This window comes from Rosa chinensis, chromosome 6, assembly GCF_002994745.2.
Source record: "Rosa chinensis cultivar Old Blush chromosome 6, RchiOBHm-V2, whole genome shotgun sequence".
NCBI lineage: Eukaryota > Viridiplantae > Streptophyta > Magnoliopsida > Rosales > Rosaceae > Rosa > Rosa chinensis.
Window position 1 is genome coordinate 64,124,654 of NC_037093.1, and position 65,070 is coordinate 64,189,723.

At 39.0% G+C, this 65,070-nt stretch overlaps 6 protein-coding genes and 1 long non-coding RNA gene across 7 annotated transcripts; 1 reads left to right on the forward strand and 6 right to left on the reverse strand.

Moving 5' to 3' along the window:
• Nucleotides 1–7,487: 7,487 nt before the first annotated feature.
• Nucleotides 7,488–8,097, forward strand: LOC112169455. Its single transcript, XM_024306477.2, has one exon. The coding sequence runs from the start codon at nt 7,710–7,712 to the stop codon at nt 7,908–7,910; it is 201 nt and encodes a 66-aa protein (XP_024162245.1). The 5' UTR covers nt 7,488–7,709; the 3' UTR covers nt 7,911–8,097.
• A 321-nt stretch (nt 8,098–8,418) lies between these two features.
• On the reverse strand, nt 8,419–9,621 carry LOC112169454 (putative peptidyl-tRNA hydrolase PTRHD1). The gene is made up of 2 exons (XM_024306476.2): nt 9,314–9,621; nt 8,419–8,850 (listed from the first exon to the last, which is right to left on the reverse strand). Exons 1-2 carry the CDS (start codon nt 9,536–9,538, stop codon nt 8,668–8,670), a joined length of 408 nt encoding a protein of 135 aa, XP_024162244.1. The 5' UTR covers nt 9,539–9,621; the 3' UTR covers nt 8,419–8,667.
• A 1,882-nt stretch (nt 9,622–11,503) lies between these two features.
• Nucleotides 11,504–12,892, reverse strand: LOC112169453 (suppressor protein SRP40). Its single transcript, XM_024306475.2, has 2 exons — nt 12,202–12,892; nt 11,504–12,066 (listed from the first exon to the last, which is right to left on the reverse strand). The coding sequence occupies exons 1-2, from the start codon at nt 12,516–12,518 to the stop codon at nt 11,655–11,657; spliced, it is 729 nt and encodes a 242-aa protein (XP_024162243.1). The 5' UTR covers nt 12,519–12,892; the 3' UTR covers nt 11,504–11,654.
• Nucleotides 12,893–21,742: 8,850 nt separating this feature from the next.
• Nucleotides 21,743–22,674, reverse strand: LOC121049710. The gene is made up of 3 exons (XR_005801129.1): nt 22,448–22,674; nt 22,273–22,365; nt 21,743–22,200 (listed from the first exon to the last, which is right to left on the reverse strand). It is a non-coding gene; the product is annotated as an uncharacterized LOC121049710 (long non-coding RNA).
• An 18,025-nt stretch (nt 22,675–40,699) lies between these two features.
• Nucleotides 40,700–44,021, reverse strand: LOC112170459 (exocyst complex component EXO70A1). The gene is made up of 2 exons (XM_024307753.2): nt 43,661–44,021; nt 40,700–43,311 (listed from the first exon to the last, which is right to left on the reverse strand). The coding sequence occupies exon 2, from the start codon at nt 43,302–43,304 to the stop codon at nt 41,247–41,249; it is 2,058 nt and encodes a 685-aa protein (XP_024163521.1). The 5' UTR covers nt 43,305–43,311; nt 43,661–44,021; the 3' UTR covers nt 40,700–41,246.
• Nucleotides 44,022–47,780: 3,759 nt separating this feature from the next.
• On the reverse strand, nt 47,781–49,043 carry LOC112171759 (putative nuclease HARBI1). The gene has a single exon (XM_024308892.1). The coding sequence runs from the start codon at nt 49,041–49,043 to the stop codon at nt 47,781–47,783; it is 1,263 nt and encodes a 420-aa protein (XP_024164660.1).
• Nucleotides 49,044–53,236: 4,193 nt separating this feature from the next.
• On the reverse strand, nt 53,237–55,016 carry LOC112172825 (probable WRKY transcription factor 17). The gene is made up of 3 exons (XM_024310315.2): nt 54,169–55,016; nt 53,687–53,812; nt 53,237–53,595 (listed from the first exon to the last, which is right to left on the reverse strand). Exons 1-3 carry the CDS (start codon nt 54,897–54,899, stop codon nt 53,433–53,435), a joined length of 1,020 nt encoding a protein of 339 aa, XP_024166083.1. The 5' UTR covers nt 54,900–55,016; the 3' UTR covers nt 53,237–53,432.
• Between the last annotated feature and the right edge of the window lie 10,054 nt (nt 55,017–65,070).

Sequence of the window (65,070 nt, forward strand, 5' to 3'; positions counted from 1 at the left end):
GCTTGACCTCGTCAAAATGCTTAAGCATCTATCGACATGATGCTCAAGTTCCAAACTGAGACATAATCGTGTTCTCCCAAAATCCTTCATCTCAAACTACGGATTTCAAGTGTTCAGCGGTTTCCCTTAACTCTTTAAGGGCTTCTAATGAAGATCATGTCCAACATGAACCGCGATAGAATCCAAAACTTGTCATAGAAACGCGTGGGCATATCCCTTCCCAATCAAGTAGTCACTTTAGTGAGCGTTTCAACCTTATTGTAAATGCGCTCCATGGTCTAGAGCCACTTGACTTGGGTAAATGAAGTTCGCCATGAACCTTCATGTATATTTTGTATTTAGATCCCTATAGAGATACGTAGTGACCACATTTGTAAGCTGCATGTTCAGTTATTCGGAAACTACCAAACTGACAGGGTAGTGGGGTGCAATGACATCCATTACGAGAGAATATGTCTCATCGTAGTCGATTCCAGGACGTTTTGTGAGAAGCCTTGCGCCATAACGCGAGATTGCCATCTCATTTTCTCATCACGCTTTCTAACGAAGACCCATTAGTCAACAGGTTTTATGTTAGGAGGTGTTGGCATCTCTAGCTCAAAAACCTTCCTCTTTGTTAGGGAATCCATCTTAACCTGGATCGCATCTTTCCATTTAGGCCAAAAACTCTCTACATTGGCATTCATTCATCAACAGAGCGTGGTTCGATATCATCTAACTCAAAGACTCATGCGCAACAAAATACGCAACTACATCATCAATTCTGATGGAGTTTCTATCCCACGTCTCATGTACACTAGTGTAAGTTTCATAGAGCTCTATATTCTCAGGAATAGGTTCTAACGTTGAGGCGTCTCCCAACGATAACCATAACCCGGAAGATACTCATGAGACGGATTTTGAGTCTTGATGATCAAAGGATTGGAATGTGCCAAAGTATCCTTCGAACCCACGGGCCTCCCACGCATCCTAGCTGGGGCCATGGCCTGTAACGCCAGAGTGCCACTCTCTTTGGCGTTGGCGCCATGCCTACCTCCGTGTAGGGTGGCGCTACGTCCTCTCGTAGGGACGTCCTTCCTTGCAGGCATGTTTGCAGCATATTTGTGTGATCTCGTCACTTTAATAAGGATCAAGATGAGACATAGTGGGGACAGACTACGACAATTCCTGTCGTTCCTGTTGAACATTCGTGTTCTTATCTCCCCCTAACGACGGGAAGACTGTCTCATCAAAGTGACATCTGCAAATCTAGCGGTAAGGAGATCGCCTAGCAAGGGCATTTAAGTGGCGGACGATTGTTGGAAGCTCAAATCCAACGTAGTTGCCCATTCGTCTTGTAAGGACCCATCATAGAGCGCTGTGGCGGCGCAATTGGCACATAATTGGCTCACTCAAATGTGCGTAAGTACAAAATACGTGTACCCAGTCACTAGCTGTAACGCAGAGGTACCATTGAGTGGCAGTAGGTCATAGACGAATTAGCATAGCTGCATGCGATATTGCATCACCCCAAGCGGACGTAAGAAGATTGGTGCGCATTACCAATGTTCGAACTACCATCGTAGTCGTTTCCGCGAGACCATTTGGGTGTGCTCATGGGAATATGATGTCCAATATCAGTCCCAAATGCAATAACCATCGAAAGTCTTCGATGTAAACTCACTAGCATAGTCAAATCCAATTGACTGAGTAGGATGATTTGGGGAGTGAGCCCATTGTCATATGATATGTGCTAGGAGTGTAGCGTAAGCAGTATCAATAGGTGGACAATGGCACAACACGTGACTAGCGTGTTTGCGTTTCAACCAACATCATGAAATATGTAAGCGTCCGCCAGTTGGTTGAATCAATCCACACAATCCCTACGGATTCTTTGTAAGAACAGAATGAGTATTGTCATATCCGTTGCAGAGGACGGTCTCAGTCCTAATTTCCCTAAGGAACGGGCTTTGTAAAGATGTCCGTGTGAAGTCTTTGTCATATCATGACTAGGATGATCGATCCTGTCATGACAAACCAATATGTGTCTAAATCCAAGAGATCTTCTCTCATAACTTTATTGGATTTAATAGCTCGAATAGTGACATGAAGTCCACTAGAGAGACACATAAACTTCTCTAAGATGCGTCTTTGTTCGCAATCATTAGAGGTAATACAAAGGAACTCATTTCCATTCTCTACATGCATTTTCGCATGGAATTCGTTGGCTATTCATAGGTGTGATTTTCCCTATGAGCGTAGAGAGCTTTTGCGACAACTGTAATCAAGGTGCCATTTGGCAAGTGGAACTTGGGCTATTCCATGTCCTTGAATTAATACTGATGGCCCAGCCATCGTAGTCACAAAGTCATATGCTCAGAATCAAAATTGAGTCATAATGAAAAGAACTCGAAATTTTATTCATAAGCCAACGGAATACATCATTGTTTCTATGATCAAAGAAAATCTAATCCAATAAAAGTAATATGGCAATCGCCTACATCTCTTGGAAAATAAAAAGACTTAATCAAAATCGCCAATTTCTGGGTCTTGATCCTTGTAGTCTTCCACCCTTAGATCTAGATTACCATCTTGATCTTCTTGTGCCATGTAATTTGCTTCCCTTGCTTCACGATACGTCTTGTATGTGTTTGCAACATTCTGGGGTGCGGTACATGTTTTGGCCCAATGTTCAGTTGATCCACATCGAAAACAAACATCATTATGGTCAGGCTCCCTTGATCGAGGCGCCATTGGGGCGCGATTTGGACGACCTATCCTCTTGGTGGCGTTACCACCATGGTCGGAGGCTCCGCCTCTCTCTCTCTTCACACGTTGACCTCCACGGTTCCGTGCAAGCCTCTCTTGGCGATTTCCTTCCTCTTTAGGGCGAACATATGGACCAGAATGTCCAGAATTGTCCCTATCCTTAGGGTTTCGCTCCTTGCGTCCTCCATTGGGGGCGCGACTATAGTTAGACTCCGGAATAGGCTTAGTTCCCACGGGTCTAGCATTATAGTTCTTCACAAGGATATTATCGTGCTTTTCAGCTACGTTCATGGCGCCAATGAGCTCATGAAACCTTGTGATACGTCCTGCATTAACATCAATCCGATAATTCTTTGAAATCATCAGTGCAGAGACGGGGAAGGTAGAGAGAGTCTTCTCGATCAACATCGTATCAGTTATGGCTTGGCCACAAAACTCCATCAGAGACTTGATACGAAGAGCTTCCGAGTTATAATCAAGCACAGACTTAAAATCACAAAAGCGGAGGCTATGCCATCGCACTTCTAAATCAGGAAGCAGGGAGTCACGAACGTTGCCAAATCGCTGCTCAAGTTCTACCCATAGCTTTCTTGGGTCTTCCTCGTTGAGGTATTCATTTTGGAGCGCGTCATTCATGTGCCTTGTCATGAGAATTATGGCTTTAGCTTGTTTTGCTTCGAAAGCAGTAGCTTGCTCAATGGAGAGCACGTTCTGACCAGGCTCTTGGATGGCTCCCAGAAGTCCATCAGCCTTAAGATGTTGGCGCACATCTCGGACCCACCTATGGTATCCTGCGCCAGTTGTTTCTAGTGGAACGAAGTTCAACTTGTTCAGGTTACTCATCCTGAAAAACAACACAAGATTAGGGTTAGTTTCGGAGCGAAAAGGCTACCACGAAAAACTATTAAATCTCTGAGCGTAGTCGCTTCCAAGAAATTGGGAATTTTCTGAGCGTAGTCGCTTCTAAGAAAATCCAATTCCAAGAGGGATTTTGGATTAGATCGAAACAACGATATATGTGGTCGATTGTTTTCTTCTCAACAAACTCTAAGTTTGGAGGACTCTACAAACTCCAAGCTTGGAGTGAGCACGAACCCCCACAGTTCGGCTATTGGTCTCCCCTATGAAGAAGAAAGGGGGGTAGAAGAAAGGATGTTGGAAGTCCCCGAGAAAAGAAGAAGAAATTGAAATAAAACTTCAAAAACGGGAACTTTTAGAAAAGTTTACCTTAAAAGATGGTCGGAAAAGTCGTCGCCGGAAAGTTATTGTAGCTGTCGGAAAAGTCACCGGAAAAGTGTTGACCGGGTGCTGACGTGGCAGATATGTTTGCGGCTTGGCAGCTCGGCGGCTCGGGCTTGGCGGCTTGGCGGCTTGGGCTTCAGGTTGCTGGGCCAAGACCATAGGCTTCTGGGGCTTGGGCTGATCGCAGCTGGGCCTAGAGTTGACCGAAAGCAGGTTCGGTTGACTGAAGCACAGATAGAAGACTCAGGCGGCGGTTCAGCGGCTCCGGTGGTTTAGACGGCCAGTTCACGAGGTTCTAGGCCGGTTCCGATCATGATTTTTTGTCTCCGGTGATTTGAGGTGCTGCTGCAGCTGCTGGTGAATTTTGGTGGCAGTTGACAGGGAGGAAAGCTCCGAACCGGGGAGAGAGGGTATGGATATTTCCGGGGGCCGGTTTGGATATTTTCCGGCCGGTTCTGGGCTCCTGGGGGTGAGAGCTTCAAGGTGGAAGGCGGAGGTTCCAGGGGTTTGGAGGCTACGAATATTAGGTATCAGGGTTAGTGCTTCGTGCTGATAACGTGTTTTAGAGAAACTGAATTTGAGAGGAATTTGCTGTGTATTCTCATTGATAATAGGGGCCTCTTTATATAGAGGATTACAATGCATAGAATCTCAATCATACAAGGAAAGTAATTCTACATTGAATAGGATTCTAGATCCTTCTAATTATATCCTATTACCACTAGGTCAAGTAACCTAGAGTTTGGGCTAAACACAAATTAGGTTTTCCTTCAACAAAAACAAAATTGATCTCTACTTGTTCAAGAAATCCAGCGGTTTAACATAAAGGGCAATTCATACCAGTCTGATAATAATTAATATGAATAGTATAATTAGTCTGATTGTCGACATCTGATGTTCTCTTCACAACGAAGCCTTCACTCTTGCATCATATTTCTACCACAGTAATTAAAGCACATATTCTCTCTGCAATGCATGAAATAATATAAATACATACATATATAATGGAGTTGTTCAACCATTGATTCATGCATATCCATATGAAATCTTAATGTAGTTTTTAACAGAGATGTGAAGTCGAAAACTCAACAAAAGTTCATTGAAATTTGTGACTTGAGTGGAACTAGTTCAGACCATTTTGCCTATCTTAATTCTTGGCTGACATATTGTTCATATATGAACTCTATTGCGAACTAACCATTGCCCTTCAGAATAACTATTTAGATTTTTTTTTTTTTGGGTACTTTGGAATTTTGGTGACCAGCAAATCCAAATCGTGTCTCTATTTTGTTGAGAATTCTAATGGACTAAGCGCATTTTTGAAAAACTAGTGAGGTCTAATTAGCATATTAAGTTTTTTTAGAGGGATTTTGTCCATTTAACTCAATTATAGGGATTTTTTTCCCACTTACCCCATAAGTTTTTTTAATTCCCCCTTACCCAAAACACTCTAAGGAGGTCTTTCCTAATACCCCATAAAGTCTTTTTATTTTTTTTGTTTTTTGTTTATTTTTGAGATTATTTTACCCTCACCCCTTTGTTACATATATATATATATATATATATATATATAGAGAGAGAGAGAGAGAGAGAGAGAGAGAGAGAGAGAGAGAGAGAGAGAGAGAGAGAGAGAGAGAGAGAGAGAGAGAGAGAGAGAGAGAGAGAGAGAGAGAGAATGGAAGAAAGAGAAACCATAGGAGACTTCGTCGGAGCCTAGTCACCAGATTCCGGTCATCGGCCACCACCCACCGGACTTTTCTGAAAACCTCAACGAAGATCCCCAAAGAGGTCGCCAGAAAGATTCATTGCCCTCCAAATAGAAGTCTATTGCCCCAATAGAGGAGCAATAAACCTCTATTACCCCCAATAGAGGAGCAATAAACCTCTATTACCCCCCAATAAACCTCTATTAGGGGGCAATAGAGGTATGCGAAACTCTCCAAAAAGGTTGTTGGAGATCTCATATGGGGCCGGAGAGGTTTATTGCCCTTTCGAATAAACCTGTATTGCCCTCCAATAGATGTATCTTGCCCTCCAATAGAACTTTCAATCGCTGGAATGAGAACTAATCTCTGTAAAATTAGACAAATAAAACTTTGATTAAGGAAAAAAAATGAGGACATTACATGAATTCAAAACATTTATTGCCCCCCTAATAGACATCTATTAGGGGGGGGGGGGGGGGGAATAGACGTTTATTGCTCCCTATAAAACTTTCGTTTTTCTTTCCTTCTGCCCTCATTTGACCAACAAAAAAAAAATTCTGCCCAAATTTTACCTAAAAAAAAATTGATTTGGGCACCCAAGTCCTCTTCTTACTTCTTTCCGATTGCAGACTCGGGAGCGGAAGTAGTCTTCCGGGGAGGTTGGGGTTGTGGATGATGTATGTGCCGTTGATTCTATAGCCTGGTGCGCAGTGAACACCTTGCCGTCGGAAAACCAAACTTGAATGCCAACGATGACATAGAGAAAGGAGGGAGATCGAGATGAGAGAGAGAGAGAGAAGGGATGGCCGAATCTGATTGCTGCGATGGGCACTGGTCGCTGACGTCTTCCAGGAGCTCAAGCTCGATCCACCGCCGGTTGGAAGCTCTAATTTCATAAACCGATCCGAAAATCGAAGGGCAGACAGGTTGACGTCGAAGGAGTAGCCGGAGTGGCCTGAAAGGAGAGTTTGATGTCGCCGGCTGCGGGGTTTGCATTGTCGCCGAGGTGGGGTGATGTCGCCGGCGGCGGAAGTCGAAGTCAACGGTGAAATTGAGAGAGAGAGAGAGAGAGAGAGAGAGAGAGAGATTTGGTTAGTAGGAATAAAATTTTGTTGATGGAGTAAGTAGGAAAACAAACTCAATTTTGTATTTTGGGTCAAGGACCATTTTTTAATAGTATATTGGAGGTCTGATAAGTAAAGAGGTCCATTACTATTTTTAGAAGTATGAATAGAAGAACTTATTAGGATAAGTGAAAAAAAAATCTCTAAAATTGAGGTAAATAGATAAAAACTAATAATATAAAAAAATAAAACAGTAAAAATTCATGAATCCGTCGATAAACTTTCCGCAAGTTGAATTTAGATAAAAAAATAAACGAGTATAACTGTATTAGTCACCAAATCGCACCACTCATCATCAGCTACCTTCCATATCGTCCGAGATCTTTCCCTTTTATCAGTTCTCAATTTAGTTACTTTTCAGGAAAGACGGCAGCCCAGAAGAAAACTGCATGGATTATCATCAATGTGAAAAGGGCACAGTGGAAGCAGCGTCAACACGTTTATGACGCAAGCACAAATATTATAGAATTCTTAATATTATAGAATTCTTACCCTCGTACCAAGCCAAGATAGAATTCTTATCTTAGGACACGTGTGAGGTTTGGAATATTCTACATACACACCTTACACAGAAACCTTAGCTTCGTCCTGTCCTTCAGTTTCCAGACCTAGCTACGTTTTTCCAGAATCTAGACCTTTCTTATTAAGAAAGTCCCCTACCTCTTTCTGATCTTCACAATTGAAAACTCCAAGGAGCAGACTATAAATACGAACCTTGCAGAACTTTGTGGCCAAATCTACCAGCAAACAACAACGATTTCAGAAGGCTTGTGTAACTCTGCGATCATATAACTACCAGCAATAAGAATTTCAGTTTCTAGCAAGACAGAAAAGAGGGGCAAAACCCAGAAACCCAGAGAAAGTTTCGAGGCAAAAGGGAGAAGGATCGATGTGTCTGGTGTTCGTTTGTGATGAGGATGAGACGGTTCTCTCGCGGCAACCAGCACCGGGGGCGTGCCCGTACTGTGGAGGTTTGGTTCAAGCCATGGATGTAGAGAAACAGTGGAGGTTCTGTTTCTTCCCTCTCTATTGGAGGACCAAGCGCAAGCTCTACTGCAGCTTCTGTGCTAGACGCTTGGTAGTGCAGTGAACCAGTGATAGGACTCATAAAACATATAGAGATTGCTGTTTATGCTAAACTCTGCAATATAGAAAGATTGCAGTTTGTGCTTGTGTATATGTAGTGACTTTTTTTGTTGGCACGAGTATGTATGAGATGTTTCGTTATTATAGAGAAACTATAAAATTGACAGGACTCTTTCTACATACTTGCAACATTTTTGTGTAGTTTTTTTTCATGTTTTGTTTCATTGTTCTCATTCTTGATCCAAGTGTGGCTCTGAATGAATCCAGAACCTAAAATGCTATCCTCTAGATTTTACTTGCTAACCCACAACGTTACCAAAAGAGTTTGATGGTTTCTATTTGGGCCACTTCTCCTAATCAACAACACCATAGATAAGTACATCCACAATTGCTGAATCTTCAGGGATAAAAGGTGAATATCAAAGCTGAGAAGAACTGAAAGGTGGAGAAGTCTGTTTCCTCAATAGTTTTCAATTGCTAGGTTATAAGGTCAAATTGGGAGGGTGTCACAGTAAAACCAACAATGCACATGATATTCATTTTCTCAAACCAACACAGTTCTTGCCGCCATAGAAGACATGAAGGCGGCACAATATCACACCGTTCACATGGAGACTTGTTAATTGACTATATTCTAACACTTTCGACACAATGGGAAAGCAAAACTGCAGAAGTTTATAATCTATTCCTGTAGGAACACATTATCTGTCACTGTCAATCAACTAAATTGCCATGCGAACAGACGAGGACTGAGTATCACATCACTTACAGAGCTTCAACTTTTTAAAATACGAAGATACGATGGATTTGGGGTAAGGTTTCGTAGCGAGACAAGTTGGGAAATTCTCAGGTTGCTCAATCCACAGCTTGTGCTCTATGCCACCAGCTTTGAGCTTCTCAGACAAGTTCAATATTTGAGGTTCTCCCTTCACCTCAAGAGTAACCTGCACAAGAAGTATATTAACCACTAACATATACAATGTCATCGACAATGCTAATAGTTCCAGCAGTCAATAAATGACAACTTTGCAATCCCAATTAACTGATCAACAATACGAATCCAAACAAATTACAAACTATAAGTAGCTTATAATCTACAATCATGCTCAAGATTTCGGTCTAAATCTTAATAACACGATGAAATGAGGAATAGTTTGAAACTACACAACCTCATAGTAACCAAACACGTAGCTACAGTTTCTTACTTGCATATCTAGCTATGTAAATGTCTCGTGTAATTGGAAAACTATCAAACATGTAATTGGACCAAAAACATCAACTAACATTTGTACGATTCAAACTTTCAAGCATCACATTGACCAAGAAACTAAAACTCCGTACAATCTCGCCGCCGAGATTGACCAAAATTGACCGCAAATGGATACAAAGCAAGGTTGAACTTTTTACCTTATGCATAGAATCGATATTTTCAGGGCTACAATACTGGAGCGTGCGTGGGTCGTCTTTGTGGGACCGGATGGCGGAGACGGAAGCATGGCAGCCCTGTGTTACCACACTGCCCAGCGGCCACGTGTCGATTAGGTCTCGCCGGAGCACCACGTACTGAACGAGGACGTCGGGGGTCTCGGGTTTCGAGGTGTCCGGATTGGCTTCCGAGGCCGGTTGAGACATTGAGTTGAATCCGAGTCGACTCGGGGGTTTTGGCCCGAATCCAACTCGGGTGCTTGAGAGATGAGAAAGGGGGGGGGGGGGGGGGGGGGGAGTGAAACGAAGTGGCCAGACAATACAGGCCATCGATCATATAATTACCCGTAGGAGCATCTATAGTTCTATACTCTTTGTACTCCTTTATGCAAAAATTACTATAAAATTCTTTTTTTGTTTTTTATTTTTTTTATTGAGATCACAAGGCATTCTAAAAAATTATCTAAATTGAAAAATTAATCTGTATAAGACTATAAGGAATTAAGGAGGTTATGTCAAAACACTCTCTTACCTTTGACCACTAAAAATAAATTGAAGTTTAAACTTCAATCAGTGTCGCTATAAACTTAAACTTAACAAAACACAATTAGTTTTTACAACGAGAAATTTTATATACACATCTCACACTTCTTAATACACATTCCATTTCTTTTTTGTTATTTTTTTTTAAAAACATTTCTATAATGCCCTTGTTGAATATGCACATTTATATCTCCTTCTGCCTTCTAACGATTAATAATAATCAAAAGTTCTTATCAACTTTGCTTATGGATTTTTTTGTTTGTGTGTTTGTTTGGAGAATAGAAGAAACCTTGCTTATAAAAATCAAAAGTTCTTATCAGTTAAAGATATCGGCAAGCATGTTGATATTCACTAACCTTGAAAATCGTAAACGACTTCTTTATGAGTTACAAAGAAGAACCACGAATACAACCAAAGCCTAAATTGCCAAAGTTAAAATCATGAACAGTAGTATATAATGAAAGAGAATTTCTCCAAGCCATTACTTGACAAGAATATCATTTGCCACATAGCTTGCCTCCTTCGAAACATCAAAATTCTGAGTTAGTTTCTGAATATCCATGTATAGCAATGTAATCCGTCAAGGAGTTTGGAATCGCCTTGAACGTCAAGTTTGCAATTGAGATGCGATTACTTGTTGATAACCATACCCAAACTTCATCTTGGGCCTAGGTTCAGCCCATTATCCACGAGAATTTGTGGCAGAGGGCTCCCTTTGGAGTAAAAGGCTTAAAGCCTCGCTCCACATATTGATGTGATTAACAATCATAGCCCACATATTGACTCGTTTTGGACCGTACCTCTTTTTTCCTTTCGTTTTTTTGAGGTAGTTTTTGGACCGTACCTCAAGCACGTCGATTTTCCATTCAATTTTTCTTTTTGAGAAAAGGACTCGGTTGTCGGCAAATCTTTTAATAAATTGAATTATTTCAAGAAATCCAAATTTCCTCTCATTGTCACCCAAAAGCAAAACAAACTTTGTATAACCAAAACTCCATTGTAGTTAGGTGTGACGTGAAGGCAATAAACCACCAAACCCAAGCACCACCACATCACGTTGCTTCATTAGAAAGAAATCTATTCGAGTTCTTCAACCCCATTTTCCCTAACGGATCAGATAAGTCACCCCTTTGGGACATTTGCGAACTTGACTTCCGTCATTCGCGGTTTCGGGCGTTCAATTCCACTTCAATCAGTTTCTGTTGGGTTCTTTTCTTGGGTGGCATCGCCATGACAAAATGCTTGAAGCTATCTGTGTTCTTTTCCCTAACTTTAGGGTAGCCCAAGTTAAACCATGTGAACCACTTCCATCTCTAATCTCTATGTCCAGCTCAATCTTACTGAGAGAGAACCCTTCTTTTATTGTTCCTTTTTTTATGGATAGGCATAGGATGTTTTTTGTTTTTGGTCTGAATAGGCATATAGGATGTTAGGAACAGGATAAAGATATAAATGCAATATTTATCCTATACCCAAAAACTCAGAACCTGCATTATTGAACCAGAGGGCAAACTTGTCTTTTAATACTCCTCCAGTTAAGATTTCCGAGTCAGCTCATCATGTATATCCTTATCCTGTAATATTAAAAATAGTAAAATAATAACTCCAAACAAAAAACAAAAGGAATCGTATTACTAAAAATACACATTTTATAATTTTGTTCTTTTTAATAGTGGGCTTCCAATTACACAAACGCTGCCACCAACCAGAGAAAAATAAGAAAAGAAAGAAAGAAAAAAAAGGGTACTGCCCCATGCCAAAGTGGGTGGTGCGGTTTTTCTTATTGTTCATGCTCTTGCAGATCTGAGAGGCAATAGCAACTCCTAGACTTGAAGCTCTTCAATCCCCTGTCAAGCAATTTTGGGGTTCTGACCATATGTGGTTCTTTCTCATCTGATGAAGATTGGCCTGATGATGGGTCTTCTTGTGTTTCTTCTGGTTCTTGTTCTTCTTCATCTTCATTTAAGGAGGCTAGTAATGGCATGGATTTTGGGTTTGGGTGGTTGTAAAAAGATGATGACGACGACGACGACGACTTTCTGGACCACTTTGAGGCGATCAAAACCCTTCTCCTCTTGTTGAATGGGTTCTCCCTCTTCTCCACCTCCTTCACCGTCGTGGCGGTGGTCACAACATCTGATAAACTCGCAAACGATTTCGATTTTCCTGAGAAGTAGTTCGATAATCCCCTCCTGCATGGTCGAAATAATTAGATCCTTAATTTAATTAAACTCTTTCTTCAAGTAATTAACACTCCAAAAATCGCGCGCTCAATTAATTATCGGGATCAAAGATTTTCAGATCTAATCCTCGAAAATCTTACTTACTTGATGGGAAGAGAATCTTCTAGAGAACCCATTGATCCCAGAGAAGTCAATCCTCCTCGGCGGTTAAACTTGCTCTGAACCTCCTCGCTGTCAGTGACGTCACCGGATCCTTCCTTGGATGCATTTTCTTCGTCACTGTCATCCGGAGCCCCGATGGAGGACGAAGAACTGCTCGAAAACGAGTCCGCCTGCTCCGATCGAGCCTTCCCTCCGCCGCAAGCTCCGATCCCCGATTTTCCCCCTCCTACGACGCCGTTTTGGTTGAGAAACAGACAGGAAGCCGTCGCCGCCGAGGTGGATCCCACCAAAACGTCCATTAACAAAGCCAAGTTCGGTTCTGTTCGATCGCCGGCGAGGACTGCGAGTACAAAAGTAGTTAGAGATGCGTGATGGAATTACGGATGGATTTAGCCTTCTCCGCTGCGTCTTCTTCTGCGTTTGAGCTTCCAAATTGGGGTTGTAGTCATCAATCGGAGAGACGACGGTGTCGTTAATGGAGCCGGAGGAGAAGACAAAACGGTGCGTTTAATTTGGTGGAAGAGGAGGAGATGAAGATGAAGAGGTGGAACTTGCCACTGTGTTAACAGTTTTTATGGATAAGAGAGAGAAACTGATAAGTTAAGAGAGAGAGAGAGAAACTGATAAGTTAAGAGAGAGAGAGAGAAACTGAGGAGAGAGAGAGAGAGAGAGGAACAGGATAAGTCTAAGGGCAGAGGTGTATTTATAGAGGCACACGATATTTGAGACAAGACGGAGGAAGGCTAACGCCTGCCGCCGGTGAAATAGGGAAGCTGCCACGCGGTTTGACACCTACGCCATGACGTGGCCACCACAAAAATCTTTTTCTTTTTCTTTTTCTTTTTTTTTTTGATAAGGAAAAATCAATTTGTTAACCCTTATCCTGTTTCCCTTTCTTAGATCAAGATAAAAGAAAAATAGTCCACATTCTTCTACCCGTACTACTACAACTTGTCAAGTGTTATGACTACCTACCAAAAAAATAATATTCAAAATCGAAAGATGGAAATATTTTGATATAGTTTTGGGTATGGTATTGTTTTAATTAGGAGTGGCATCTTCAAGCAATAAACCTTGATCAATACTAACCATTTTGGTGTGGATATCTTGTTTAATGAGTATACTTTAATAACAAAATATTTTGTATAGATATGAGAAATTTTTGTTTTGTTGTAAAATTAAATTTGGCATGACTTAATCTAATCTAATCTAATCTAATCGTTCAAGTAATTAAAGAACTTGCTTGTTTTTATATGAGGAGAGCGGGAATATTTTGTATTGCGATTTTATTTATGTAAGCACTAAGCATACACACATAGTTACAGATTTACAGGGTTATTTCATATTTTGAAATCACTTAACTTGTTTCTATAGAAACCAAAGATGTTATTTGATACTTGAGAACAAATCATGATATATAAGAACAAAATAACACTAATAACCCTAAATCTGACCTAGCCGCTCGCTTTGCTAGGGTTTTCGCAGAAATTTTCTTCGACCAAAATCTCCAAAACTTTTCTCTGGACTCTAATGCAGACTCCTGCTGGCACTATGGCTGTGCGTCCTCCTGCTGATTCCGCCAGGGTGTCATTGGGTGAGGCGGGGCGGGCTGCGCTGCAAGATAACAACTGGTATATGGTTGGGCGACTGCTAGGGGCGAAGTCGCGTTTTCCTGGTTTCAAGGGCACCATTGCTTCGATCTGGCGTCTCAAATCCGGTCTTTCTGTTCATGATGCCGGAGATCGCTTCCTTTTCCAATTCACTTATGAAGCTGATCGTAATAGAGCGCTGTATGGCGGGCCGTGGTTCTACAGAAACACAATGCTGTTGGTAGGGGAGTATGATGGCGTTAGCTCAGTGGAGAAGGTTCCTCTGTGGAAGATGGAGACATGGATTACGGTCCAGGGTTTGTCATTGGCCCTTCGCAACAAGCATGCCTTAAACCTGATTGGATCTGCGGTTGGTCAGGTTTTTCGTTTTGATCAATCGGCTCTTCGTAGGAAGGAGGAGGAGCAGAGGATCCGATTGGTGATGGATACGCGTCGGAGGGTGCGTACTTGGATGCTCTTTGAATTCTCTCCCATGGTGCAGCCTGAGATTACTCTTATTTATGAGAAAGTTAAGGGTTTCTGTAGGGACTGCGGTTTATTCGAGCATGAGGCTTCAGGGTGTGATGGTTTCTTGCTGACAGAGAAGGAAGCGATTCAGAATGGGCCTCCAGCAGCGGCGATGGCCGGTTTGTCATTAGACATGGGTGCTCTCCCTCTGGAACCAAAGCCAGCTCCGATGACGGAACCGATGTCTTCTGCTGAGATTGGGGGAATGGCTATGGAACTGGAGGTGCAACCGGATGGTGAGCTGCATGATTCCCAATTGCTGGGAGTGGTGGAAGCCCATGCGGCACATGGAAGTGACGTGCTGCATGGTTCCAAGATTGATGGAAGTACAATATGTGAATCTTTAGGCTTGATTGAGAACAATGGGGTCAACTGGCTCAAGAATTGGCAGAAGCTCTTCCCAAGTGGTGCTAAGTCAGCCACCCTGCCAACCAACTGTTGGACCACAGTGAAGAAAGGCCTCCTGAAGCCGGGGGTTGATTTGGGTTTGACTAGTTTGGTTGCTGCTGGTACCAAGAGAAAAGCGAAATATGATTTGCTTAATGCGGGTAAGAAGATGTTGTCGCTTCCAGCCCCTGCTCTCAGAGTGGATGAAAACATTGCTTTGGTCTTACAACATACAAATGGGCAGCTTATAATCTCGCCCACGAAAAAGAAGAAGTTGGGTCGTCGTCGGGGTAGTAAAAATAAGCCGAAGGCTGCTAGGAATTTGGATCCGGAGCTGCCTGCGAGGAAATCTCTTAAATGGAAGAGTCATACTGACTCTGGTACTGCGCATGAATCCGCAGGTAGCTTGTCCAAGGACGAGGTTATTGCTGAGGTTGAGGCATTGGATACAAAAGGTGATGGTGTTGAGGGTGAATTTTCATCCTCTTCTCCTAGTACTATTTAATTTCTTTTTCAGGTCGCATGAGCTATTAACTCTGTTGTTCTTTTAATCCTTCGGAGGTCTTAGTTCTTGTTTAGAATAAAAGTGCCTAACTTTAAAAGGTGGGTGTACTTGGGGTATTTGGTTTCTTATTCTATCTTTAGAGTAGGATTTTAAAGTACTCTGTAAACGACGTTTTATGACGACCCTTAGGGGTACGTCGTTTTGTACTGCTTGCTAAATTATAATGAATGGTTGACCTTTTTACTCAAAAAAAAAAAAGATGTTATTTGATTGAATTATTAAAAATTGTGTTTGCAATTAGTTTAATGAGTGCAAATTCGCTTGACATTGGTCATAGAAAATCGGCTCTAAGATGAAGGATTAATTTTTTTCTTCATTAAAAAAAATAATGTCAAACTGATTTGATTCCTATCTTATCTTATCTTTGACATTAAGATATGGATAGAGGAAAAACAAAAACATTTGAAATATATTTTGTAAGAAAATAGGAGGGTAATTATATTTACACATTCCTTTTTCTAAATACACATACCAAAATATCTCACCATTTTTTTGCAAAAATTAAATCCCCCCCGGATGAGAAACAAAATCAGAATATATATATATGGCGGAGGAAAGTTGTGAGCGGGTGGGGTTTGGGAGTATAAGATAGTTAGAGAATCAAAGCTTTGTCCTCTCCTCCACCTTCATTTTTCATCTGGCCAATTTTTCCTGAGAACATTTTTAGCAGACTCTCTATTTTGATTACTTAACTATTTTGGAGAACATGTTTAGCTTTTGATATATTTTACCAGCTGCACCAGACTCCTAAATGGTTATCTATTAGAGCGAGATGAAACTCTCTATAATTTAATACATTCATTTTAAGTTATTTTATATAATTTATAAATATATTTAAACTATTTAATCTTTACTTAAAAAATAATATAAATACAAAGGTATTTCTAAAGTGGCTAGCCAAAATAACTTTTAGCTACTTTAGCTAAAATTTGACTAAAAAATGACTAGCATTGTTAAAGATGCTCTAAACATTCTCAAAGGTTTATCTTCCAAATGGTTGCAACTCTTCTTTAATTTGTTTTTCTTCATTTTCTATGCAACTAACTAAGCAGTGAGCGGATGACGGTTTGCTAAGAAAGAATTGATCTGTAGGTTTTTTTTCAAGGTTCTATCAAGTATGGTTAAACTCTACTCCCTTTCTCTTAAAGTTGTGATCTATACCAGATCTTGTGTTGATCTTTTAGTGATTAATTCACAATGGGAATCCCAATTTGGGGGTGAACATGAAGGTGTATCATCATTGGGGCGAAATAGGAACTTACAGGTACAAAATACAAACAAAAATTTTGGGGTTGTGTATCCAACATATAACAATGTGCAAATAAAATTTCTCAAATAGGAGAACCAGATTAAATATGTGTCTGTTTATTAAGGATTAACAAGTATTATAATCCTATTTATCATTGTCGGTTAAGACAGGACGAGGGAGTAATAAATACATCCTTATCCATGTTGCCTTAAACAGATACTAATATCTCTACTGACTTATTACGAGCTGGATTTTCTTAGTGGACCCGTTAATTAATTACATAGTTATTATTATAAAATCTGTGGATAATCTTGCAGCCACATGATCTTGAAAGTTGAAACATCAATTATCATTTTATGCATTCTTTTAGTTCAAAACTCCTATTATATATATATATATATATATATATATATATATTTTATCCAGACTGGAGCTCCGCTTTAAAATTAATGTGTGAAGTTCGAGTTTTGGGTCACTTTTAGGTCGTATATCCACATCTCGACCGTTCAGTTTTTATGTACTAGTATACAGATCATCTCTGCAAATTTTTAGCCAAATTGATGATTGTTAAGGTATCTAACTCGCTTAAACTAATGGACAGACTGAATCTGTCAACCTTCACCGTACTAGCTTTAAGGCAGTAATCAATGCCTTAACGATCATCATTTTCGCTGAAAATTTGTAGAGATGGATCTATACACTACTACTTAAAAACTGAACGGTCGAGATGTGGATGTGAGACCGAAAAGTGTCCAAAAACTCAAACTTCACACGTTAATTTCAAAGCGGAGCTCCGCTCTGGATAGGATATATATATATATATATATATATATATATATATATATATATATATAAAAGGACTGGTGTAGCTACCCTCAAGCTCTTATTATTTTAATTACGACAAGTGGTTCAATTGATGCCTTGAATCCCATTACGGGAATGTTCAAGATATAGAATTCTCATGTCTTGCGTTTGAACGCAAAAGTTGTTTATTTAATATTATTTACTAAATTATAAATGTGGCCAAGGGAGGGGTTGCAATACTTTGTTAGTTGTCTAGACCCGCAATAGATTAATGTTTGGGTCAAAAACATTTGGGATACCATGAATAATTCGAAAGGAGTACGTTAAAAAAAAAAAAAAACTCCTAATTTTTTTTAATAGATCGTCAATAAACAATTGATAATATAACAACTAAGATTCTAAAAATGTAGAACAACTAGTCTGAGTCTAACTCAAAACTTTATACTTAGAAAATAAACATTTATGCTTCTATACCGAATGGTATCAGGCAACTCCTGAATAATAGTGGCGATCAATTAATTTGGTAAGATTCAGAGGAGTGGTGAATGCTATATAATGTTATAAGTTGTGACATTTGCTAGGTATATCGAGATGATATTTCACATCATTATATTCTTAATGAATTTTCTTTTTTAGACTTTCATTACTTTATTGGTTATATGTTTTGAATTAATAATTTGTTCAAGTAAATCCATATTTGTGTGTCTAGCCCAAACTCTAGGTTACTTGACCTAGTGGTAATAGAGTTTTAATTAGAAAGAATCTCAGAGAATATCTTAGAGATATTCATTCATTGTATAATTACATTTCCTTGTACAATTCAGATTCTATGCATTGTAATCCTATATATAAAGAGACCCCTATTATCAATGAGAACACACAACAATTCTCTCTCAAATATCGTTTCCCTAAAACACGTTATCAGCACGAAGCCCTAACCCAGAAACAAATAGCCAAACCCTGATTCAAGAAGCTAAAAACCTTGAATCCGAATACAAAACCTTGAAGCCTTTTCTACCTCCACCTCACACCTTGAAGCACTCAATCCTAGGAGTCCAGAACAGGCGGTGCCACCCCAAGAACAGGCCGGAAACCTACCGAACTGGCCACCGGAAGCTTGATACAACCCGCAGCAAATATTCCACCGGTTCACCATCTTCCAGACATCCAATTTCAACCAAATTTTGTCAGAAGATACATCTCAATCTGACGATTCAGGAACCGGAAGAAATCTCACAAAAATCTACCAAAAACTAGCTGAACCGGCAGACTGAAATTCCGTCAGAAAAACCGGCAGAAGAAAAAAAAAAAAAAAAAAAAAAGGAGGAAGGAGGAGCCCAAGCCGTGACCTACTAACGCAGCTGATCCCACACCACGTCAGCATATCTGCCACATCAGCATCCAGTCAACACTGCCGGTGACACTTCCGGCCAACTTCAGGCTACTTTTTCCGGCCACTTTTTCTGGTCAAATTTTCCGGCGAGCTATTTCGATGTATTTTTTACTAAACATTCCCGTTTGTTTAGAGATTTTTAATTCAATTTCTCTTCTTTTTCAGGGACTTGCAACCTCCCTTCTTTTACCTCCCTTTCTTCATCATAGGGGAGACCAAATTAAGCCGAACTGTGGGATTCGTGCTCACTCCAAGCTTAGAGCTTGTTGAGATCTCCAAACTTAGAGTTTGTAGAGAATTTATGATCGACCACTTATGTCATTGTTTCGATCTAATCCAATACTTCTTGGAATTTAATTTCTTGGAAGCGATTACGCTCAGAAATTCCTAATTTCTTGGAAGCTATTACGCTCAGGAATTTTATATGTTTTCGTGGTAGCCTTTTACGCTCCGAAACTAACCCTTTTATCTTGTTCTCTTTCAGGATGAGTAACCTGAACAAATTGGACTTTGCTCCATTGGGAACAACTAGCTCTGGATATCACAGGTGGGTTCGTGATGTTCGCCAGCATCTCAAGGCCGATGGAATTCTGGATACGATTCTCGAGCCTAGCCAGGATGTACTAACTATTGAGTAAACTCAAGCTTTGGAAGTAAATAGAGCAGCCTTAGCGGCAAATAAGGCGAAACCCATCATCCTAATGACTCGTCATATGGATGATTCGCTCCAGTACGAGTGTATGAATGAAGAAGACCCCAGAAGGCTACAGGTCTTACTCGAAGAAAGATTTGGCAACTTCCGTGACTCCCTGCTTCCTGACCTAGAAGTAAGATGGCATAGCATCCGCTTATGTGATTTCAAGTCAGTTCTTGACTACAACTCGGAAGCACTTCGCATTAAATCCTTAATGGAATTATGTGGTAAAGAGATCACAAATGCGATGTTGATTGGGAAGACTCTCTCAACCTTCCCCTTCTCTGCATTGATGGTTGCTAAGAACTATCGAATCAATGTTACTGCAAGACAGATCACAAGGTTTCATGAGCTCATTGGAGCTATGAATGTCGCTGAAAAACATGACAACATCCTTGTGAAGAACTATAATTCGAGATCCGTGGGAATAGAGTATATTCCATAATCCAATTATAGTCGCGCCCCAAAGAGAGGGTGCCAAGAGCGAAACCCTAATCTTAGGGATACATTTGGACGTTTTGGTCCATATAATCGCTTTACTTGGGAAGGTAACCGCCAAAATAGGCGAACACGGAACCGAAGAGGTCAACGTAGAAAGAGAGAGGGAGGCAACGCCTCTGGCCATGTTGGTGGCACCACCAACACTAAGAGCCATCTAAATGACACTTTCAAAGTGCCTCAATCAATGGAGTTTGAGCAAAGAGATGTATGTTCTCGATGTGGAGTGTCTGATCATTGGGCACACATTAGTAGAGCTCATGAAGAACTAGTCACCGCTTACAAAGCATATTGTGAAGCAAGAGAAGCTCACTATGTGGAACAAGAAGATCAAGAAGATGATCTAGAGTGAAGGGTTGAAGACTACAAATCTGGCTGGGATCAATAGATCGCCAATTCTGTTTAAGTCTTTAGTTTTCCAAGATATGTAATAGGCAATTACCATATATTTTTGTAGTAAATGCCAATGCTTTAGTTTTTCTTCAAAGTAGGCTCACCCAAAGTGAGTGTGATGTCTAGGAAGGTTCTGAGATTAGTGGTACTTAAGCAAGCTTTGCTCCACCGACATCTCTCTACTCACCTGGTCACATTTATTTTGGAATTACCGAAAGAAGTTAGACGATTACCATTGTTTTGCATTAGCTAGCATTTTGGATTAGATTTTCTTTGGTCAAAGAAACAATGATGGAACTCCGTTGGCATATGAATAAAATTTTGAGTTCTTTTCATTATGACTCCATTTTATTTCTGAGCATATTACTTTGTGACCACGATGGCTGGGTCATCAATATTAATTCAAGGACATGGAATAGCCCAAGTTCCACTTGCCAAATGGCACCTTGATTACTGTCACAGAAACTCTCTACGCTGGTAAGGCAAATTGCACCTATGAATAGCCAACTGATTTCATGCGAAAACGCATGTAGAGAATGGAAATGAGTTCCTTTGCGATATCTCTAACGATTGCGAACAAAGGCGCCTCTTAGAGAAGTTTATGTGTCGCTCTAATGGACTTTATGTCACTATTCGAGCTATTAATCCAATGAAGTTACGAGAGAAGATCTCTTGGATTTAGACACATATTGGCTTTGTCACGACAGGATAGGTCATCCTAGTCATGATATGATAATCCGTCTACTAAAGACTTCACATGGACATCTTTTCTTTCGAGCGAAACGAAGCATGAATCATAAGTTGATTCTTGGAGGATGTGTGACCGACGCTGCTGCCTAGGGCTCCGCCTCCGTCCACCACCAGCCTAGGGCTGGCACAGTCCCTATCCATAAACGACATGGATGGCGTACATCATGGTGATGGCGCCCCAGGTGATGTTGCAATCACCAACTGGCTTTAAATAGCGTTTCAGACGCTCAGGCACAACCACAATCTTCATTGGTTGCTTCTAAGGACTATCGCTCGATTTACAAAGCCCGTTCCTTAGGGAAATTAGAACTGAGACTGTCCTATGCAAAGGATATGACAATACTCATTCTGTTCTTACATAGAATCAGTGGAGATTCTGTGGCCTAGTTCAACCAACTTGCGGACGTTTAAATATCTCATGATGTTGGTTGACACGCAAACACGCTGGTCACGTGTTGTGTCATTATCCACTTGTATTGCTGTTTATGCTACACTCCTAGAACATACCATATGACACTGGGCTCACTCCCCGGATCATCCTGTTCAGTCAATTGGATTTGACATTGTTAGAGAGTTTACATCGAAGACTTTCGATGGTTATTGCATTAGGACTGATGTTGGACATCTTATTCCCATAAACATACCCAAATGGTCTCGCGGAAATGACTACGATCACTACTAGAAAAACCCCCCAATAGAGACAGAGAAGAATCTGTGTGAATTACAACTATTGCACATAGAAATCCGTGTGAATTGATTAATTCACACGGTACAAGCACGGATTTAAAATTTGTATGTATTGCTGGCGTCGCTAATGTTATTTTCACACATCCGAACAAATCCGTGTGAAATATATGCGCGGATCCCACTCCAGTTTCAATACTGCATCTGCAGTCATGTCCCATCAACAATTGAATTTGTAATTAAATATAATTCATCAATTTAATGAATTATTCAAATATTAGGATATTTATTTTGGGGTCCTCCATTTGATTTCATTTTGTTTTGGGTCCTTCATTGAGATTTTGCAAATCTGGAGTCTTTCCTTCATCGTTCTTCATGGTAATTTTGTAGATCTAAGGGTTTTCCTTTCTTCTCCTTCAGTTGATGATGTTTGCATTTTATAAATTCCTACAAGAAAATCATGCAAAGATGGCAAATCAATTTAAGATAGATGCAAATTTGAGGTGTTGAACAATTTACCTGCAGATCTAAAATTAAAAATGTTGTGGTATGAAGTTGATTTGAGGCCATCTCCTTTTGCCTGATCTGTCTTTAATTGAAACGTGAAAGGTTCTGTGATTTGAGGGTATAGCATCAGAAAATCAAAGAGAGAGAATCATAAGAAAGAGCAAATGAGGAAATAGCAGAGTATTACATGATAGGCACCAACGCCATTGCTTGATCACCCCCACCAACAATAAGGCCTAGCTTGATCTTAATTCGTTTGTGTTGCAGTAGTTGAAATCCATCAATTGCTAGTTCTCTCTTCTGAGTTTTGAGAAAGGAGAAATCAGAAGAGAGATAGGTGAGAGAGAGGCTTAAGAGATGAAACTACTTCAATTATAAAGAAAAAAAGAAATCTCGAGAAAGTTTTTGATAAGGATTCACACAGATATGTGTGTGGCACTAAAGGTCTACAAGAAATATCCTGCCAACTATAAATAGGTTCATAAAATTATGTAATTAATTTTTTCTTTTTGTTTATTTGAAATATGATTCATACGGATTGGTTTGTAAACTTTAAATATGACACTATTTTATATAAAACTATTCTTATATTTTAATACATTCATACGGACTATTGTATCTAAATAAGAATATTTATATAACTGTTCCAACACATTTGCAGAATTTACAGTCACCCAAGTCTAATCAAAGACATTCACACGGATATTTGTGTGAAATATCCCAAAATATTAATTATATTCCACTTTTACCCTTCATGTGATACGGAGTAGTTCGTGTCTAATATTTTTGACACGGATAAGTGAGTGAATATTGAGTTATTCACACGGATTTTTCTCTGTGTGTATGTCTGTGTGAATAATATCCATGTACAATGGCCACTTTTTGTAGTAGTGGATGGTAGTTCGGACATTAGTAATGCACACCAATCTCCTTATATCCGCTTGGGGTGATGCAATATCGCATGCAGCTATGCTAATTCGTCTACGACCTACCGCCACTCAATGTATATCTGCGTTACAGCTAGTGACTGGGTACAAGTATTTTGCACTTACGCACATTTGAGTAAGCCCTTTATGTGCCCATTACGCCGCCACAGCCCTCTATAATAGGTCCTTACAGACAAATTGGCAACTCAGTTGGATTTGAGACTCCAACAATCGTTCGCCACTTAATGCCCTTGCATGGCGATCTCCTTACCGCTAAATTTGCGGATGTCACTTTGATGAAACAGTCTTCCCATCGTTAGGGGGAGATAAGAACACGAATGTTCAACAGGAACGACAGGAATTGTCGTAGTCTGTCCCCACTATGTCTCATCTCGATCCCCGTTAAAGTGACAAGATCACACAAATATGCTGCAAACAAGCCTGCAAGGAAGGACGTCCCTACGAGAGGACGTAGCACCACCATACACAAAGATAGACATGGCGCCAATGCCAAAGAGAGTGGCACTCTGGCGTTATAGGTCATGGCCCTAGCTAGGATGCATGGGAGGCCCGTGGGTTCGAATGATACTTTGGCACATTTCAATCCTTTGATCATCGACACTCAAAATCCGTCTCATGAGTATCTTTCGGATTAAGATTACCGTTGGGGACGCCTCAACGTCAGAACCTATTCCTGAGAATATAGAGCTCCATGAAAATTACATTAGTGTATATGAGACGTGGGATAGAAACTCCATCATAATTGATGATGTAGTCAAGCATTTCGTTACGCATTAGTTTGTTGAGTCCGATGATATCGAACCACGCTCCGTTGATGAATGAATGCCAACGTAGAGAAATTTGGCCTAAATGGAAAGATGTGATCCAGGTTAAGTTGGATTCTCTAACGAAGAGGAGGGTTTTTGAGCCAATGATGCCAACACCTCCTAACATAAAACATGTTGACTAATGGGTCTTCGTTAGAAAGCGTAGTGAGAAAAAGATATGGTAATCTTGCCTTATGGCGCAAGGCTTCTCATAAAACGCCTAGGAATCGACTACGATGAGACATATTCTCTCATAATGGATGTCAGTACACTTCACTACCCTGTCAGTTTGGTAGTTTTCGAGTTACTGATCATGCAGCTTACAAATGTGGTCACTCCGTATCTTTATGGGGATCTAGATACAGAATATATATGAAGGTTCATGGTGAACTTCATTTACCCAAGTCAAGTGGCTCTACACCACAGAGCGCGTTTGCAATAAGTTTGAAATGCTCACTAAGATGACCACTTGATTGGGAAGGGATATACCCACGCATTTCCATAACAAGTTTCGGATTCTATCGCGGTTCATGTTTGACATGATCTTCATTATAAGCCCTTAAAGAGTTAAGGGAAACCGCTGAACACTTGAAATCTGAGTTTGAGATGAAGGATTTTGGGAGAACATGATATGTCTCGGTTTGGAACTTGATCATCGTGTTGATAGATGCTTAGGCATTTTGACATGGTCAAACCTTCAAACACCCCTATGATCGTCCGTAGTCTTGATCCTGAGAAGGATTTTCTTCGTTCAAAGGATGATGATGAAGATGTGCTAGAGGCAAGAGTGCCTTACTTAAGTACAATAGGCGCATTATTGTACTTAGCTAAATGCACAAAACCAGACATCTCATTTGCAATGAACTTATTAGCTAGATATACCTTTGTGCCAACGCGACGCCATTGGATTGGTGTAAAAGATATCTTTCGGTACTTGAGATGTACGATTGATATGTGCTTGTTCTATCCCTATAGAGAGATGATAGATTCGGACCCATCACACACCAGGATCACCGCTAACACTGGCCTGCGTCCAACATCCCTATCCCAAAACGACATGTGTTTTGGAAGGTTTTGCTGATATTGGGTATCTCTCTGACCCATACAAAGGTCATTCCCAAACTGGTTAAGTGTTCACCATGGGTAAAGACCGTGATATCTTGGAGGTCTACATAAATAGACCCTAGTTACTATATTTTCGAACAATGCAGAGATTATTGCTCCTCATGAAGTGATTCGTGAATGTATATGGATTGGATCCATAGATACGCATGTTCGAACAATTGTGGTTTGAATTTTACCACAGATGAGCCTATGAGCATATAGGATAATACTACTTGTTTTGAAGCAAGGCTACATCAAAAGCAACCGCACCAAGTATAATCAGCAATAACAAACTCTCCTCAAGATCAAAGTGAACTAGGTTCGATCTGAGGACAGTATGGCAGACTTGCTCACTAAGTCATTGCCTAAATTCCACTTTCGAGAAACATGTTGGTAGCATCGTTTGCGGAAGTTATCCGAACTCCAATGACCGTAGTCGTCAGGGAGAGGTGTCTACATGTATGGTCTCGAAATGTGAAGGGTGTGTTGTGCTCTTTCTCCCCTTCGACCGAGGTTATTTTTGTCCCACTGGGTTCTTGTTACTCGGCAAAGTTTTTAATAAGGCAACTAGAGGAGCATCACGTTTGGGCGACACAAGAGGGAGTGTTCAAGTAAATCCTTATTTGTGTGTCTGGCCCAAACTCTAGGTTTCTTGACCTAGTGGTAATAGGGTTTTAATTAGAGAGAATCTCGGAGAATATCTTAGAGATATTCATTCATTGTATGATTACCTTTCCTTGTACAATTCATATTCTATGCATTGTAATTAGACCTGTAAATGGACCGGATTTGGATCAGATCGACCTAAATCCAAACCCGTTTACTTAAAAAAAAAATTGATCCAAACCCGCTCCGTTAACTTGGTGGATCATTGATAGCTCGATCCAAATCCGTATCCGCCGGATTAACGGATACCCGATCCGCTAATCCGACCCGTTTATAATTTCAAATATTTTAAAATTTTAAATAGTAATATTAAATTTATATCATGATACCTCATAAGATATTAATAAAATATTAAAACAACATGAAAAGTATCACCAAAAATAGAATTACATTATCAAAATTCTTAATGCTTATTGGAATCTTGAGTGATGGACTGTCCCTTAGATTTCTACAAAAAATTTGTATTAAAAATTCTTCATATTTTTAAAAAATAATATTTTATTATTACAAAAAACTGGTCGGATCATTAACGGATCGAATCGACCTAAATCCATATTTGATCCGTTAAATAAACCGGTTAACGGATTCTGATTATTAACGGATCAACATATCAAAATTTTCGATCCAAACTCGTTCAATAGCCAAGGATCTGGAGCGGGTCCGGATCAAAATCCGGTCAATTTACAGGTCTAATCCTCTATATAAAGAGACCTCTATTATCAATGAGAAGACACAGTAATTCTCTCTCAAATATTATTTCCCTAAAACATAATTGACATCATTGATGTACCCATAAGTCACTAACTCACGGTATCATATTAGTGATATTACATACCTTGAACATGAACAACGGGACTATGACCTACGTACATATATGAAGGTGAAAATGACACAACCCTACTATATTCGAACACAATTAGTAAATTCAAAATTGGGGTAAATTTAAATTTGAGGTATTGACCTCCATTGGCATCTTCTCCTTGTCCTCGTAAGCCATTGGGTCATATCACATCATATCATATAAATTAGGGGCTCCAATAATATGATCTTTACTCGATCGAGTCGCCACCCAAAACAACCACACAATGTTTAGGTTTTGGATTAGCTTTAATAATAGCAACAAGGGAATATTTAAAGCAAAGCAATGAAAACCCATAGGGGATATGATTTATGGGGTCCCTATAAGAAGTTGTCTAGAATTCACTTCAATAATGAATGTGACTAATTATCTAAGCTGTGGTTGATAATGCAATTTGCAATATCATCAAAACATGGATCCTTTTCATTCAAATCTTATCAATTTTGGAGGACCAATTAGGCACACAAATCCAATCTTGGGGAATTAATTAAGGGGTAAAATTACAGCTAAAGTTGAAATGTAAGAAAGAAACAAACCTTTGATTAAACAAAGGGCAAAAGAGCTAAATAATGACAACTACTTTAATTAGGGCCATTGAAGAAAAAAAATTTATATTGTAGATTAATTTAGGAACATAAACAATCATTTTTCGTAGAATTAGTTTTGAAAGACGTTAGCATCTCAAAAAGTTATGGTGTAAATATTTTATGAATTTCAGTACGTACCAGTAACAACTCGACCAGTTTCTAACTTACGTAGCATGTTTTAAAACATTAATAACAGATTAAAATGTACAACACATTTGGCTGATTCAGTTAGAGCGAGAGATCTGGATTTATAAAAGCATAGAAGATTTTGCTTATTTTTTATGCCTTGAGGACCTGGATTATGGACCATTAACACAACTTTCACACAAAGAAACAGCGATTTTTTAAGTTGTTAAGTGTTAACTAAGGTGGACTTTGCCTTATTGGCAGACATATATTCTAACCTAGGCTTGCTAAATAAGAAAATTATATATAATTCAAAATTGTTTGATTGGTGGGTACGAGGTCAAGCTGAGAAGACTGACCAATGGTAGTGCTAGCTCATACCCATCTGCAAATCGACCTTATCTTTTAGATAAGAGTTTTTCTATTGGAACCTCCAAATTTACTCACTTGACCTCCTTGCTTTTTACACCTCCTATCAAATTTTCAAATACTAAATTTACTCACTAAACCTCACTCAAGTTCCTGAAATAACCTCACTCATATAATTTGCAAACAAACTATTAATTACATATTCCTTAACCAGATTACATAAATCTCTTATCTAATAAAAAAAAACTCAAACACAAGGCATTGGGCTTTAAAAATTAATTTTTTTTTTCTTGTAGATGTGCAAAAAAAAAAAAGAAGAGTAATTTTGTTAATGTTTAATTATTTTCTCTATTTTCTGTACCTCATGATTAATTATTTAATAGTTTTTTTTAGATTTTTTTTACTACTAGCTTTTTTTTTTTTTTTATAAATATAATGAATAGACTGGGATTTAGGTCATAAAATAATTTCTTTTGTTATCCTTCACCAATATGTGTTCAACATATATGATGATAGGAATTTTTATGTCACATGATCTTGATTATAGTTTTAATTCTTATTAAATATATATAAATGCTTTAATGAGTATGTAGTGAAATTGAAAAATGAAAATAGATAAGGAAAATAATAAAGAATGCAATATAATATTATTGAATTGGAAAGTCTAGAGAAATTAAATATAATATTTTTTGGTGTATAATTATTGTCCTTAATAGTAATTTTATAAGAGCTTATATATGTCATTTAATAATTCATAATAGAGTGAGGTCAACTGAGCAGATTTGGAGGTCCCAATAGAAACACTCGACAACCTAGTTAATTAATTAGATGGATGATAAATAATTTAAGCAAAAGACTTTTAATATTGCCCGTAAGATTGTAAAAATGTCTTAATGGTCAACATTTTATTTTAAAATTTTGAGGAAAAACCAGAACCTCACACATATAATATTCTGTATTCTAAGATCCAAAAACCTTTTTTTATTTTGATTTCTTGGTCAAAATGGTACCCATTAAAAACTGTAAAACAAAAACAAATTTATGACACGCAGACTGATTTATACTTTTTTTTTTTTTTTTTAGAATAGCAGACTGATTTATACAAAAATGATAATTGATGACAGAGTTGAATTGATTGGTATAAGTGTATGATTTAAGAAAATACATAAATGTGAGTTTTAGAGAAAGCAAACAAATGGGTAACTTTAAAATTGAAACATGACCCATATGATGTCTCAGTCCTCGTCCCCAATCCTCCAATATAAGGAAATCAGAAGGATTTGAAAAGAAATGTGTATCAACAATGCAATGCATGTTTCATTATCAGAATATTAATGGCAATTCCTATCGTTATGGTCATGGTCTTCGTAGTCATCATGCATGCCCTTCCTTTCCGGACAACATGGCAAACCTAACTTTCAAGACAAGACAAAATGAGACTATTTCCGATTTGTGTGTGTAAAACATACTTCTCTCATATTCAGTCATTCACATACGCGTCAACGATTGATCATTTTAACATGCACTCTTATACGAAGTTGGCTAAACTACATTGTATTCAATTTTCATCACAAAAACACTATTTCATAGAGAAAATTGCACAAATTCAATCTAATATTCTTGTTGACAATATTGAAATTGTTGAAAGTCACATTTGGGAAAACTAAAAAGTGTGGAATGCTATATGAGTATATTCCTTGTCGTGTTTACTGCAAAGTGGATGAGATAAAAATATGAAGAAATGAGGACTTTAGTTGGAAGAGATTTCGGTACAAGTAAAATGATAAACGGATAATGTTAGATAACATTCACATTACTACTATCTCAAGTTGTTAAATATAATTCAAGGAAGATTTTAACAAAAATGTAGAACCGTAAAAAATTGTAGCCAACTAGAATATTATCACTATCTATTTGTTAGTGATATTTTTATCTCTATAATGTTAGATGAGATATCTTATTAACATCTTCTCAGTTAGAGACACAATTTTTTTTTCTTTCTTTTTTAAAGAGGTGATGCTACATTGCTACCCGCCTTTGTCAAGTGGGGGTCGCCCTTCTTTTAACTCGAAGAGCTTTTCCAATGCCTGTTGTGATGCTACCCACCTTTATCAAGTGGGGGTGCCCTTCTAACATGAAGAGCTTTGAGGCATCTTCACCTAAGTGAAAAAAGTAGAAACCAAGTCAACCACTACATCATTCACACACCAATCACTGGTATGCTATGCTTGGGCAGTTAGGGGCACATAGGAATTGAAATAATAACTCTAAAGTAGTTAGGATGATTTTAACTTGGTCCAAGACTTGATCCCAATGAACAACATACGCGTTAGCACTATCATTAGAGGGAATCGAACCTTAAGCTAATCTAGCTAACTCAATTTTCAACCCGCCATCACCACTTGAGCCAAAATTCTCACAGCAGGTACGTTTCTTGCACTCCCAGTCTTCCACAATTAGTGAACGGAAAAGATTACAAAATAATTCATTTCTAATTACAAGATGTTCTATTTGAGTATATTCTTCAAGCCAAAATAGTCCAAACTCGGAAGTGTTACATCACAGCCGGCCCAGTGAGAAAGGTTGATTAATTCCAATTATCCAAGAAAGGTCCCAGTTTTATTATCCTTATTAGGATCAGAGAGTTTCAGATTTGCAATTTTCGAGTTGAAAAACTTGTAGAACACACCAATTTAAGTCTTACCGAGCCAGCAGCCTAACAAGGACAAAAAGCCATGGCATGAAACAAGTTGGTCTGTGTTCAACCAACCACTCTTGATCCCAAAAGTTAAATTCAATGTTCATCAGAAAAGTAGTGATTCAAACCTCACATGCTCTGCTTGAGTTTCAAAGCATGAAACACAGTGGTGGTTGAGTTGATTTCTCAGGTTTAAATAGCAACTTAGCAGGCATACAAACAAAAAGCCATCCAATCATTTATTCAATTTGTATCTTTATTGATATAACGTCGAACAGATAGGAAAGCCGCTGCTTGTGGTTAAATTCCATTGACTCGGCCTTTTTGGTAGAAAGCAAAGTTTACGTAACAATAGGAAGAACAGATTGAAGAGTGCCTAACCATGCCAGCAAACATTCCTCACGACTTCAGCTTTTTTGGCTTCGAGATGAGGTTTTAGTCTTTCTGACAATTTCTTTCTGATCCAAATTAGACTCTCTTCATATGTATTCAACCGTGGAAAATCGGCTCCCCTCAATCATATACAGGCCAAGCTATTCTTTTTCTTTATGATCAATCCTCAATGAACCAAATCCCGTTGCCAGTCCATTTAATGCCAACTGTGCCACTTTCCGTAACAAACAAACCACACCGTGCTTTGTCAAGCAATAGCTGCACAGGCAAGTTGGAAAAATTCAGGTTAAAAAGCCTAGTCCAAGCTTTAGTCACGCACGTCATATTCGATTCTCTCGATCATCACCCAAAAATCAATAGTCACAAGCAAAAGTCTCATCTGTATAACTCGATACACACAGGCACCCTCCAACAACCCAAGATGACTCCATACAAACTCCAACCAACCTCATGTTGGTAAATATATGATCTAATTGCTATATTAAAATGAAAAACAAGAAATCATTTATGCAGATTGTTAAACCAAAATTTCATCTTAGGGTGCTCACTTAATTTTCAAGACACTAGAAAAGACTCATATGTAAAAGGAGAGGAGGAAAGATGAATTCAATGAATGATTCAGAATGTGGTGTGATAAGTATTTGGATTAAATTCAATTTACCCCCCCCCCTGAGGTTTGGGGGTAACTTCATGTTAGTCCATGTCCTCTCAATTTAATCAGTTTACCTCTCGAGCTTTTCAATTCTCCTCAACCGTGTCCATTCCGTCAAATTTGGATGTTAAATCTGAAAGAAAGAAAAAAAACCACTCTAAGGGCTAAAATTGTCATTTAAAGGAAAAAAAACACCATGACAAAAAAAAAAAAAAACCATGACCAAAAAAAAAATCTTCTTCCTTTTTTTTGTCATGGTTTTTTTTATTATTTCTCTCTCATTGAAGAAGAAGAAGAATTTTTTTTTAATTGTCATTTCAAGGAAAAAAAACACCATGACAAAAAAAAATTCTTTTTTCTTTTTTTAATTCTCTCTCATTGATGAAGAAGAAGAGAATTAAAAAAAAAATTCTTCTTCTTCTTCTTCTTCAATGAGAGAGAATTAAAAAAAAAATCTTCTTCTTCAATGAAAGAGAAATAAAAAAATTAAAAAAACCATGACAAAAAAAAAAAATTTGTCATGGTGTTTTTTTTTCTTGAAATGACAATTTAAAAAAATTTATTCTTCTTCTTCAATGAAAAAGAATTTAGAAAAAAAAAATTCTTCTTCTTCTTCAATGAGAGAGAAATAAAAAATAAAAAAATAAAAACCAATGATAAAAAAAAAAAAATTGTCATGGTGTTTTTTTTCCTTGAAATGACAATTTTAGCCCTTAGACTGGTTTTTTTTTTTTTTTTTTTTTTTTTTTTTTCAGACTTAACATCCAAATTTGACGAAATGGACACCGTTGAGGAGAATTGAAAAGCTCGAGGGGTAAAATGATTAAATTGAGAGAACAGAGACTAACATGAAATTACCCCCAAATCTCAGGGGGGTAAACTGAATTTAATCCTAGGTATTTTATAGATGTAAGATGACTCTTGGAAGAGTAATAACTTTTCACCAAAAGTTGTCATTTGTGAATAGTCATGACTTCTCAATGCATAGTCATATACATTTATTTAATTTCACACATTTTCACTAAATTATTCATCCACAAATTATGCAAAATAAAATATTTAATATTGTTCAAGGAAAACCTAATTTGTGTTTAGCCTAAACTCTAGATTACTTGACCTAGTGGTAATAGGATTTAATTAGAAGGATCTAGAATCCTAATCAAAGTAGAATTACTTTCCTTGTATGATTGAGATTCTATGCATTGTAATCCTCTATATAAAGAGGCCCATATTATCAATGAGAATACATAGCGATTATCTCTCAAATTCAGTTTCTCTAAAACACGTTATCAGCACGAAGCCCTAACCCTGAAATCCTAAATTCGTAGCCTTCAAATCCCAGAAACCACCGCCGCCCACCTTGAAGATCTCAACTCCAGGAATCCAGAACCGGCCGGCAAACTACCGGACCGGCCACCGGAAGTAGCAAAAGTTCTCCTGCCCGGTTCAAGGCCTTCCTCACCACCTCCTGCAGCCATACTCGACCCCCTGCAGCATCTCCACCCCAGAAAGCCGGAACGGGAAATTTCACCACCGGAACCGGCCTAAATTCAACCGAACCGGCCACCGGAATCTTCCTAACCTGAACCGGCAGAAAGAAAGAAAAAAAAAAAAGGGAGGAGATCCCGTGCTGCCCACCTGCTGCAGCCCAAGCCCACTTACTGCAGCCCAAAAGTTGAGCCCACATGCAGCAGGTCCCAGCCAAGCCGCCGAGCCGCCAAGGCTCCAAGCCGCAAACAGCTCTGCCACGTCAGCACCGAATCTGCCACGTCAGCGCCGCACTGCCACATCAGCTCCGACCTGCCACGTCAGCACCACCGGTCAACGGTCAGTCAACGCCGGTCAACACTTTTCCGACGAAGTTTTCCGGCCACTTTTCGGGCAGCTACAGTAACATTTCCGGCAGCTACCATAACTTTCAGGCGACATTTTTCCAACCAACTTTTCGGTCAAAATTTCCGGCAACTTTTCAAGGTAAACTTTTCTAAAAGTTCCCGTTTTTGAAGTTTTTTTTCAATTTCTTCTTCTTTTCTCGGGGACTTCCAACATCTCTTCTTCTACCCCCTTTCTTCTTTACAGGGGAGACCAAAAGCCGAACTGTGGGGGTTCGTGCTCACTCCAAGTTTGGAGCTTGTAGAGTCCTCCAAACTTAAAGTTTGTTGAGAAGAAAACGATCGACCACATACATCGTTGTTTCGATCTAATCCAAAACCCCTTTTGGAATAGGATTTTCTTGGAAGCGACTACGCTCAGAAAATCCCTGATTTCTTGGAAGCTACTACGCTCAGAAATTTAATAGTTTTTCGTGGTAGCCTTTTCGCTTCGAAACTAACCCTAATCTTGTGTTGTTTTTCAGGATGAGTAACCTGAACAAGTTGAACTTCGTTCCACTAGAGACAACTGGCGCAGGATACCAAAGGTGGGTCCGAGATGTGCGCCAACATTTTAAGGCTGATGGACTTCTGGGAGCCATCCAAGAGCCTGGTCAGAACGTGCTCTTCATTTAGCAAGCTACTGCTTTCGAAGCAAAACAAGCTAAAGCCATAATTCTCATGACAAGGCACATGAATGACGCGCTCCAAAATGAATACCTCAATGAGGAAGACCCAAGAAAGCTATGGGTAGAACTTGAGCAACGATTTGGCAACGTTCGTGACTCCTTGCTTCCTGATTTAGAAGTGCGATGGCATAGCCTCCGCTTTTGTGATTTCAAGTCTGTGCTTGATTATAACTCGGAAGCCCTTCGTATCAAGTCTCTGATGGAGTTTTGTGGCCAAGCCATAACTGATACGATGTTGATCGAGAAAACTCTCTCTACCTTCCCCGTCTCTGCACTGATGATTTCAAAGAATTATCGGATTGATGTAAATGTAGGACGTATCACAAGGTTTCATGAGCTCATTGGAGCCATGAACGTAGCTGAAAAGCACGACAACATTCTTGTAAAGAACTATAATGCTAGACCCGTGGGAACTAAGTCTATTCCGGAGTCTAACTATAGTTGCGCCCCTAACGGAGGACGCAAGGAGCGAAACCCTAAAAGTAGGGACAATTCTGGACATTCTGGTCCATATGTTCGCCTAAAGAGGAAGGAAATCGCCAAGAGAGGCGTACACAGAACCGTGGAGGTCAACGTGTGAAGAGAGAGAGAGGCGGAGCCTCCGACCATGGTGGTAACGTCACCAAGAGCATAGGTCGTCCAAATCGCACCCCAAAGGCGCCTCGATTAAGGAGTCTGACCATAATGATGTTTGTTTTCGATGTGGATCAACTGAACATTGGGCCAAATCATGTACCGCACCCCAGAATGTTGCAAACGCATACAAGACGTATCGTGAAGCAAGGGAAGCAAATTACATGGCACAAGAAGATCAAGATGACGATCTAGATCTAAGGGTGGAAGACTATAAGGATCAAGACCCAGAAACTGGCGATTTTGATTAAGTCTTTTTATTTTCCAAGAGATGTAGGCGATTACCATATTACTTTTTATTGGATTAGATTTTCTTTGATCATAGAAACAATGATGTACTCCGTTGGCTTATGAATAAAATTTCGAGTTCTTTTCATTATGACTCAATTTTGATTCTGAGCATATTACTTTGTGACTACGATGACTGGGCCATCAATATTAATTCAAGGACATGGAATAGCCCAAGTTCCCCTCGCCAAAAGGCACCTTGATTATTGTCGCAAAAGCTCTCTACGCTTATAGGGAAAATCACACCTATGAATAGCCAACGGATTCCATGCGACAACGCATGTAGAGAACGGAAATGAGTTCCTTTGCAATACCTCTAATGATTGCGAACAAAGGAGCATCTTAGAGAAGTTTATGTGTCGCTCTAGTGGACTTTATGTCACTATTCGAGCTATTAAATCCAATAAAGTTATGAGAGAAGATCTCTTGGATTTATACACATATTGGCTTTGTCACGACAGGATAGATCATCCTAGTCATGATATGATGATCCGTCTACAAAAGACTTCATATGGACATCATTTCTTTCGAGCGAAACAAAGCATGAATCAAAAGTTGATTTCTAGACTAAGTGTGACCGACACAGCTGCCTAGGGCACTGCCTCCATCCACCACCAGCCTAAGGCTGGCGCAGTCCCTATCCATGACTCCATGGATGGCGTCCATCATGGTGATAACGCCCTAGGTGATATTGTAATCACCAACTTGCTTCACATAGCGTTTCGAACGCTCAGGCCTAACCAAAATACTCAATGGTTGCTTCTAAGGCCTCTCGCTCGTTTTACTAAGCCTTTTCCTTAGGGAAATTAGGACTGAGACCGTCCTATGCAAAGGATATGCCATTACTCACTCTGTTCTTACAAAGAATCCGTAGGGATTTTGTGGATTGATTCAACCAACTTGCGGACGTTTAAATATCTCATGATGTTGGCTGACACGCAAACACACTAGTCACGTGTTGTGCCATTGTCCACTTGTAATGCTGCTTATGCTACACTCCTAGCACATATCATGTGACAACTGGCTCACTCCCCGAATCATCATATTCAGTCAATTGGATTTGACTATGCTAGAGAGTTTACATCGAAGACTTTCGATGGTTATTGCATTGGGACTGATGTTGGACATTATATTCCCATGAACACACCCAAATGGTCTCGAGGAAACGACTACGATATGTGCACCAATCTTCCTATATCCGCTTGGGGTGATGCAATATCGCATGCAGCCATGCTAATTCGTCTACGACCCACCGCCACTCAATATACCTCTGCGTTACAGCTAGTGACTGGGTACAAGTATCGTACTTACGCATATTTGAGTGTGCCATTTATGTGCCAATTGCGCCGCCACAGCGCTCTATGATGGGTCCTTACAGACGAATGGGAAACTACGTTGGATTTGAGACTCCAACAATCGTCCGCCACTTAATGCCCTTGCCAGGCGATCTCTTTACCGCTAGATTTGCAGGTTGTCACTTTGATGAGACAGTCTTCCCGTCGTTCGGGGGAGATAAGAACACAAATGTTCAACAAGAACGACAGGAATTGCCGTGGTCTGTCCCCACTATGTCTCATCTTGATCCCTATTAAAGTGACGAGATCACACAAATATGCTGCAAACATGCCTGCAAGGAAGGACGTCCCTACGAGAGGACGTAGCGCCATCCTACATGGAGGTAGGCATGACGCCAATGCCAAAGAGAGTGGCACTCTGGCGTTACAGGCCATGGCCCCAGCTAGGATGCGTGGGAGGCCCGTGGGTTCGAAGGATACATTGGCACAAACCAATCCTTGAATCATCGACACTCAAAATCCGCCTCATGAGAATCTTCCAGGTTATGGTTATCGTTGGGGGACGCCTCAACGTCAGAACCTATTCTTGAGAATATAGAGCTCTATGAAACTTACACTAGTGTACATGAGACATGGGATAGAAACTCCATCATAATTGATGATGTAGTTGTGTATTTCATTGCGCATGAGTTCGTTGAGTCAGATGATATCGAACCACGCTCCGTTGATGAATGAATGCCAACGTAGAGAGTTTTGGCCTAAATGGAAAGATGCGATCCAGGTTAAGATGGATTCTCTAACGAAGAAGAAGTTTTTTCGAGCTAGAAATGCCAACACCTCCTAACATAGAACCTGTTGACTAATGGGTCTTCGTTAGAAAGCGTAGTGAGAAAAAGAGATGGTAATCTCACCTTATGGCGCAAGGCTTCTCACAAAACGCCCTGGAATCGACTACAATGAGACATATTCTCTCGTAATGGATGTCATTGCACTCCACTACCTTGTCAGTTTGGTAATTTCCGAATAACTGAACATGCAGCTTACAAATGTGGTCACTACGTATCTCTATGGGGATCTAGATACGGAATATACATGAAGGTTCATGGTGAACTTCATTTACCCAAGTCAAGAGGCTCTAGACCACGGAGAGCGTTTACAATAAGATTGAAACGCTCACTAAAGTGACTACTTGATTGGGAAGGGATATGCCCACGCGTTTCTATAACAAGTTTCGGATTCTATCGCGGTTCATGTTGGACATGATCTTCATTAGAAGCCCTTAAAGAGTTAAGGGAAACCGCTGAACACTTGAAATCCGAGTTTGAGATGAAAGGATTTTGGGAGAACACGATTATGTCTCGGTTTAGAACTTGAGCATCGTGTCGATAGATGCTTAGGCATTTTGACAAGGTCAAGCTTTCAAGCACCCCCATGATCGTCCATAGTCTTGATCCTGAAAAGGATCCCCTTCGTCGAAAGGATGATGACGAAGATGTGCTAGAGGCAGAAGTGTCTTACTTAGTACAATAGGCGCATTATTGTACTTATCCCAATGCACAAGACCAGACATCTCATATGTTGTGAACTTGTTAGCTAGATATAGCTCTGCGCCAACGCGACGCCATTGGATTGGTGTAAAAGATATCTTTCGATACTTGAGATGTATGAGTGATATGGGCTTGTTCTATCCCTACAAAGAGATGATGGATTCGGACCCATCACACACCAGGTACGCCGCCAACACTGGCCTGCGTCCACTATCCCCATCCCAAAACGACATGTGTTTTGGAAGGTTTTGCTGATGTTGGGTATCTCTCTGACTCACACAAAGGTCATTCCCAATCCGTTTAAGTGTTCACTATGAGAAAAGACCATGATATCTTGGGGGTCTACAGAATAGACTGTCGCTATATCTTCGAACAATGCAGAGATCATTGCTCTTCACGAAGTGGTTCGTGAATGTATATGGATTGGATCCATAATTACGCATGTTAGAAGCAATTGTGGTTTGAAGTCTACCACAGATGAGCCTACGAGCATTTAGGATAATGCTACTTGTTTTGAACAAATGAGGCAAGGTTACATCAAAAGCGACAAAACCAAGCATAATCAGCAACAACAGGCTCTCCTCGAGATCAAAGTGAATTAGGTTCGATCTGAGGACAATGAGGCAGACTTGTTTACTAAGTCATTGCCCAAATCCACGTTCGAGAAACATGTGGCAAGAATTGGCTTGCGGAAATTATCTGAACTCCCATGATCGTAGTCATCAGGGGGAAGTGTAGACATCAGGGGGAGATGTCTACATGTTCACCTAGAAACGTGAAGGGTGTGTTGTGCTCTTTTTCCCCTTCGACCGAGGTTATTTTTGTCCCACTGGGTTTTTGTTACTCGGCAAGGTTTTTAACGAGGCAACGAGAGAAGCACCGCGTTTGGGCAACACAAGGGGGAGTGTTCAAGGAAAACCTAATTTGTGTTTAGCTCAAACTCTAGGTTACTTGACCTAGTGGTAATAGGATTTAATTAGAAGGATCTAGAATCCTAATCAATGTAGAATTACTTTCCTTGTATGATTGAGATTCTATGCATTGTAATCATCTATATAAAGAGGCCCCTATTATCAATGAGAATACATAGCGATTATCTCTCAAATTCAGTTTGTCTAAAACAAATATTAAATTTTCCAACACTTCATCAAAATTCGGCAGTTGCATTATCCGGAACTCCTCCTTAGCCAAAATCAAAAGCAACCAGATGATCATATCCATCATATCTGGAATTGCTGTATCCATGTAGCCACTAGCCAATGAAGTGCCTCGTTCGAAAGAGTCCCATGAAGAGTAGGAAAAACATCGCTCCCGAGGTTATGAATGTCAATCATTCTCCAAATGTGTGCTCTCAATGAGAAATTGTGGACCACCTCGCCATTATCCTCCCCCTCCTCTTGCCAAGCATGTAGCCTGCCAGAACCTTGTAGTTGTCAGTGGCCGACAAATAACCAGCACCAATGTCAGGCAGTTTCTTGATCATGAAGAATCGAGTCGACGGGTTCCAGATGTTAAACCTCTCATCCAATGCTACAAACACCAAACCATTAGAGGAGGCCAGCAGGTTGCAGCAGCATACCAGTTGCTTCTCGAATGGGAAATGCAGCTTCCTAGCAGAGGAATCATGTCCGAACCACGGTGACTCCAAGTCTAGGGAGTTGAGTTGAGGAGAGCCGTTGCTGGAGACGAGGATTCCGTGTGTGATGGATTTGTGGTCAGAAGCTGATCTATATTGGGATTTGGCAAATTTGGGGCTGTATAGTATAACATAACGCCACCGTTTCGAAACGCAGGTGAATCGGATTAAGGATTTGACCGGCAGCCTGGTCAGGATGTTATTCTCTATAACATCTTCGGGTAATTCCTTAAGGCCATTGCTACTGTTACAAATCTAAGCTATTTCACTAAGAACAACATATAACTTGTAATGAGCATAAGAAAATGAATCCAAATGAAAATCATATATATCTACACACACACACACGAAAGCTTCTTATTCCACAACAGCGAAAGCACTTTTTCACTCCTTCATATATTAGGGGATTTCACTTGGAAAAGAAAATTTTATATATATTATGTGAGAGAACTCAATACCTGAACAAATTCGAAGCTTTTACAGAAAGGTAAACAGTAGAAGTTGAAGAGCGAGGAGGGCGGTGAGCAGCAGAGTGAGATCCACTGCTACCGAGAACCGAATAATAGCGGGACTGAGCAAACCGAAACGTGGTCGTTTAAGTGTTGGGCCAGGGGATGGTTCTTACATCCGATCATGTTCTATATCAATAAAATCTAAAAAGTCTTTTTTTAAGTGGGAGTAAGGTAGCAAGACACTTTAGAATCTCGGTAATTAGTAACATGCTCATTCAGTTAGTATTCAAACTGAGGTCTTCAAGAGTATCTAATTCTCCGTCGCAGATACACGAACTCAAATGCCTCTCAAATTTACTGGCCATAAGCTGATGAGAGTTGGGACTCAAACGCTAGACATGAGATTTTATGCTAGGCCACGTGACCAACCTTACCATACTAGGTGGTTTGAAAAGTCCATTTCGATAAGAAAAGGATATCTTTTGTTTTTTTTAACAAAATGAAGAATTTTTCCGTCAATTTTGAGTATTTGACAAGGCTTAAGGTCCAACAGAAGACCAAATATATTTGCTGACGGAAAGTGAAGTTAAATTTTGGGATCAAAAGTGGGTTATTAACGATATATTCGAGGGTTCTGATACAACTAAAAATCCTTGCACATCCGATGGTAAAATCAATGAACGAGTAGACTCATTTCTTTCAAGACTTGTTTCATTTTTGGCCAATGCTTTCATAATAAAGAATACAAGGCAGAAAAGTAAAACAAAAAGTCTCCGGCTAGAAATTACTAGAAAGCCAAAGTAAACACTAAACAGGTCCCATTTTGAAACGAGGGGTAGAAACTTTATTGTTAACAATATTCCAGTAGAACAAGGCTGTTATACAATTTCAAGCTTTCAACAAAGTTCATTTCATAGTACAAAAAACAAGCACCTCATGAAGGTGACTGGGTTATAACCTTCTCCAGATAAATAGTAAATATAACTTGATCACAGCTAGACTTTTTGATGCACTTTATATCAAAGAATTGTACCGCTGCCTAACCTCGGTAACCCAACTAATAATTCCAAGGACAGAGAGAACGGATGGCTATACCTGAATATTATCTACGCTGGGATCCAAAAGGGATGGTGTTATTTTGTTCATCATTGAGTATGGGGGTCTAGAACTCCACCAGGCAGTGCAAACAGGTTCATCAGATTCAGATGACTTACAAGGTCTCCACATGTTGGAGAATTCTCGGGCAATAGGATAGCAAGATTTAGTTTCAGGCACTGAGGAGGTCATTATGTACAAGATGAAGGCTAACCATCTGGAAGGAAGGATAGTCCTGCCGAGGATTCCACAACAAACAATATAGTTGGATAATCATACAGCTGCAGAGGTAGTACGTCGAAGATCTTTTACTCCATTGTTGAAGTTTCCACTCAGCTGCCTACCTTTGAAACTGCCATATCTCAGAGGCTTTGGCTGAAAGAGAGACATGAGCATTTTCTCCAAAGTCTGCACTGAATACTTTGCATACTTGCTTGAACTCGCATCTTGCTCAACCAAGGGGCCATAATTCTGCATGTAGCTTCTGTAAACAGGCACTACTGCCTGTACTATCAGCTGGCATGTCTTCTCCCTTAAATCTTTATCTGACACTATCCAATTTGACTGCCGCTTATACATTTCATCAAAGGCTTCATTGAAAGTTTTCAGTCTCTTCTTGACAAGATCACGGGCAGTCGCACGACCACCTGAGAAGAGAATTAGACCCTCTCTACTTAGATGACTAGGAAGTTTCCCCCAGCTCTCTCTCAAGAATAACTCGGCATAATAGCCCTTGGACTCTTCATGTTCTCTTAACCAGCGATCCCCCAGAAGAGCTCCCAGCTTAGTTCCTTTTAGGCTCCTGTACAGATGCCAGTGGTTGTTCATTGCAAAAAAGTGCCCCAAGGAGAGATTGAAATCAACCTTTGAGGGATCGCTATATGCCTTAATCCAAGCCTCCAAGTTTTGCTCAATCGCTTTAGCAATTTCCAGCACCTCATTAATAAGGAGTTTCTCTTGAAACTTTTCATGCTTCCAACTTCGATGGATAATCAGAACTTGAGTTAAGATTGGCTTATAATCATCCCCAAGCAGTTTATTACAATAATCAGTGATGAAACTAACCAACTTTGGAACACTCCCATCTGGAGGAGGTGGGTTCTGCCTTTGCAACTTCACCTGAAGAAGAAGTTCCCAAAAAATTTCAGCGGCTCCATCAATGACACTCTTAATAAGGTCCCTTGTCAGGTTTTGGATTTCAACACATGCTCCTCCCCCAAAAAGCCGGTTGAAATCAAGTCTCAACTTGTTCAGAGATGCAAATATATCCAACAACTTCAAAAGCTTTATCGGATCTTTCTTGCTGTCTGTAACAGTCTTCCCAAATTGTAGGAATGCAAGGATACCAGCCTGAGCTGCAATCTTCGCAAAACAACCCATCCACACATCCAATCCAATCCTTTCAAAGACATCATTGCACAGCTTATACTCAGCCTCAAACAAGTGTTTCACTGCAAACTCCAAATGCCTTCCCCACTGGGCTATATACCCCTCTATGCTTTGCACATCATTAAACTCCGCAATTGATATCTCAAGGTAATCCAAATTCAGAGCTTGTAAACTTGCCCTTACATTTGAACTTCGAACTTCAACATAAATAGATATACACTTCTCAAGTCTATTATTAGAAATCATTCTTCCAATAATAGCTTGCAACTTCTGGATTACCATAACAGGTAATGGTGATGGCGCAATGCAGGCTTGTTCTCCCAGTGATGACGACGACGACATTGGAAGTGGCACACTATGTTCTGTAAGGAGTCGCCGGAACTCATTTTCTAACTTGTCCAACGCAGCCTCCAAAAGCCCCCCATCAAGATAAGCCTTTCCCTCATCACTCTGCAATTCTCCGAGACTTTTCAACGACTTCTTCAGATTCGAAAGATACCGCTCATCTGCAACCGCATTATCCTCCAAGTACTCTACTATACCCTCCAACCACTCAATCGCCAACCCACAATTGTTACCCAGAAACCTCAAAGCCTCTTCCAGACGCTTCAACACCGATAAGTAACCCGGAAGATCACTCCTCGGATCCGACAATAGCGACTTTTCAAGCCCATGAACAGCATCAAACACTTTAAGCACAGCTGCGGCAGGGCCAACAGCGCGATTAATGTGACCTCCAACAGCAGCAAGGGCCTCCTTCTCAGCCCGAATGGGCCGAACCGCAGCTTCAAGAGACGGTAATCTCTGGTTAATCTCTTCAAATCTGGACCCTGCCTTCTCTAAAGCCAACCCCAACCCCTGTGATTTCTGTAAGTTCAGCCTCAATGACTTGCTTGCAGATATCAAATTCTGAATACTCTTGTCAGTCACCGAATGCGCCATTCAAATCCTAATCAAACCAAAAACCCCAATTATCAAATCTCTAAAACTCCAAGCCTTACTCAAATTGGGAGCAAAAAAAAAAAAAAGAGTAAAGCAGCTAAATTCAAACAAAAGTTTCAAACTTTATTCATCTCTAAAGCATGATTCTCCCAATTTCTAACAAAACCTCATCTGGGTGTTCACCAAATTTCACAACTAACAAAAACCTCATCTGGGTGTTCACCAAATTTCACAACTAACAAAACCCAAGACGCAAAGAAACAAAAGACCAAAACTTCATTCAACACCGACTAAACCCAAAACCAGATTTTTCTTCCCAGTAAAGAAAATCAACACAAGCAAGAAAAGAAACTTACTTCAAGTAAAAGAGAGATCCAGGGCCGAGTTTGAATCAGATTGGTTCTTCAAATTCACAGAGGGCTTAGAGAAAAAGAGAGAGAGGTTGATACACAAACCCTAATTTAGTGAATGGGAATGAGAGCAGAGTCTGAGAGAATCACTTTACAGGTTGCTATTTTTCGCAGTGTCCGACGGGAAGAGCCAAAGTGGTTGACAGTAAGGCAAAAACCGCAAACTCTTTTCTCTCGTAATTAAACCCGGTTTTAGTCTCTTAGGATTTGCCAGCAAAACCAACCTCTAATTTTTGTTTTGTTTGGTTTTGCTTCACAGGCTCTTTTTTTAGTCTATACCTTTCAGCCTCCACTCTATGATGTTGAAATTTCAAATAATGAATCACTTTACACACAATGACAAGTAGAAGCCAATATACTTGATTTTAAATCTTTGGTTTTGAAACAGAACTTATTTTTGGTCAGCAAATTTAGGTGGCTGCCTTGTTGTTGGGTTTAGACTGGAGAATGAGTGAAACGGACAGTTATAATGAGTATACTATGGGAGTTTTGAAAAATTAAAAGACTGTTATGATAAGTAGACATTGACTTGCTCGTATACTATAAACTGTTCTTCTAGATAATAACGTATCTTTCTCAAAGTATGTTTAGAATTTGACGATTTTTTATTTTTTATTTTTTTCTGTTGAAAGTGATACTCTCCTTACTGTGTAAAGTTGTAAGGAAAGTTTATCTTTTGTTGGGGCACTTTGTTATAAAGTCAAGAGGTTAGTACAACAATTCCAAATAAAATAGAAATGTGTAACATGGTTGTACCATCATTTGGCCAAATTTGTTGTTTCTAGTCCTGTGTATTCACAAATACCAAAAACAAATCATATTCACATGGGAAGATGTGGTTCCTTCATCTTCTGCATGAGATTGACATATAATATACAGTGAAGCTAGTAATCACAGAGAGAGAAAAAAATGAAAAAAAAAAAAGTAAATAATACTAACACACATTTTTCCTCTTAGAACAGTTGAAAATAGAAAAGCTTGTTCCAAATTTTATTACAATTTCTTCTTTGTAAGTAATTTGGTTATTTTTGATTGAATTTTCTCTTCATCTGGTTCTATTCTAATTGAATTGTCACCCCAACTCGAAGACCTCCACTGCACAAAGATAGAAAAAGTAAATGAATAATTGATAAAGTGTACCACTCTGAAGCAGAAAGACATGAAGAATATTCTACTGTTTCTCTCTGCAAATGGAAAAAAATTATTACATTAATCTCCCTTCTTCTTTTTTTCATCTGATCATAATGTAAAAATAATTACCTCTAGACTTGTAAATTTCTCCATTCTTGGGGACCCATGAGAGTGAAACTCCAAGCTGTTTATGAATGTTAAATTGGTTTTCTGTTTATCCCCTCTTCAACAAATTGCAGAGTTTTTTATGAGTGTCTCATTCTGGTAGTTGGCCTACTCACCATGAATGCACTGTCTCTATCTCCTTGCAAAGATCATCAAACCAGAAACTGTACTGACTTCAGCAAATGCTCGAACAATATGTGACAGTTTCTTAACACCCAAGCTTGTCTTTCAAGTTCAAGAGCTGCATCAAGACTCTTAAACCAAAGCTTTGTTCGCTGAATACGCCCATTGAAATTTGAGTGAAACAAGTCCGAAAAGGGGGAAATATTTTTCCCTTTTCGCATTTAATCTCAAAGTGATTTGGAGAGTACTTATTCTTGATCCTCTAATTCTCTAACCAAATAAATAGGCGAAATTTAGACCCAAAAAAAAAAAAAGGCGAAATTGAGATAGACAAGGGATTGGACTCCTCTGAAATGCTAGTTGTGTCGAATATAGTTCACAAGATTGTTTTAATATACTCTATTGAGCATCGTCAAGCTCCACTAGTGACAGGAGTCCCCTCATTTGGATTCACTGTGGGACTATCCTCTTGGAACTTAGTTTTGAGCCCAAATTCAACAGGTGCCCCATCCCATTTGACGAAAGAAAAGTAAACTTTGTTTTTTGGTCAAAAGAACAGTAAACTTCACTAGTCTTATAAAAGTCTTATTTCCGATCGAATTAGGGCAACTCCAACCATGGGGTGCCAAACCAAAATTTTCCCAAATATAAGACTTTTGTTCTCCAACCTTGTGTTTTGGGTGGATCTGGTCCTATAATTATGGGACTCGGCCTCATTTCTAGTCTCAAATTTGAGACAAATCCAAGTCCAAGACTCAGCACTGTTGGCCGGGACCACACATTCTGATAACCCAGCCCAATAGGCGGCCTGACTCGCTGGAAGCCACGGGTAGGAAGCACGCGCGGAAGGGAGCACATGGGAGGACGAAGACGCGCCAACTTGCGCTGGAGAGAGGAAAAGTCACATGCAGGTCGTCTGCTGCAGTGGGCCCCGCACCTGGATTGTGTCTGCTGCCGACCGTTGGCACACTCAACGGTCCATTTCTGCACGGCTGAGATCGCTCCATTTTTAAAATGGACGGTCTGATGTTGGTTTTTTTTTTTTTTTTTTTTTTACACTGAACGGATCTATTTAGATCTGATGGGTCAGATTTGGGGGGAAAAACCTTATCAACGGCTCTTATTAAATGAATGGTTATTATTTCATTTTTGTTCCAGAAAAATAAAATAAAAAACCAGAAAATTATGGGAAAAAAATATATCCGTTGGAACAGTAAAATATAGGAAATTCTATAAATACCAACCCATTCTTTTCTATTTTCTCACACCAAATATCCTCCATCTCCTTCACAATTTCTCATTCATTAACCCATTTTCTTGTTCTTAAATATATCTTCCTTTTTTTTTTGTCTTGGAAAAAATGGCTCCAAGAGGGGATTCTTGGAGGCACAATGAAGAAGTTATTCTTTGCCAAGCTTGGATCACCGTTGGGGGTGATGGTTGCGTTGGAAAAGATCAAAAGTCGGACTTATTGTGGAGTCGTGTGGCGGAGGAGTACAATGCTCACAAACCGGCCGGTTGCATGGATAGAACACATTCTAGTTGCCACGCTCGTTGGAAGAAAATAAGTCCGGCATGTATGAAGTGGCGCCAAGCTCTTAACAAGGTCGAACACTTTCAACGAAGAAGCGGCGAAAATATGGAGGACGAGGTAATTATATTGAAATATGTTTAATAATGATTATATGTTTAATAATGATTATATGTAGTTGTTTAATAATGTTTAATATGTTTAATAATGATTATATTTTTATTGATCGATTTATACTAAGCCAAGGTCATTTTTTTAATATTTTATTTACTTAATATTATATGTAGCTCATGAATGTTAAATCAACGTACTACGACTCCGAAGGTTGTGATTTTTTGTTTGACCATTGTTGGCAATACTTGAAAAATACGGAAAAGTTTGGGAAAACGCCATCAATGGATAACACCTACTTTAGTGTTCCTAATCATGTCAACTTGGATGACGATGGAACACCCACTACTGAGGATGAGCTTCCGTCATCAAGAAAGGCACGTCCTCAAGGACAGAAAGCACAGAAGCTAGCTAAGAAAAAAAGCAATAAGCAGGATGCGGATGGCCTTCGAGTTCAAATGCAGAAATGTTATGAACAAACAGAACGCGAGTACCAACAAAGGCAAAGACAGTTTGAGGAAGGTCAACTAATTGAGCAACGCGCTGAGGATGCTCGCACGATGCAGGTGGATCCATCAATTTTCACCCCAAGAAAGAGGAGTTATTGGGAGAGGAAGCAACAACAAATAATTGATAAGGAGGCACAAACTTCAAGCATCCCGGAACAATCTCAAGATCCTACACCCCCTGAAGGAGACAACACAAGCTTGACCACTTATGATCCACTTGGCCAGACATCTTGGATGTAATGAATATTGTTAGTTGCTTTGAATGGTTTGTGTTTTAAATTATGATAATAAAAATTATTTTGTTGAGTAGATCTCATCTTTGAAAAAAAGCATTGAACTTTTATTTCCATAATAAAGCACACCACACAAATTAAAAGCATACAATACAAAGTAAAAGCACACAACACAAATTAAAAGCACACAACTAAAGTAAGCCATGACCACTTATCATGACAACATGACTACTTATTGAAAGCACAAAAAAAAAAAAAACTCCTCACTGCTGGTTCTGATCAGCTTGTAACTTCATGGACCATAGGTGATCGACTAGATCGTCTTGGAGGTTTTTATTCATCACTGGACATCTAACCTCCCTATAACGACGCAAGAATTGATTTAGTTGTTGCGGATTGCGATGAACATCGGTGTCCATTTCTGGTCTCTTATATATCTCTGCTTTCCTTGGTCTGGTTGGGATATCATCTGGATCAAATGGCTGTGCTGCATCTTCATCACGCTCATCTTCAACAATCATATTGTGCAAGATAATGCACGTCATCATGATGTATTGAAGGTTCTCCTTACTCCACCCACGAGCTGGTCCTCTTATGATTGCCCAACGAGCTTGGAGAATACCAAATGCTCTCTCCACGTCTTTTCTGTATGCTTCCTGCATCCTTGTGAAATGTTGTGTCTGCGGCGACCTCGGGTTTCGGATTGCTTGTACAAATGACCCCCACTTAGGGTATATGCCATCAACTAGGTAATAACATTGATGATAATGCCTATTACGTACCTGGTACCTCACTTCAGGGGTTTCACCAACGCATTGGGCATTGAACAACGGTGAACATCCAAGGACGTTAATATCATTCAGGGAACCTGGAAGTCCGAAGAAGGCATGCCAAATCCAAGTATCGTAGGAGGCCACCGCCTCTAAGATGATTGTCGGTTTCCCTTTGTAGCCAGTATACTGCCCTGCCCATCCCGTGGGACAATTTTTCCACTGCCAGTGCATACAATCAAGACTACCGACCATCCCCGGGAATCCCCTTTCTTCAGCTTTGTCAAGCAGCCTTCGTAAATCTGCCGGTGTTGGTCGGCGGAGGTAAGTCTCATGGTACACATTCCAGATTGCTTTTGTGAAGTGCTCAAAAATCTCAATGGCAGTGGTCTTCGCAATATCTAGGTAATCATCGCAGAAATCAGCTGTGATGCCATACGCGAGCATTCTCATGGCGCATGTCAGCTTTTGTTCAGTGGATAAGCTTAGTCTCCCACAAGCATCTCTTGTTTGAACAAAATATGGGTCGTAGTTGGCCACGTCGCGCATCATCCTGTCAAAGACCCAAGGTTGCATTCTATATCGCCTACGAAATATGTTTGGTTCATACCTGCACGGATCCGTGAAGTATTGAGCTTTGAGTCGAAGATCCATCAACTCTCGATCCCTCGCCTTATAGGTACGACCTTCTGAAGAACCACCCCATTGTGAATCCTCATCTTCCAAAGTTTGGATTTGCAAGGCAGCGGCAGACATCATCAAGGCTCGTCGACGACTTCTCGTGACGGCCTCTTCTTGATCTTTCTGCAACCATTTCGTCAAACGATTCATTGCAGAAATGGTTTGACAAAATCAAAACGGAAAAGAAAGAAAGATTTGTGTGATTTGGGTATGAGAAGTGTTTGTGAATTTGTGAGAGATGAGAATGACAATGACCCCATATTTATGGACGGTTTGAGTTCATATAATTAGATAAGATATGACACGTGGCGGACAAAGAATCAACCGTAATTTGGACAACCAATTACAGATTGACACGTGGCGCTGAAATCACATCGAAATTCGGCTGTTTGGCATATATGCCGACACAAAACATCAAAATATCTTCTAAATAGTTAGATTCTGTCGTATGTGCCGACACTTTTGTTGTATATGCCGACACAAAATAAAAAATTAAAATTTTTAAATAATAAGAATATTTTTTAACTATTATGATCTAAATAGTTAGATTTTTATTCGTATGTGCCGACACTTTTGTCGTATATGCCGACAAAAAAAAAATTTAAAATTTTTAAATAATAAGAATAATTTTTAACTATTATGATCTAAATAGTTAGATTTTTATTCGTATGTGCCGACACTTTTGTCGTATATGCCGACAAAAAAAAAATTAAAATATTTTTTTAAATTCATTAAATAATAAGAATAATTTTTAAATATTATGATGAAATGTTAAATTATTTTTTAACCTTATTTAATTAAATTAACATATTTTTAATATAATATTCATCAAAATTATACTCATATTATATTTTAGTCAAGAATAGTGAAAATAGCACCCCCAAATGGTGCCTATGGTTGGAGATGAGAATTGAGTCCTATATGAATAGTGCAACAAGGGGGTGCTAAAATGAGAATAGCACCCCCAAATGGTGCCTATGGTTGGAGTTGCCCTTAGGTTCTGTTTAGTGGTCCAGCAATAAGTATGGCCTAGACTCATTAACAACTTTCAACTACTGAGCCCATTGTTTATTTCCAATTCTAAACTAGGAAATGAGGTTTGTCATCTCTATTCTTTTTATATGTCCAACCCACCGTCTCGTCCTATCCCTCGTGAAGTTACATAAAACAAGTCAACCCTCAATATTCTGTAAATTCAAAAGCCATTTGAGGCAATTTTATTTCTTCTTTGTTTGGAGTTTGATGACAACTAGTTGTATTAAGCTTTTATAGGACCAGTTTGGTATGAATGTGCTTGTAAGACAAGTTAACTAATGTTGTAATATGAGAATAAGTGATTGTTAAGTAAAGCAGTTAAGGGCACGTTTACTTACTTGGAAGGAAAAAGAATGATTACAGGGTAAAAACATTCATGCGTTTACTAACACATAAAGGAATCGGAATGATTCCGGATAAAAGAATTCTTGCGTTTACTAACACAAGAATGAATCGGAATGGATGTAGGTCCCACCTCCTTATCAGGAATAGATTCCTGAATACTCAGGAATTCGATTACGAAGGGGGGAGATGGGTTTAGGAATCATTCCTCCGGAATCAATACCGATTCCTTTCTTCTCCCATTCCACTTGTCTCCGATTCATGATTATTTTCCATTCCAAGTAAGTAAACGTGCCATAAGTGTTTGGTAAACTGGATTTTTAAACAAAACTTTTGCTTTTTGCTCTAAAAGAATAGTAAATTACCACTAACTAGACTTTTTATCCAATATTTACCATTAACAGGCCTTTTTTTTTTTTATATTTCCCTTGCGGTGCGCAAGGCCCATATCCCGTGCGGCCATTTTCCTACTAATTTTTTGAATTGTTCTGTTAGTGAGAAATTACAAAATAACCTCAACTGATTTCTAATGGTAGCACTGACCCTCAGTAGTGTATTGATCCTCAGTAGCACTCAACAATAAATATATTTCAGAGATCGCATTATCTACCAAGTTAAACAGGTAGAAAAAGTAAATGTAAATTTTCCATGTATGCTACTTCGATTAATTTATGTATATGATAAATGCAAATATGAGTACTGACCCTCAGTAGTATCAATCCCATAAGAAACTAACAAACACAAAACCAAAGCTACTAACCCTCAATACAAAAGCACAAGTCTAAAACTATGATTCCACAGCAGGACTATAGACATTGATTCCACAAAAACAATAGATATTGCATCCTTTGGATACCCAGCTTGATCTGTAGTTTTAGCTCCTCAGATGTAACACCAGGTATTGACCTTGCAGAAATTAGAAATTATGACTAATTGACTAACGAAACAAATTCACAAAAAGAAACAAATTCAAAAACGAACTTCCAAATGTGATAACCATCGAACACAACGGTTTACATGCACAAAACCCAACAACTAACCCCAATCTGTCAAAACCTCACTGCCCTTAAAATTTGAACACATCTTTTAACAAAAATACATCAACCACTTTCTGATTGTATCAACAATTAGCTAGCAATCCCGATTGAGCTCCAGAACTTTAATATGAAACCAAAAATTTCAATAGTGAACATAATCACCACTCACCAGGCATGAAATTCTTTGTAAATTATGAAACTAAAACAAATTTCGGTCACTTTCTCACAGAAAGAACATATCAAACCAGTTCAAAGCTACTGACCCTTAATACAAAACCGGAGTCGCGCCCTAGCTCGCCGCCTCGCTTGGCCGGCTGGTTCGCCACCGGAGCCTCGATTTGGTGCTTCGCCGGTTGCTTCGCCACCAGAGCCTCGATTTGTTGCTTCGCCGGTTGCTTCACTACCGAAGCCTTGATTTGTTGCTTAGCCACCGAAATGGAAGCAAGGTTTTGATTTTGGGGAGAAATGGATTTGAAAGAGATATGGGCTAGAGTGAGCTGTATCGTGATATATGGGTGGCAATTTTTGTAATTTCATAAAAGTTGTTCTATCCTTTTTGTCCTTAATGTATAGAATCCTCACTGTATAGAAATTTATTCATTGGTATTCTCATAAATTTTAAGAATGGTACACCAAAGAAAGAAAGAGGCAAGCCCACTAACTCTGATCCAGAAAGACCGATCATAGTGACCTTAGCCCTACCAATTCCACTTTCTTGCAGGAGTGTATGTGCTATGACACTATCAGACTAATCATACTACGATCACAACGACACGCGTCATAATCTTTTATGAGGTGAACGAAAATGCTTTTTTCCATGTTCTAATGCACATCGGCCCTAAAGCTGTCAGTGGGGTTTAGTCAAGTAAAGCATAAGGCGAGAGACGGACAGAAGCGGAATCGAAGGGGTTGGTTGAAAGGCAAGGATAGCGTAATTGGCTAATTGGTGGAAGGTAAGAATAGCAGACCGATTTAAGGTCCTTCTCAATGCCCGGGCATCCATCCAATGCATTTTTTTCGATCTTTTACTAAGGCATACTGAACCGTGCTCAATAAAGCGGCTATTCCACCTACGTGGAAAGCCGTACTTTTCTTTTTTTACTAAGAAGACGGGTTGATTTTAGAAAAGTTATGTCTCACCTAGAGGTCTTTGTGTACTCCTTCAGAGCTTCCACTTTTGAAAGAATTTTATTTCGCCTAGGAGTTAATTCAGTCTCTTTTGCTGAATCGACCTATAAGAAGGAAGAAGAACAAATTAGCCTTCCCTTCCACTTATGCCAAGGCATGAGCATCTCCTCCGTTTTCCATACCTTTGGAATCTCAGATCTCTCTCGACACTGAGAATTTTTTATGTGCCCAGGTCGATAACTCCCCAAAATTTATTAAAAAATGATTCTGCCATACGAGGGATCCCCTAGACATACAGACAGAAAACAAAATGATTACCGTACCAAACTTGGGATGCAGTTCAATTAGTCGCGCACTATGATGGAGATGGACTTTCTAAAATCTCTGGGTTCAATCCACATATCTCTGGGTTACAAATTCTTTCACGACAAAATGTAGAATCTTTATTCAATCAGACACCTAATAGCCAGTGTCTAATGTCTAATGCCCCACCACCAAGGCAGAGGAGCCTTCTTTTGACTTTTAATAACATCAACATTCCAGTTCCACCCAACTGTCACCAATTCATTTCAATTAAGTAATCAAAATTATAAACAAATTGACCCCTAATCTTTATCTCCAAGTCATCATGATTCCCCTCCCTAATTTCTTTTATAATATTTTGACTTTCGATGCACATTGGATGCCCCTCTCTTTCTTCACCTCTAAACAATCACAACTCACAAGTGGCAAATCAAGAAACGAAAGAGTAGAATTAAATTTTAATTTGATTGATGACAGATTGAGATTCTGCCCCATTATCCTAATTAATTAATTAAAAAAAAAAAAAAAAAAATTTACATCCATCCTTTCTCCCTCTCAACTGCTTCAACCTTTAACACAAAACAAAGCAAGAACCCTCTTCCTCCACCCACTTTCCCTATCACGTTGACTCGAATACCATCCCAACTCCGCCGCTCATATTATCCGGAGCGTGTCGATGCTCCCCCTCGTACGTTACAATCAGCATCGCCGGATCATCCGGTGCTCGCTCCACGTGTTTTCTCGCCGGACACCCCCTCACTGTACTACACTTGTAATAACCCCTACAAAAACAAAATCACAAATATATTTGTGATTTTCGTCACAAAAATAGTTTCCAAGTTATTTTGAAATTATATGAATTGGGTAAAGTACCTTGGGTAAGGTGAGCCTTTGATCGGCTTCTGGCCGTACTTTCTCCAGGAGTACTCGTCCGGCGGAATATCGGCAATCTTTGAACTAATCGCCGGGACTCGGATTGTTTTCTTCACCCGATTTTTCCTGTAATAAAAAAAAAAAAACAAAAGGAAATAATTTTATTAAAAAAAGGATAAAAAAAATCTTGGGGAATCGAAGTCGTCGGTCAAAAGTTAATCAAATCAAAGTCTTTTTTAACCCACGCGTAGGGAAAAAAACAAAAATGTACAATTTCAAAGTCCGACATTTCAGCAAGGGCATCTTCTCATGTTCGCGTCAACGCGTGCCTTGCCCATTCATGGGCCCCTCCGACCTAACGCGTTGACTATAAACTCGGACGGGTCCACCGAGATGACTCGGACGATTCAACTCGTATCCGAAATTCAAAAGCGAAAAAAAAAAAAAAAAAAAGGAACTCGATCGGGTCAGTGTTGCGTTACCTTCTCTTGGAGCAATGGCACTTGCCCGACCCGGAAGCGGATCCGGATCCGGATAACTTGCAGGAGACATCGTCGGAGTGGTCGTGCTCGTGGCACCGCTTCTTAAACGGCGCGGCGGAGAGCGGAGGCTTGGCGCCGGAGACGGCAGGGGCCGGATTGGGGGCAATGAACAGACCGAGCTTGCCGTTGGAGACGCTGTTGTCTCCGGTGATGGCCGACGACATGAACGACGAGCTGGACGAGACGCTGAACTCGATGTCGGTGCACTTAGGGTTTGAGGCCAGCGCATTAGGCCTGGTGAAGTCAAGCGTCATGGAATGAGCAAAATTAGTCTCCGGAGCTTTGACCGGAGCCGGAGGAGCAATCGCCGGGGAAGCGACGGGTGCCGGAGCCAAGCTCAGGGTCTGGGAGGGAGGGAAGGGGAGAGAGGTGGAAGAAGAAGAAGAAGAGAACTGATGATGATGATGATGGTGAGCCGGAACCGCGGCGACCGGTCCGCGCCTGAACCGGGCGTGGCCGGTCCGGTTCAGAAGGGAAATGACCTTTTTGAACTTGGAGACGGTGTGGTCTGTGAGGTCGGTGCAGTCCACGCGAGAGGAGGGCTGGTTAGACAGTTGCTGGTGAGAGAGGTAACGAATCAGGTGCTCCATGCTCTTCAAGCCTTGCGACGCGGCCTCCTGGATGGCCTTTTGGTCTTCCATCTTCGGAAAGCTCATCATCTCCACCGCCATTTGAAGTCAAAAACGCTGCGTTTAATGGCGAGGAAGCTCAACAAACCATGGGGAGATAGAGAGAGGTTTTAGGTTGAAGAAGGAGGAGGAGAGAAGGAGAGAGTTAAGGCTGTGTGTGGTGGGGGGTGAGGGGTCTGATATAGTGGGAGAGAAGAGGTGACCGGGTGACCGGCGGGGCGGGTTTTGGAGAGAGGAGTCAAAGATCGGACGGCTCTGACGGGATTGAAGATTTCTAGGGATGGACTCTGCACAATTTTCTAGATGGGAAGGCTGGGACCCGCGGGGGAGAAAATATTACTGTGGGACAACTAGAAAGAACCTCTTTTTCCTTCTTTTTTTGGTACATAAGTATTTTTTTTTTTTTTTTGAAAGGGTACACAAGTATTCTTTATCTCGTGAGGAGGTACTATAGAAAAATGACGGGTTGACCAGACCAGAAGAGTTACGGCTCCATGTTTATAGACTTTATTAATCACTCGTGAGCGAGGACACACAGCTCGAAATTTTTGTTTAATAATCGTATTAAATCGAGAATTTGGTTGCACGATCTTACCAACTTTCTAATCTTTTACTAATTGTATTGGAAAACTTTTTAACCGTGAAATACAAATAGCCTAATTGTTGAAAAATCTGGAATATAGAATATTACGTAGTGAATTATGTGGTAGCACACATTACGTCGTGTATTGTGTGTAGGATGTGGTTTGAGATATAAATTATTCGATCATATCTCTTTTTCATATGTGTTCAGTTTCGTGACAGACTTTTATGTCCACTATCGCATTCCTCCATTGCGTACCAATTGAATTAGTTATTGGTTTCCATTGCATAAGTAATTCTTATCAAGTAAGTTTAATTATATTTTTGATTTGAAAGTGATACTAGATTGAGTTTGAACAAATAAATATACTAATTTATAAAATCAAAATGTTGGTTGAGTTATAATTTTAGTCCACCAAATATGTAATGTGGAACTCTGGAAGGTTTGGATACTCGAACTATCCAAAATGTGAGTTTTATAATTTCGTTGGAGCCTTTAAATTGGGTAGGGATAAACAGTATGATACAGTAACTGTTGAGAAGCTTCTTTCAATTTGTTTATAGCCTTAACTAAAGAAGAAAGTTAATTTCAAAAATATCATTACCAACCATTTTTAACGTGAAGAATTCTTGTACTTTTCCTTTTGGATGGATGGTCGAGGCCATTAGAAACCTTCTACATAATATTTGTCCAAGATTCTTAGTTACTATTAGGAAGTTTGACCATGCATGCGTGCAAGTCAAATTAAAGAAACAAACTCGATTGCTGTCTTCAACTCCTTGAAAATGACCAAGGTGTTTGTTTTGGTAAAATTTGAATTGGCAAAACTTCAACGAAAGCTCAATCACCTTACCAGAAAACTCTGGTTTGACTCGGAATTCAACTCCCATTAAACTGTCTTCGACGGCATATAGAAATGGCTTTGGGTTATTTGGCATTTTAAACTACTTATGTAATGTAACTCTTTTTTTCTTTTTTTGAAAACCTTATGTAATCTATTATATAAAGCAAATTGTTGGGAATGATGGTTAAATTTTTGAAACTCCTATTATGCCCTTTATTGATTGAATTGTTTAAAAAATAAAAATGATATTACAAGGCTAAAATAGTAAATAAACAAAATCAGTATTTTCTTACAAACAAAAAAATAAGGGAAAAAAAACCCTAGTATTTTGTTGCCTGCAAATTTTTTTTTCTTTTTGTTTAATTTCCTTTAAATTTTAAATTTTTAAATTTGTTTTATAAAAGCCAATTGGCAAGCACGGAGTGCATGCCAAGAGGCTAGTGTACCTCTATGTGAACTCGAAGTGAATTTTTTTTACAATTTTACTCTTCTAAATTATTCTTCAAAATTATAATATAATGAAATAAATTAATTTGTTAATTTGGGGCATTCTCAAAACGTATTGAGTATTTTTTATTTTTTTTGAATCAAGCCCACTGGGCGAAATAGTATATTCATCACAAGCCAGAATAGACCGTTACATATCCTTCCACTGTCATTTAAGGACATAGACAGACAAAAAGGTAGTGGTAGTACCCACAATGGTACGTAGAAATAGACCCACTCATTATACATTTCAGATAGTAGAGATAGCGGATATCTTCCTTCGGTACTACTTCAGAGACGCTACAGAGACATAGATTGCACATCGGTGCTTAGTTTCCTAATACAAGGAATTATTGTAATTTAGAAAAAACTAAAAAACATAAGGTTGGGCCTAGACTCTAAAACGTATTGCGTATTTGAGTTTAGTTCGGCAAGATTTAAGAATGACTCGGTTTCAAAAATAATGTAACAGTATCTCGTTACGATATTGAGTCGGTCAACTACTTTATTTCAATTGATTAACGTTGTTTCCGTGGTCATAATCTAATGGAGCCAAAGGGTTATTGTTAGTAGATTATTAATTATATAGAGTTTTTCTATTGGAACCTCCAAATTTACTCACTTGACCTCTATGCTTTTTACACCTCTTATCAAATTTTCAAATACTAAATTTACTCACTAAACGTCACTAAACTTCCTCAAATAACCTCACTCATATAATTTGCAAACAAATTAGTATCTTTAAAATAAAAAATTTAGTCATTTCAATGATTTAATCACTCTATAAATCTTAACTAGATATACATTTCTTAATTAAACTTGAGTTTAAAAAATTAATGTCTAATCAATAAGAAAATGCGATGAACTATTATGTTTTTTTTTCTATTTTAGTTGTGCAAAAACAAAAAAAAATGAAGAAATCATTTGTTTTTATTCTCAAAAAAAAAAATCATTCTTTTTTTTAATGTTTATTTTTTTATATTTTTTGTACCACATGATTAATTATTTAAATATTTTTAGGTTTTTTTTTTTTTTTTGCAAATATAATGGATTGACTTAAATTTAGGTCATAAATCATAAGAGAATTTATTTTGTTTTCCCTCACCAATATGCGTTCAACATATATATCATACATTTTTATGTCACATGATTTTAATCATATTTTTAATTCTTATTAAATATATATGACTTTAATGAGTATGTAGTGAAATTGGAAAATGAAAATAGATAAAGAATACAATCTAATATTTTTAAACTGGAAAGTCTACATAAAATAAATATAATATTTTTTGGGTATAATTAAGTCATTTTATAGTAGGTTATATATGTCATTTAATAATTCATAATAGAGTGAGGTTAAATGAGCAGATTTAGAGGTCCCAATAAAAACTCTCATTATCTATGAGATAAAATAGGTGCATTTGAGGGGGGTGTATTGTATATGGAATTACTGGCACTTTTAAAGAAATCCATGGAATTTAAAAGTCTGGGTGTATTCAATAGAGACTTTTAACAGTCCATAAAAGTCTGGGTGTATTCAATTAGGATTTTAAAAAATCTTTATGAATTCCACCAAAGTCTAGGGGTATTCAATTAGGACTTTTAAAAATGAATAGAAGTTTAGGGGTATTCAAAATATCATTCATACATACGGAATTAGAAAATCATGGAAAATCATGGACTTTGTAGTGTTAAGTATAAATACCAAATTCCAATATTTTTCCAGCCACCAGAGCAAAGATTTTGAGCGTGGAAAAGTCTGTCAAAGTTCTTCTCTCTGCGCGTTCAAGGTTGGTCCTCCATCATCTCTCTTTCATGATTTCTTTTTTCTTTTCTCTATTATTTTGTGATATCAACCTCTAATACCTAACATGTTCATTGTTGTTGTTGAATTTGATTTTTTTTTTTTTTTCAATTGTGATGCTTGGAACCCTAATATTATCATCAACTCCTAAAACAAAGCCAAATAATGTATATGCCTAATGCTTTTACGGTTCGATCATAGTCCTGCATATTATTGCGGTTATTGCTATTGTCGTCGCTTGTTTGCTGCGTATGTTTCTTCTTCTTTGTTTTTCTCGCTAGGTTTTCTGTTTCTTTTGTATTTGTTGTTGTCCTATATGGCATGGTTCTCTTTTTTTTTGCTACTGCTTTGCCCTTGTGGCTCTTAAGTTCGGGTAGATTAGCCAAACGGTGGGTGGTTTTTTTTTTTTTTTCCTTCATGCCAGAACTTCTTTTCTATACCTAATAGTGTGTGTGATTTTACCCTGCATTGAGATGGGACTTATGTTGACAATCTCATGTCAACTTTCTTAAAATGATAGTAATGTCAGAGGTGCGATTTGGTTCAAGCTTTGGGTGAATCTATACAGAGTTATTAATTTTCATTCAAATTTTGCTTTAACCCTTCAATTTGAAGCCAATGTTGGCCACCACTAAAGTCGGCAATGGCTGATAAAATTATGTCAGGTTATTTATTTTCTTTTTCTAAAATTTTAGTGTTCTTTTTTATGCTTTGAGAATATTATGTGTATGTTGAGCAAAGCTTTAATGTTAGAAATTTTACCACCATTTTTATATAAGACACAAGCAGAACTAGTTTTGGCTTATGCAGGACTGCACAATTTTCTTCGACAGGAATGTAGTTCAGATGAATTTCCTCCTGAACCAGAAGAAGATCCGATAGACAATCACGAAAATAATTTTGAATGGGATGATTTTCAAACCCAAGATCAGCAAAGAGAGAATGCTAATGAATGGAGAATGAGTATTGCTACTCATATGTGGACAGACGCCCAACCAAATGCCAACAATGAAAACAATGACAATCAAGAAAGTGAAAATGAGGGAGAAGAATAAATCATATCATTATTTCAAAGACGTCTGCTTATTTGGCATGAAACTTCATCAATGTGTTTTTTTTGTCCTTCTCTTTTTCGGATATCTTTTGGTTTGGTTGATTATATTTGGAGGCTTTTCCTTTATTTTCTTATATGTTTGTTTCATGACATTATTTGAGCTTCTCTGATTCCTACGCTAATGGTCATTAGTTAACATAGCTATGGCATCGTATTTTATTCTCTGACTAATAAACTAGCTTGGTTTTTCTTTTTTATAAGTATTGTGAAATCTACATAAGTCATTCATATAAAGTCTGTAGATTTTTACAAATCAGTAAAAATCTGTGCTAAAAATCAGTAAAAGTCAATGGTTTTTAAAAAATCAATAAAAGTCTATGAACTTTTTATAGAATCCATGGACTTTTGAAAAAGTCTATCATTTAAAAAAACTCCACACAAATCCAAATACAATACACCCCCCTGAGATTAAAATTGGTATGAAATATCATATTTGTACCGATGGTGTATCAATTGATCTAATCGAAGTTTAAATTGTGACATATTGACAACGACTGACAATCATGGGATATGATTGACTTAGTCATATGGTATGTAAATGAGACGATTCAAATTGTCCTTCAAAATTTAAATGAGGCGATAGACCACGTTTTGCTGATGCAGAGAAAGATGCAGGTGAAATTGAAGGTGAGTCTACCTAGAATATCTCTCATATATATATATATATATGTCGATGACACATCGCCTCGAAGGACATGAAATGAGCGATATGAGTGAAATCGAAGGTGAGTTTAGAATATCCCTCGTCTATATATGCTAATGGCACATCACTTCAAAGAACATGAAAGAAACGATCTTCATAAGGTTTAACCCTAGAGTCGGTACCTTGCGAGTTGCGGCACATCAGTGGTGATGACATAAAGAGAGACGACTAAGGTACAAATACACGATATAAACAAACGAGACAATGCAAATTAGCCCTGAGAACTTGAAAAAGGCAAAATATTACTTTTAGTTGTTGTACCAATTTCATTATTTGTAAGTAATTATTAGCTCATTTCTATTTTCTGAAAGTGAGTATTACATATGTGAAAATACAAAGAACAAAACGTGTTTTCTGGAAATAGAACTAGAGACTCTGTTATATTCACGTCCCATCATGTCGTCGGATCTACTAAAATTTTTTAGAACCTGCTCTGATGCCAACTAAAAATACAAGAACAGAACGTATTTTATGAAAATCGGGGATTGATAGACATGTTGCAATCCTTACTGGGCAGAAATTAAAAATTCACACAAAAAGCACAATTTTGGTTACGCAGTGAAAACCTCAACTTTGAAATTAAAAACACTGCGGAGCTCTTACTCTTGAAAACTCAAATAAAATCAATCCAATAATAGTGAAGGATATGGTTCTTTACAAACACATATAGCTCTCTACGTAGCTACAATCTCCACTCTCTAGACTCACTAAAGAGGTGCTTGTCTTGAATCTTGACCTTCTTCTTCACTTGAACGATCTGCAAATATCGCTCCTCTTGCAGTACCAATCTTCTCTACTGATCTCGAGAGAATCAATGTATGTATATGAATGATGAATGAGACACTTTTACATGGAACAAGTGTTTCAAAGTACCTATGCGACTTTTTCTAAACAAACAAGAAGAACATGAATTCTTGCGTCTAAGTCCCCAAACATGAACGCTCTTTTCTTCTGAATATATTCAGGAGAAAACAAATCCTCAATTATCAAGATTTACCCTAATTGGACTCCTAATAGGAAAGGTCTTTCAATAAAAAGATATCCAATTAAAATACCCAAATCCTAAAACGATTAGGACTTCAATAGCATGATTTTTAAAGTTTAAAAATATATTTATAATATAACAACTAAAAACCAAAAGATACTTTCTAAAATCGGACTCCCAAAACCGTAGGGTTGACTAGGAATGACTCGGGGATTGCAACATGTGTTGCAATCTCGTGCTTATGTATGAGATGCAATTACCTGAAATTCTCCGGGACCAGTTTTGATGAATTTTGTAGGCTTCTTTTTCCAGCTTCTAATGATGAAATGGGATAAGATGCTTTACTTTCTTTTGTATGGGAATGCCAACACATAAAATGTACAAACTTTTGTACTTACAATATGTACTTAACTAATGAATTTAGAACATTAAAAATATGTTGCGTCATGGTCAGGATTTAAAATTTTAATTTTTAACGAGTTCTTTCTTATTGAGGATTAAACCATTTAGTGCAACAAGTAACAACAGTAATCATGTTTGTAGAGTTTTTATAAATAGACGCCACTTCAAACAACACCACCCTTATATATTCCCGTAGATTTCTAAAACGTATCATTAGTTAGGGGTCATCATTTGGCCCTTCGGCCCTAAACCCGCCACAAGCCCGCCTGACCCAGTCCTTGCATTTGGGCGGGCTAGCCCGACCCTTTCTCAAATAGAGTAGGGTATGGGCCATGAAAATGAAGCCCGCCCAATGAAACCCTATTAATTTTCTATTTTTAAAATATGTTTCTCTTTTTTGTCTAACATACAACTTATCTTTTTCTTTGTAATCGATTTCCTAAGCTTTATTTTCTTTAAGATGAAATTGCCTCCAGACATATGGGAAACCCTATTCTCTCTATAGACGTGTGCTTCTCTGCTCTCCTTCTAACGAGGCCTCGTTATGGTAGCAACGATCATAGTGGCCTGGGCCCCTCGACTTCAAGACGTCTTCGTCCCCCACCTGTCGTTCATTCTCACCAATTTCTTCTACCTCTTCACCTTGATCCAGAGGCCACGGCCTTTAATGGCACTGCTTTTGGGCCACCCCCTTGGGCTGCTGACTCGAGTATTTGGTCGCGACTGGATATCAATGATAAGGAGGACAACTTTATGCCCAATGAGGGCTTGCAATCGCCGTAATCAGAAATTGGGTGGAGATCTGATTTTCAGACCTTTGAACTGAAGGCGCAATTCGAGTGTCCCAAACTCGATTTTGAAGACAAATGTTTTGCACTCTGCTTTGTCAAGGTGGATGGTGGCGAATTTGCATTGTTTTGTTGCGAGAGCGGTGTCCCAGGCTATAGCGGCGCTGGTATTGCAGTTAGGCTGAAGGAGAGTGTGGCTGGGCTGGACAACGGCGTTGCAGTCGAACCGGATGATGGCCTATTTGCAGTCAAACCGAGAATTGTTATAGAAGATGGTAGAGCAATGGTGGCTCAGCCTGCCACTTAGCGGAGGACGGAAGGAGTCGGAGCTGTAGGACTGGCCATTGGCGTTAGACTTATAAGAGCTTGGGTGCCCTTAGAAATTGGGGTGTTCATTGTGCCCTGGACTTGTGCATGGGCCCATATTCTAATTAGGTTTTGGTTTTTGCATTTGGGCTCTTGGCGGTTGGGTTGGAGCCTTACCCCATGGTGATTTTTTGCTATTAGTTCTAGGTCTTGTGGGTCAGAAGCAAGAAAAATCTAGAAACTTAACTTTAATTCTCACGATGAAGTTGAGTTTTCCAAATGCTTCAAGGGAAGACAATTGGGGGTGACAATAATCAAGCCTCCTAAACTGGCGAAAGCTGCTACTGAAGATGCTCTGTAGCTGTTTTACACCACCAAGCCTCCTAACCTTAGCTTGAAGGGTAAGGAAAAAATATAGGTAGGTGTGGTAGGGGCCTATATACCATGTCTTACTATTCTCCATAGTTTATAGACTCACTTTAAATAAGTGGGCGATTAGTTCGAATATAGATGGTCTATTTCTATGTATCACAGTAGTTCTCTTACTACAACTTCTTGATCTGTCTAGGTGAAGGCAACAGAAGGATATGTAATGATTATCTTGGCATGCGTTAATGAAATCCACATTTCTCTAAAAAAAACAAGCATTATTTTCTTTAATTTTTGTTTCTTTTGGTAAACAACAATTAATTTTTGGAGATTTAGAGAGATAGTTAATTGAATATAACCACCTTAACTAATATTTATAAATGTTATAAGTTAATTCCAATATATATATATATATATATATATATATTAAATATGATCAACAAAAAACAATGAGTCTTGTATTACCTATATAACTATTGAACCACATTTTGAAAAAAAATAAAATAATATATTTCTTTTTGTTAAAGAAATTATGGCCATTTTAGGCCCATTTCGGCTCTATTCAAAAGGTTGGCCTTGCCAGGCCCTTTCGACCCTAGCGGCTTGGGCTTTTCGGGCGGGTAAGGGTTAGCATATTTAAGTCCCGGCCCGATCCTACCCGGCTCTAAATTTTGTTGACTTTGACTAGGCCCGACCAGGCCCAACCCAAAGCCCTAAAATTTAGGGTAGGGCCGGCCCTAGCCCGGCTCATGATGATCCCTATTATTAGGGCTGTCAATGGGTCGTGTCGGGTTGGGTTCGTATCGGGTCAAGGTATTTGTCGTGTCGCAAGATACAAACCCAAACCCAACCCATTTAATAATCGTGTCAAAAATTTAAACCCAAACCCAACCTATTTATTAAACGGGTTACCCGTTTCCAACCCGCTTAACCCATTTAATAAATAGGTTGTGTCGTGTTTGACAAAATGACAAATATATAGGTTGTGTCGTGTTTAACTAAAAAAATGCATAAATTGATTAAATTCACTAAAAACTCTACAAGACGAAGAATATAAATAATTATATATAATTCATAAATAATTAAATCCAATAATTATAAAGCAAAATATTTTAAATTGTCTAATCCTATGATCAAATACTCTCAACATCTAAAATTTCAGGATGAAGTATAGCATAATTGGGTTATACGGGTTCACTTCGTGTTGGCAGATTGACCCGTGGCCGACCCATTTATTAAATGGGTCATGGCGGGTTGACCCACGGCTGACCCGCTTTTTAATCGTGCGGGTTCAACCCGCTTTATTTCGTGCGGGTTTCGAGTCGTGTTATCGGGTCGTGTCGGAATTGACAGCCCTACCTATTATTAGTTCATTACATAAAAAATAAAATAAATAAACCCTAATATGCTAAAGTAAAAAAGTAAGAAAAAGATGCGAGTGCGGTAGATCAAAAGTGGGGTTCATCTGGAGTCTTTAGTTTTTCGTTTTAAAATCCCAAACCATTGACTAGGCTTTTATCCACCACAAAAGAAAATATTGACTAAATTTTCTGTTAATCATTTATATTCTTTCCTTTTCTTAAAAACCAGATGTTGTCGGTGTCTTACATCCACCGTCAAATGTAAGTCGTACACATATCTAATGGTTACGTCGTTGAGTTAGAGTTGACTATAAATTTTATTTAATTTGATTTGATTTGGTAAATAACTTTATTTATTAGCGAATCCTCAACGTGGCACAAGCTCACGAGCCATGAAAATTGTAACCAACAAACCCTAAATAAGTTGTAAATATTACACCCCCCCCAACCCCGCTGAAACGTCTCGTT

What these genes read in the sequence shown, in the direction of transcription:
- LOC112169455 (XM_024306477.2), top strand. Translation starts at nt 7,710, where the DNA reads ATGTGTCTGGTGTTCGTTTGTGATGAGGATGAGACGGTTCTCTCGCGG.
- LOC112169454 (XM_024306476.2), bottom strand. Translation starts at nt 9,538, where the DNA reads ATGTCTCAACCGGCCTCGGAAGCCAATCCGGACACCTCGAAACCCGAG. An exon ending in ATATCGATTCTATGCATAAG is followed by an intron (nt 8,851 to 9,313) that starts GTAAAAAGTTCA and finishes CTTCTTGTGCAG; the next exon opens with GTTACTCTTGAGGTGAAGGG.
- LOC112169453 (XM_024306475.2), bottom strand. Translation starts at nt 12,518, where the DNA reads ATGGACGTTTTGGTGGGATCCACCTCGGCGGCGACGGCTTCCTGTCTG. An exon ending in GAAGATTCTCTTCCCATCAA is followed by an intron (nt 12,067 to 12,201) that starts GTAAGTAAGATT and finishes TCGACCATGCAG; the next exon opens with GAGGGGATTATCGAACTACT.
- LOC112170459 (XM_024307753.2), bottom strand. Translation starts at nt 43,304, where the DNA reads ATGGCGCATTCGGTGACTGACAAGAGTATTCAGAATTTGATATCTGCA.
- LOC112171759 (XM_024308892.1), bottom strand. Translation starts at nt 49,043, where the DNA reads ATGTCTGCCGCTGCCTTGCAAATCCAAACTTTGGAAGATGAGGATTCA.
- LOC112172825 (XM_024310315.2), bottom strand. Translation starts at nt 54,899, where the DNA reads ATGGCGGTGGAGATGATGAGCTTTCCGAAGATGGAAGACCAAAAGGCC. An exon ending in TGCCATTGCTCCAAGAGAAG is followed by an intron (nt 53,813 to 54,168) that starts GTAACGCAACAC and finishes TTTTTATTACAG; the next exon opens with GAAAAATCGGGTGAAGAAAA. An exon ending in AAAGGCTCACCTTACCCAAG is followed by an intron (nt 53,596 to 53,686) that starts GTACTTTACCCA and finishes TTGTTTTTGTAG; the next exon opens with GGGTTATTACAAGTGTAGTA.